This window comes from Astatotilapia calliptera, chromosome 17 (genome assembly GCF_964374335.1).
Source record: "Astatotilapia calliptera chromosome 17, fAstCal68.1, whole genome shotgun sequence".
In the NCBI taxonomy this organism is placed as follows: domain Eukaryota; kingdom Metazoa; phylum Chordata; class Actinopteri; order Cichliformes; family Cichlidae; genus Astatotilapia; species Astatotilapia calliptera.
Genome location: NC_137438.1, coordinates 20,768,310 through 20,839,563, shown reverse-complemented (window position 1 = coordinate 20,839,563; position 71,254 = coordinate 20,768,310). Strand labels below are relative to the sequence as shown.

Below are 71,254 nucleotides of genomic sequence, written 5' to 3'. Positions count from 1 at the left end.
TAAATAACAATAAGAAAGAAGACAAAGACACAGCACAAGTAGAAAAGCAAAATGGTTCAATCACAATTTTAGAACTGCACAAATGAGGTAAGGGCCTGTGTCTGTGCCTTTGTTTACATACTTGATGAAGAGGGTAAGAAGCCACAGTAATGCAGACCAAGGCCTCATGCCAAAGTGCAAGAACAGAAGCTAATCTTTGCATCGCACACCTGTTATGTAGTCAGGTGATTAAATGTAGAGGGGAGTGGCTGCTCCGTTCAGCTGAGAACGAAACTAAAAGTGAGATCAGTTGACAGAGCAGGAGAAATAAAGCAAGGTGAGTGTAACTGCGACTGCATGTTCTGTCAGAATAATCAAAAACGTTTTTTTGAGTTTCTGACTGTTCTCAAGTTGGAATAAAACTTAAGAAAGTCAGCAAAAATGTTTGTTTGATTGTCTGCCCAAAGGAAAATATTGACTTACTGTGTGTGCGTGCGTGTGTAATTCTTGTGCTACCAGTATTGGGTGTGACAAACATGTTTATTATGATAATTGTTCTGTGCTCATTCTTTGTTTCGCTGCTTTCTTTCTCAGACTAACGATGAGTGAACTGAAGGAACCTGGACCCTCAGACATAAAGTAGGACACTGATTCTTCTGTAAACTAAGGGGAAGATGAATCATTTGGCAGGAGATACTATTATTTGGATTAAAAAGCACAACATAAACTTACTGACAAAGGAGTGAAGGAGTGCTTCTGTTTCATTGTAACTATACACAAGCAAGCACATAAGTACGGTGGGAGAAGTGAGCAGGATAACATAAAAACATGCATTAACGTCAGATTTTATATGATATAAAGGCTGCTCAGTGGAAATTCTTTCTGCTGCTGCTTCAAAGATTTGGATCTGATCAGAAAGACTACACAGGGGACGGTAATAATCAGAGTGTAATACTATTCTCTCAGCACTACACTCTCACTGTTTCTCAGTCCTTACACAGTCATGATCAGAGTTTAGGATTAGGATTGAAGAGGAAAAGATTAAACATTTACTGAAGACATCACATGTTTTAGCCTCATAAACCCAACCCTGAGGGAGAAGAAGCTCAGTACCAAACAACAGGAACATGCACAAGACAAATGTATGATTTTTTCTGTTTGTGTTTCCAGCAGTCAGCAACGCAGACACAGTGCAGAGCTTTCAAGATCCAGCTGTGTGTCTTTGAAGACTAACCAGTCCAAAGATGAAAACCCAATCTTCAGTAAAGAACCTGGACTCTCAAACACAAAGTAAGGCAGTGTTTATTCTGTAAATGAAGCTGAAGACAATTCATGATAAGAGAACCACTGTTGTTTTACAGTAACTCTTAGACCACCTTCACTCAACTCTAACAATGCAAATCTTCTGTGAGGATGTTGAAAATCTGTGTATTTCCCCACACGAAAAAAAACTTACCCACAGCAAGCAGGTCTGGCCCGGATCTGGTATTAAGCCAGCACTGCTGGCTGACTTCTGGTATGATAAGACGTATGTCATCCAGATATGGGCCAGGCCTGGCATAGATGGCACTGTCTATGCGATGGCATGCCATATCTGGCCCGATTATGGTTTGGTTTATGTGGCCCAGGCCCATAGAAAACAGCTCTGGCCAGGATCCGGCATCAAGCTGGCACTTCTGGCTGACGGTTGTTATGGCAGGGTGTATGTCAACCAGATGTGGGCCAGGTCTGGCAATGACGCTCCTGTCTATGCGATGGCATGCCATATCTGGCCGGATTTTGGTTTGGTTAATTTGGCCCAGGCCCATAGAAAACAGCTCTGGCCGGGATTCGGCATCAAGCCGGCACTTCTGACTGACTGGTGTTATGGCAGGGTGTATGTCAACCAAATGTGGGCCATGTCTAGCAATGATGCACTATTTATGTTCCTATTTTCCTATTTTAGTTAGAAGACCCAAATGCCATGTTTGTTTGTTTAGAAGACCCAAATGCCATGTTTGACAGCTTTGTGACTGTACGCTTTATCCAAAACCTAGTGAGGGTTTACTCATCTTTGCCAGTGGGTGGCTGTAGCTCAGGTGGCTTAGTGGTTCGATCCCTGGCTTCTCCAGTCTGCATGTCGTGAGTGTGAATGTGTATGAATGTAGTTAGGAAGCACTCAGTTAAGAGAAAGTGTGTGGTTGGGTGAATGTGGCATGTTGTATAGAGCACTTTGAGTAATCTGGGAGAGTTGAAAAATGTTTTATAAGAATCAGTATGTTCACTGTCTGAACAGAGTTTTGTCATGTTACGTTTGCACTATTATGCACATGTTGTTATTACAAGGCTTAATTAAGGTACACATTAGGCTGACAGCTGGGGCCAGACCTGAAACTGTTCTGGGCCAGCACAGGACCACCAGTGTGTCTGCAACTGGCCTTGTGCTGGCCCATGTGTGGGCCACCTCTGGCAAACCAGATCTGGGCCCACAAAGGGCCGTCATTCTTTGCGGTATGTGGGCCATGTGTAAGCACATCGTGTGGGCCAGATCCGGGCCATACCAATTTTGCTATGTGGGTATCTGATGTGAAAAGCTCACTGATAAACACATCAAGGAGTTCTTCTATTTTAATGTATCTGTATACATGCACAGTTAAATATAAGTAAGCAGGATTTCCTGACATAAAGATCAGATTTTGGATGATAAAGATTTCAAATCTTTAGTCTCTTTAGAGGCATGATGGTTAAAACAAAACAAAGCAAAACAAACAACTGCACAAAAACACAAATTAAGCAATACATAATTATAAACCTTTGTTTTTAGTAGACTTTGTATCCTAAATAGTGAATATAGTATGTACAGTATAGTAAAATACAGTAAACTTTAAGTCTTCACAAATTAGAATATTTGACTTATTCCCAGAAATGCAAACCAAGCTCTTGCTATAGGCAACATGTAGACACTGCAGAGCCCATAGTAATGGGCCATATACTCCATTCTCCTGAAGGATCCTTCAGTGGACAAACCAAGAAGTTGATACCTTCGAAAAAGTGCACAAAATACATGTAGACTGGTTGAGCAAACTTGTTTCAAACCAAGACTTGAGTTTCGAGTTTTAATGTGCTTCTTTAGTTACTTCTTTGTTGACATGGAGGTATGCTTTGAGTCACTGTCATGATGGAAGTCCCAACCATGACCCATCCTCAGTGTTCTGGTTGAAGGAAGGAAGTCCTTGTCTAAGATTTTGCACTACATGGCCCCACCCATTGGCCACTTTTGAACAGTGTTGGGACTAACGCGTTATTAAGTAACGCGTTACAGTAACTACGTTATTATTGTGGCAACGAGCACGGTAACTAGTTATTATGCCAAAATCAGGAACGCGTTAGTCGTTACTGGGATTTAGATAGGGTCGTTACTTCGTGTGATGGCTATCGCGGAGCTTCCACAGATTCAGTAACATTAGCAAGTGGTGGAGGCCAGCAGGTGGATGAAGGAAAGGGGACACAGAAGGAGCAGAGACCCGAGGCGGCCGCCGGTCCAAGTGTGAACTGAACTTCAGGTAAGAAGTTATGACCTGCAGTCTATCTGGGTCAGATATAAACCAAGTTTAGGTGGAGTTTATTTTCGTTATTCTGACTTTTTCCGTACTGCGTACTAGCTAGTATGACGGAGTTTCTATACAGCTGGGTGGGTGCTATGAAGTTAATGATGTTGAACTTTATTTTGTTCATAAGTTATTAGAGTTGCCAACCGTCCTGTCTGGTATTCAGAGAAAATATTACGCATTTCGTATTGAGGTGAAAAGGAACAGTTTGTCCCGTAATTCAGCTACAATGAAAAAGGCACAAAGCTGGAGTTATTCTGTCTTTGCTGCACAGCTGCCTCTTCTTCTTTCATTCTCCCCCCTCCCTCTCCCGTTTCTACTTCAATCATGAAACTGATCAATGATCAGCTGATCGGCTCTCTTGTTTGTTTATCGCCCACTTTGCGCCAAAAGAGGAAACCAGCGTATGTCGCGCTAAACAACAGCAGCACGTTTAAGCTTGATCAGCTGTTGTTAGAATTTATTTAATATTAATTTCTAGTATCAGCTGATGTTTTCTGGAGCCACAGCTGCAAAAAAGCTGCTGGTCATGATATGGTTTGGTTATCTGGTGAGAGGGAAACATGAAGATGAAACCAGGAGATGTCCTTACTGAATCATCAGAGCTGTGATGGAGAAACAGGTTTACCTTTTAGGTAACATGAATGAGTTGAAGGGAAGTTATGAACTGTTTCTGAGAGACAAATAACCCCAGGATCATTTTTTAGGTAGCTGAGAGCTGGTGACTGTGCAGGGGCGGGTCTAGCAAAGTTTTGCCAGGGGGGCCAGGTAGGGCATTAACAGGGAGAGGGGGGCACAAAGAAATACTTTTCTTTCTTATTCTCATTTAAAATATCTAGCTTTTAAAAAATAATTATCTGAATCTTACAACAAATGATTGATAGATTGATGCATATATACCATCAAAACAGTGAACATCACTGTCACAACAGTGTTTATTTTCATTCAAAGGCTTTATGATTTTTCCTATAATGGTGGGCCGGTCTCTAGTCAAAATGCCCGGGACGATTTTCTGTCCCAGTCCAGCCATGTATGCAGCTCATCTGCAGTCTGGTGTTACCTACATCTTCCTATTCAGAAGGCAGAATTTCCGAGTTCTGACTACAATCGAAAGCACCACGACTGCAGTTTTTGTGTTGGATGTAAAAGGCGCACATGACGCTGTGACGTAGGCTAGAATCATGGCAGCAGTCAATGACGGTCCAGGTGTGGGATTTCTCTCATGGAAATATGGACATTATCTTTTCCTTTCTATTGGTAGGTGGCACAGTGCACTTGTGGCAAGTAAGCAAGCTAGAAGACTGGCAAAGTTATGGAAGCAACACATTAACAAGAGAATTCTGAGTAAAACCAAAGTTACTTTCCCTAGTAACTAGTTACTTTGAAAGTAACGAGTAACTTGAAGTAACTGAGTTACTTTCGAGAGAAGTAACTAGTAATGTAACTAAGTTACTATTTTAAAGTAACTTATCCAACACTGCTTTTGAAGCTGTCTTGTACACATAGCAGAAACACAGCCCCAATGCATATTGTTTCTGCCTCTGTGGGGATGCCGTTCTTTGGGTCCTACTCAACATTTCTCTTATACCAAACATGGTTGGTCATGTTGACACCAAAGACCTTGATTTTGGTTTCACCTGAAACAGGACTTTTACTTGAGCCTTCTTGGAATCATTGAGATGCTCAATGACAAACTTAAGATGGGCCATTAAACCCTTCCATTCACTTCCACTTGTCCCATTCAGGGCCATGGGAAAGCTGGAGCCTATCCCAGCTGTCGTGGGTGAGAGGTGGGGTACACCCTGGGAAGGTTTCCAGTCTAATCGCAAAGCTAACACAAAGAGACAGACTACTATGAGCAATTTACAATCACCAATTAACCTAACTCCACTAACTGCATGTCTTTGGACTGTTAGAGGAAGCCAGAGTACTGGGAGAAAACTCGACAAGGGGAAAATTCAGTTTCGAATGGCCCTTAGCAATGGGTCAGACACTCCATGCTCCCGAAGCCCAACAGGAGTTCTTCTTCAGTCTGATGGTTTCCTTCATCTCTGGTGTGTGTAGGTGTGTCCTACTCTATGTGCTAGAAATTTTATGTTCCAGGAAGTGTGAGTTTAACCACATTTCCATGTAGCACATCCAACTATACTCATATCCATTCTGGGTCTTAAATAAGGCTCCAGGCTTGTTCTTGAAAGCTTGCATTTTTCCCCTCTCAATTAAATTAGTCTCTGCAGCCTTTCCATGCTTTGTGATTGGCTCCAACAGCGAACTACAGACTGATCATGACCGTGATATATATTTGTCAGTGCTAGTATCAAATTTTAGCACTTCTGGCTTTACTGTGCTTTGTTTTGATCAGAATAATTGTTCCGTGGTTTTCACAGTGTGGAGGAGCAGATGTCCTGCTGTACTTCCTATCAGGATTTTAAAAAGGATCTGGTCTCTACCAGCTGTGGATGCAGACAGTCCATCACCTTGCACCAGTCTGCTTCATTAGAAGGCTCTTCAAGCATTCAGAGAAACTATGAAAGTAAGCTCTGTCTGATTATTTCATTTCTGAAAGCTGGACTTCTTGTGTTGTTCAGGTATTAAAAGCTAAAATAAAATCTGGTGTCTTGCCAAATGAGCAAAGGACAAAGCACAAAATATACCCAAAGGGCCTTTATTCTTAACAAATTGAATTCTAAAAAAAAGAACAACAATTCAAGTGCATCAGCAACTATAGTGGCTTGTCTTCTTCTAGTGCATTGCATAAAGCTCACTCACAAATGCACAGCTGAAATGGTCCAAATCCATAAATGGTAAGGAAAACCAATAGACTTTATCCGTTAGGCCTGCAAAGTCATTCAGCATTCAACTACACCAACCAGCCTAGAGGGACTGGTTTGGTCCAAAAATCTGAGGCGTAGCCCTCCCCCTTGGTCTGGTTGAGAAGAAACTTCCTTTTCCCTGTCTCCCCCCGTCCATTTTTCTATAACATCCAGTTATAATATATATTTTGCTTTATGTTCATTGATTTTCATTCTTTTAGCAGATAGTCGTCTGCTGCAGAAGTTGTTAGACAAACATAAGGCTAATCTGGAGAGGAGATGTAAATGTTTGACTGAAGAAACAGGAAGTGGAACCCTATTTAACAGGATCTTCACTGAGCTCTACATCACAGAAGGACAGAGTGAAGAGGTTCATACCCAACATGAGGTGTGGCAGCTGGAGACAGTTTCCATGAACAAGGCCCTCCATGACACTCCAGTCAGCTGTCATGACATTTTTAAAGCCTTGCCTGACCAACAGAGATGCATCAGAGTGGTTCTGACGAATGGCATTGCCGGCATTGGAAAAACTTTCTCAGTGCAGAAGTTCACTCTGGACTGGGCAGAAGGTTTGGAGAACCAACGTGTCAGTGTGGTGATTCTGCTTTCATTCAGGGAGCTAAACCTGATCAGAGATGACCGGTACAGTCTTCTGGACCTGCTCCATGTTTTCCATCCAACATTACAGAAGGTCACAGCAGAGCAGCTCACTGTCTGCAAACCTTTGTTCATCTTTGATGGCCTGGATGAAAGCAGACTTTCATTGGATTTCACTAAAGGGAAGCTTGTGTCTGATGTCACACAGAAGTCATCAGTCAGTGAACTGCTGACAAACCTCATCAAAGGGAATCTGCTTCCCTCAGCTCTCATCTGGATAACTTCCCGACCTGCAGCAGCCAATCAGATCCCTCCGATATGTGTTGACAGGGTGACAGAAGTACGAGGCTTCACTGACGCCCAGAAGGAGGAGTACTTCAGGAGGAGATTCAGTGATGAAGAGGTGTCCAGCAAATTCATTTCCCACATGAAGACATCCAGGAGCCTTCACGTCATGTGTAGAATCCCAGTCTTCTGCTGGATCACTGCTACAGTCCTAGAGCACATGTTGACTACAGAGCAGAGAGGAGAGCTGCCCAAGACACTGACTGACATGTACTCACACTTCTTGCTCGTTCAGACAAAGAGACAGCACAAGTACCATGAGGGATATGAGACGAGTCCACAAGAGCTGACAGAGGCTGACAGTGAAGTTCTTCTGAAGCTGGGGAGGCTGGCCTTTGAAAATCTTGAGAAAGGAAACATAATGTTCTACCAAGAAGACCTGGAGCAGTGTGGTCTGGATGTCACAGAGGCCTCAGTGTACTCAGGAGTTTGTACAGAGATCTTCAAACGAGACTGTGTGATATTCCAGAAATCAGTCTATTGCTTTGTTCATCTGAGTATTCAGGAGTTTTTGGCTGCAGTCTACATGTTTCACTGTCATACTAACAGAAAAACAGAAGTGCTGAAGCATTTTCTAGGGAATGGTGAACATGTATATTGTGGTGACATCTCGTCTTTAGATGTCTTTCTGAGCAGAGTCATGCAGAAATCCCTCCAAATTAAAAATGGACACCTGGACCTGTTGGTCCGATTCCTTTATGGTCTCTCTCTGGAGTCCAACCAGAGACTCTTACGAGGTCTGCTAGGCGAGACAGAGAGCACTCCAGAAATTATACAGCGAATCATCAGCAACCTTTGCAAGATAACCAATGAGAATACCTCTCCTGACAGATGCATCAACATCTTCCATTGTCTGATGGAAATGAATGAACTCACGGTACATCAGGAGATCTTGGAGTTTCTGAAGTGCAAAAACGGATCAGAGAAGGAGCTCTCTGAGATCCACTGCTCAGCTCTGGCCTACATGCTGCAGATGTCAGAGGTTTTGGATGAGTTTGTCCTGAAGAAGTATAACACATCGGATGAGGGACGAAGGAGACTGATTCCTGCTGTGAGGAACTGTAGAAAGGCTCAGTGAGTAAATATCTGATTAACATTGTAAATCAATGTAAATTTGTAGCTAAGGTGTTCAAAAGTTCTTACTATAATGCTCACATTGTTCTTTCTTATAATTCCATTTTTTCTATTGCAAACAATACACTGGTTAGATTTTCACAGATGCTGTTGAGCTGCTCTGAAAATGTTGTTTGTTTTTTAAGTAAGAATTACTGTAACAATGCATTGTAACGACGCATTACTGTTTGCTTACAAACTTTAACTAATTACGACCACAGTAAATAGACTAAATGTGAAATTGCACTAAAATCTTCAGGTCTGAGAGAGACTGAGGAGAATTATTGTTTCATGTTACACATGTTAACACAAATCTCTATCCCAGGGGTAGGGAACATTAGTCCTCGAGAGCCGGTGTCCTGCAGGTTTTAGATCTCACCTTGGGTCACCACACCTGAATCAAATGATTAGTTCATTACCAGGCCTCTGGAGAACTGCAAGGCATGTTGAGGAGCTAATTTAGCCATTTAAATCAGCTGTGTTGGATCAAGGACACATCTAAAACCTGCAGGACACCGGCACTCGAGGCCTGGAGTTCCCTACCCCTGCTCGATCCTAATGAGGACACAGTTAACAACTTTATTTAATGTCTGTGTTTTTGTTGTTAATGTTTAAGCATAGCATCAAAAACAAAAAACAAAGATGAAATCTTGTGCAAAGAGACTTAAAATAGGCATATTGATTGTACCTAGAAATTGAGGTTACAGTGCTACAAGCCTAACTGCTCATCAATATTGATTGATTGATTGATTGACGCAGCACGGTGGCACGGTGGTTAGCATTGTTGCCGCACAGCAAGAAGGTCCTGAGTTCAATTCCAACACCAGGCCGGGGTCTTTCTGTGTGGAGTTTGCATGTTCTCCCCGTGTTTGCGTGGGTTCCCTCCGGGTACTCCGGCTTCCTCCCACTGTCCAAAGACGTGCAGCTTGTGGGGATAGGTTAATTGGATAATCCAAATTGTCACTAGGTGTGAATGTGCGAATGAATGTGAGTGCGAATGGTTGTCTGTCCCTTCTGTCCCTGTGTGTTGGCCCTGCGACAGACTGGCGACCTGTCCAGGGTGTACCCTGCCTCTTGCCCTATGACAGCTGGGATAGGCTCCAGCGCCCCCCGCGACCCTGAAAAAGGATAAGCGGAAGCGAATGGATGGATGGATGGATGGATGGATGGATGGATTGATTGATCATACTTTATTCATCCCGAGGGAAATTGGGTTAAGGCTGCCAGCTGTGGCAGCGTCATCTTACCCTTCCAACCATACATACATTACACAAACATCACATGGGGAAGACAGGTCAGAGGGGTATAACATGGAAAAAGCACAACATGAGGAAAGATAAGGAGAAAAAAATAACTCCCCCAGACTGAGCTGCAATAGGGAGATCAGTTTGAGAACAGAAAAAAACACCTCTCCACATAGCATGAAAAAACTCTTAATACACCAAAGAAACACATGACAAGCAACAGGGGTGGGTAAAGGGTGAGAGACAGCCAATGTAGACAGTACATCCGGGCCTGCAGCCTATGCGCTGTTCTCCTTGATCCACTGTCAGCATCGGAGGGGAATAAGTGTCGAAGGCGTTTGGAGCGGGAGGGGGGTGAGTGTACTGTACATCTGAATGTGTATATATATATATGTGTGTGTGTGTGTGTGTGTGTCCAGAGTTCAGCTGAGACAGTGTCCTTCGCCCTGCCAGGCTAAGTAAACAGTCTTCCAGCTAGGGCTGGGCGATATATCGAGTTTTTTAAAAATATCGATATATTTTTATACGAGATATAAGATGTGACAAAATCCTTTATATCGATATAGTCTATGTTACGTTATAATTATACTTGTGGAGCCACAAGTTTGCCTCTCTTTCGTCCACTTTTGTCTCTATGCAACGTTACTCCGCCTCGCCTCTCTCCTTCACTGAACACAACTCCCCCTCCTCCCCCATTGCTTCACCTACAGGCAGCGACAAGATGGACACGGCAAATCTCCTTTAACGAGTTACTGCGCATCGCCCCGTCGGTGGGGCTGGACGGCGTTAACGTGTTAACGAGCTAACCACGCTAACGCCGTGCAGCCCCTCCTAAAATCCTTTCATTCTCTCAAAAGTTGACAGCGTGCCTTATGTATGAATTCTGGTTGTGCTTGATGACCGCAAACCGATTTGAAGTGGTACAAGGTGTGCAGAAATCTGTCAAAAAATGTTTTAGTACAACTTTGGTAAGCTACGGAGCTGCACCACTTGATGGATTGTCGGAGCATTACGGCTACAGAGGAACCTCGGGGAGTGATACGTACTGTGCTTCAACGTAATATTACCATATTGTGTGTGTAAATGGCACCTATTCAGAGACATGGTTACAAAGCGGATTTCAAACTCCAGGCTGTCAGTCACGCAGGAGATGTTGGGAACAGAGCAGCTGAGAAATCTGGCTTTGTTATTATGCTCAGCGTCTTTTAGTTTACATTTTGACTGCACAATTGTGAGCTCTTTGTTATGCATAAAAACAACATTGTTTTATTTTATTTATGGAGCATTATTATTTAATAAATGCTCATAATTTATTTTTGAGTAATTTTTTCATGTACATCTATGCTGTATGTTAATAAAAGTGCCTGTGTGGGACACCGCTTTGACTAAGAACTCTCTTTTTGTTCTTACTTTATGGCTTTAAAAAAATATCGAGATATATATCTTATATCGCCATCCAGCTAAAAAATATCGAGATATGAATTTTGGGTCATATCGCCCAGCCCTACTTCCAGCCAACCCAGGTGGCCTTGCATAGAATGTGAAGAACAGTCTAAACACAGTCGTTATCAGGGTGTTTTTGTTCAGCTCCAGCCTTGAGACCGCAGCTGGCGCCAAAGGGGTATCCGCATGAAGTGATGGTGTTTTTTTTTCTTTAGTGCGAACAACTCATATGAATTTCAAAGCTGTTCTAACAGTCCAACACTGGTCTCTCAATCTCCCGTTGGAGAGCCGTGAGCTTCTCCATGATGTTATCAAACTTACGTTCCGTGGTCTCGTCATTCTTGTGCTCAAAGAGCCGATTCTGAGAACTCACGAACGCAGTGAGCTTCTCCAAGATGTGATCCAATTTGCGCTCAGAGGTGTTATTCCGATTTTATTGGTACTACTTGAACTCCGCCTCTGGCTGCACATCGTATACTTCACTAGGTTTGTGTAAGCATTCTGTCTGCAGATGTGTGGAAAGAGCTGATATTAATTTGTCTCTGTCTGGATTCAGTTTGCACCATTGTGCTCTTTTTCTTTTGTTCAATAACATCTTACTTTGGAACATGCCACACAAAACACTAGTTCTTTATAATAACTTGTTCTGTAATATGTGTCATCACAGACTTTCTGGCTGTAAACTGTCAGAGACTCACTATGCAATCGTGGCCTCAGCTCTCATGTCCAACCCCTCCCACCTGACAGAGCTGAACCTGAATGGAAACAACCTGCAGGGTTTAGAATCAAAAAACCTTTTTGCTGCTCTGGAGAGTCCAAACTGCAGACTGGAGACTCTGAGGTTAGTTCACTGATTACTATTTCTGAAGATATTTCAATAAATTGAACTGTAAAGCTTTCCCCTTATAACCTGACTCTAGAGCTGTCAGATGGAGTGACCCATCTTTTTCCAGTTCCTTTACGGTATGTTGGTTTTGGGTATCCAGGACTCGAATTTCGGCACCAGATTGTGCACATAGTTTAATAGGTTAAATCCTACACTCTACATTACCTGATGCAATGCCATGTGTCAGGTTGTCTTGCCTTTAGTTTCTTCATGTGGTGTTCTGCACTAACAGCTCCCATACAGACCTCCATACTCAGAGACTGAGAAAGTATATATACAAGGGGAAGATTAGGGAGTGGAGACAGCTGGGAAACATGGTGGAACAAATTAGACATAAGAGGAAAGGGAAGCAAACCGAACGTTATACACAAGAGACAAGGACTATCAAAAGGAAAGAGGAAACCTGACAGACACAGTACTCAAAACTTAAAACAATGATATTTTGTTTTGTGATTTTATTTGCTGGGGTGCTGGAATTTATTTTACATTTTTTTAATTTAATACTCAAATGTTTTTTAAATGTATCCATCACAAATTTCTGAAATTAATTTTTATGCTAAGACCAGTTAAATATTCAACTCAGTCAATAGTTTTAAAGATATACATGTTTAATCATTAACTCAAATTTTAGAGTGCAAAATAAAGGCCAGAAAGTAAATTGACAGACCAACCAAAATATATTTTGAAAGGTATTCTGTATGTATGAGTATGCACCAGGAGGGGAATAGATAAGAACTAAAACTGGCTTCATAAACATGGTTGATAAATAATCTGGATTGAAAAATTGCAGCCACTCCTCCTCAACCTGTGCTTTTTTATTCTAGGGTCTACCTTAGAATATAAATTGCCTTGAGGTGACTGTTTTTGTGGTTTGGCTCTGTATAAATAAAATCTAATTGAACTGGACTAAATTTGAGGATTCTGAAAGTTAGTTGAACTCAGTATACTGATTTATACAAACTAAATTTTCATCATACCATAACCAGGTTTCTGTAAGGCAGAAAAAATCAATATGTTGAACAATTATTAAATCATTTACTCACAGTAACTTAGAGAGATCTAATGTTTAATAGTCCACATTTAATTGTTTTAGTTTTTGAAGCAGTTTAGGGTGTTATATTATTATTTTTTAATATGCTCATTTTTGGTTTGTTTGATGATGATCTGAGAGCAGACACAGTCTCTGTGGGGATAAAATAAAGAGGGAAACTTCAGAGAGGTGTGTGAGACTGCAACTCTCTTTCCTGGTACCAAATCAGGATGATCACTTTGTTATTAATTTGACCAAATGATGAAATGATGTGATAGAAATGATGTCATTTATATCTAAAGTAGGATGAATGCCAGCTTTCCCCACAAGACCGGTTTTTCCACAGAAAGCTTCACAATTCTCTATGAAACCCATGTCTATTATTTTTTTCACAAAGGACTAGGTTGGTGTGCATAATATTGTTTGAATAATAGGTCAGTGTAATATTAAAACTAAAGAGATAATTTAAAATCACTTTATATTTAAAGTATGACAAATATGCAATTAAAAAAATAAAATAGGAAGGGGCCAAACACCTTTTCACGCTCTGACCAAACATGAGTATAAAAGTGAAAGTGAAAGAAAGACAGATACTAAGTACTCGTTTGATTGAGAGAAGGTAAAAATATTATAATAACGTGTTTTATTCCCGATTCAGTTTGGAGAGCTGCAGTTTGTCAGCAATCAGCCATGTTGCTCTATTCTCTGCTCTGAAATCAAACCCCTACCATCTGAAAGATCTGGACCTGAGCTACAACAACAACCTGGATGATTCAGGACTGAAACAGCTGTGTTGTTTTCTGGAAAGTCCACACTGTAGACTGGAGTCTCTGAGGTTAGGCCATTTACTCTCTGTTACTATTATAAATTTCATTATTAATTCATTTCCATTGTGTAGCATCCATTTAAAAATCAACGTTTTATTGGAATATAAATTGCTCTGTGGTCACTAAAGACTAGTGTTGGGCACAGATATTAAAATGAATAGCCACTGTTAGTTATTAAATTAAATAAATGTTTCATATGCCTGCTAAACAGTCACATCCGTATACAGAAGATTCCCTGAACTTCAAATTACCAACCTTTCCACATCTAATTTGTTTATTATTGTTTTATTCGTTACTTAGATTGGAGCTCAGCGGTTTGTCACCGAAAAGCACTGTTGCTCTGGTCTCAGCTCTGAAGTCTAACCCCTCCCATTTGAAAAGATTGGACCTGGCCTTTAATGACCTGCAGGATTTAGGCGTGAAACAACTATATGGTTTTCTGGAGAGTTCAAACTGTAGACTGGACATTCTGAGGTCAGTTAACCTATTCTGTGACTACTGATAAACCTAAATTTGATAGACTTCCATGAGTTCCATGTATAAATGACCAAAATATACTGTATGTTATCTGCATGTTTTATTCTCTATTTAGATTGGAGCTCTGCAGTTTTTCAGAGATTGGCTGTGCTTCTCTGGTTTCTGCTCTTAAATCCAATCCCTCCCACCTGAAACATCTGGACTTGGGTGGAAACGCGATTCAGGATTCAGGAGTGAAGCAGCTGTGTGGTTTTCTGGAGATTCCTCTATGTAGATTGGAGACTCTGATGTCAGTTTGCTTACTGTCTGCTATCACAAAATCTTATAATTTATGTGTATAGTATAGTTAATTTCCTCCTTCAAAACTGAGGAAAATGATAATGATTAATGAATAAGAAATTCTTACTGATGAGGGAAAGTATGGTTTATGTGCAAATTTAAAAACTGTCCATATGTGGCTGAATTGTATCTGATTTTATCCACATTTTTTTTCTTTGTTCAGTCTGTGGTGCTGCAGTTTGTCAGAGATCAGCTGTGCTACTCTGGTCTCTGCTTTAAGGGCCAACCCCTCCAATCTGAAATATCTGGACTTGGGTGTAAATAAGCTGCAGGATTCAGGAGTGAAGCATCTCTGTGGTTTTTTGGAGATTCCTCTTTGTAGACTGGAGACTCTGAGGTCGGTTCACTTTCTGTAATTCTCTAATACATAATTACATTATGGATACACACAGATACAAAGAAAATCAGAAATTAGGGATTGCTCATTTAATAAGGACAAATAATGTTTAGCTAAATCAGAATCGTTAGAATCTTTTTTTATATTGTCATTATGCAAAAAACACACTGATATTATATGCTGTTCTATTCAATGCAAAGAAAAACAAGGAAAGCAAAGAAAGCAATCTATTCATAACAATATAGAAATAGAAAATAAGAGTTTCTAATAAATAAATACAGTATAAGCATGATTAAATATGTACATATTTAACCTCCTAAGACCTGAAATCTTCCATGGCATGCATTTTTGATTTCTCTCTTTGATTTCTGATTTCTCTTTTGTTTCTAAGAAAAATGAGCACCACATATGAGGATATTCGTTTTAAATTTCGATAGAACAGTAGCAGTATAATGTCCTCGTAAGTGGATATCAGGCCCTTGTAAAGCAAAATTGAGTATTTTGGTCTAAATAACCCAAAATGTGATGTCCACATATGTGGACGCCAGGTCCTAGGAGGTTAATATGTACATATTAACATATGTAGATATGTGTGTGTGCTTGATTATTGATTGCACAAGTTTGAGAAGTGGACATACAACCCTAACAACATACAACTGATAGAGTTGTTTCGGTGGGTGCGAGTGCAATCATGGGTGTAGCGTATACAGTAGGGGACTTAGCACACATCCCTGTTTTAAGTTGACGTTGAGGCTGAGTGTTGGGGAGAGGTGAGACCCTACTGTGACTCTATGTGGGTGAGTTTCTGAGAAAGCCACTAATGCAGAGGCAAATGAAGTGTGGGAGGCTAACGTTGATAAGTTTTGTTATCAGTCTCTTAAGGATGATTTTGTTGAATGCCAAGCTGACGTTGATGAAAAGAAGCCTGGCATAAATATCCTTGTATTCCAGATGGGTCAGGGTCCTGTTTAGAGCTGTGGCTATGGCATCGTCTGTTGATCTCTTATCCCTGCATGCAAACTGGTGTTGTCGAATATGGGTGGAAGTCCTTGGATGATATAACTTTTGGCCAGTTTCTCAAAAGAAGTGGTTCATGTTCTGAACTTGAGTGACAACAACCCGAAGCACAGCGTCACTATCAACAGCATTGGGTCTGGGTTTGTAGTTAATAAGTCAGCCACAGCCGACTCAAGTTGTTGCTGTGGAGGTAGTCCTCAATTTTATTATTATAATCCAGCCTGGCCTGTCTGATGCCCTTTTTTAGATTTACTCTGGCTGAACTGTACAGTTCCACATGACCAGACTTGAAGGCAGTGTTTCTGTTCCTCAACAGGGTCCTAACTGCACTTGCCTTCCAAACCTTTGGTTGGCATACACCCAGATGCCGTGGTGATGGTGTCTGTGCAGTACTAGATATAGCAGAGTATAGATGTGGTGTACTCCTTCTGGTAGGCAGGCTGGTAACATAAACAAGGATATTTGGTCCAACTAGCACAGGTGGGGTGTTGTTATGGTGCTGTATCCTTGTTTAATGTTGGAGTAGACTTTATTCAGTAGCTTTTCCCACGTGCAGTACAGTTTACATACTGACAAAAATTGGGGAAGTAACCTGAACACATTTGATATAATTTATCACTGATTATATGTAGATGTTTTATTGTTTATCCAGTCTGAGGAGCTGCAATTTGTCAGTGATCAGCTGTGCTGCACTGGTTTCTGCTCTGAGGTCCAGTCCTTCACATCTAAGAATCCTGAACCTGAGTGACAACAACCTGCAGGATTCAGACGTTAAGCAACTCTCTAAACTTGTGAGGAGTCTACACTATAAACTGGATACCCCAAGGTTAGTAAAGGTTGATTGGTATTGTACTAAACACAGTTATTATGAAAGGTCAACACATATATAATCAAAATTTTCTTGTAAATCTCTATCATCCAAGTGTTGGCTTTGAATTAAATTAGTTATTAACTAACTAATTAATTATTTTACTTTTTTCCTTTATTTGGCTTTCATTTATATCTTGTGTAAATGTTATTATTTAGTTCCAATCTATAGCACTTAGCATCAGCTATGTTTGTTTTAAGGTTCTTTATAAATAAAAATGATGATGATGATGGCTTGACATTAAATATCTCCCTCTGCTGGTTTTGCAGCCTACTGTAGCTTTTGTTGTGAGCATGTGTTTGAGTTGTTGTAAAGATGATTGCTGTTTTTGTGTTCAAGTCTAAGGATATAAACTTGGATTGTAGCTGACAGTCTTATAAGATTTAAAGAAACAGGTTCTCATTCATCAGAGTGTGGGAGCATAAATCTGCGGACTGTTGTTCAGAGAACCACTGTTACATTTAATAATCTAGTATCTGCATCTAGTCTTCATACAGAGCAGAAGTTCTTTTGAAGTTCAGAGTTGCATTTGCATTTTTTTCCCCGTCAGTGGCTTCATCTAGATATATTCAGTGAGAGCCTGCATGTTTATTTATTAGCTGATGAGATGTTCATTAATGCACAGAAACTCTTTGTTTCATTTAAACAGCAAGAATCTCATCATTAAAGTGCAATGAAGTATTAAAGATTCTCATCGGTTCATTTCCACTGTGAATTTGAGTGAAACAAACTTGATGTAGAAATTCTGTGTGAAGTTCAATATATTCACTCCAACATCTTAACATGAGAGCTGAGAGGACAGCGGTTACACCGCACATTTGCTCCTCTGCTGCATGTTTTACTGGAGGTGCTTCATCAACAAAGCGAATAAACTGAGTTTCCGTAAACAAAATATTAATCTCCGGTTCTTCTCTGATTTACAGCTGGGAATGATGATCTTGGCAATGGTGACAGTGTATGTGAGTGGATGAGCTGTGTCCTGATCATCCCGAGAGACTGAAGCAGCAGCAACGTGTGCGTTACTGGGAGGTGAAATGGAGAGTTAAGCTTCATCCAAAGAGAAGAAGTCTAGATGACTGTTAGTGCTGGAGCGTGAACTCTTCTAAGAGTATGCTAAGTGTATTCTTCTAACAGCTGCACTGAAGAAAAAACGCATCAAGGGGGAAAGGGACACAGTTATTATTAAGGGGGAAAGGGACACAGTTATTATTATTATTATTATTATTATTATTATTAGTAGTAGTAGTAGTACTATTATAACAACCAATGATCAATTTTACAAATATAAGTATAAATGAAAAAATATGAATACTGATGCTTTTAATGAAGGACAATGTAAATACTGGTGTAAGTATATACTCATATAGTTAGATATCATTCTTTTTATTTAGTTTTTTTTTTTCAAATAAGTACTTTCAGTTTAACTTCATTTTAAATGTTATTCAGCTTTTGCTTTATGTTCTGTGCTATAAATAAATCTATCATGATACTACAACACTTCAAACCACAACAATGTGTTGGTTATTTTAACATAGGCAGATAGATTTTAAAACAATTAAGAGTTTATTGTATTATATGTCTTCACTAATGGACAGCTTAAATGGCATTCTGACACAATCATTTTCGTCCATGGTGGCGGAAGCTACCCCTTCAGTAGCTCCTGCTTGCATTATATTCTTTATTGTCATTACCTGATGGAACATAAAGATGTTAATAATTCAATTTAATTCAATTTTATTTGATTTATACAGTGCCGAACTACAACAACAGTCGCCTCAAGGTGCTTTATATTGTAACGTAGACCCTACAATAATACATACGGAGAAAGACCCAATAACCATATGATCCCCTGTGAGCAAGCATTTTGGCAACAGTGGGAAGGAAACACTTTCTTATAACAGGAAGAAGCCTCCAGAAGAACCAGTCTCAGGGTGGGGCTTCCATCTGCCTCAACTGGTTAGGGCGAGAGGAGGAAGACAGGATAAAAGAAAGGAAGAGAGCCAGAGATTGATAACAAGTATGATTCAATGCAGAGAGGTTTGTTTTGTACTTTCAGTCTTCAATTTCTTTGGAAAGCTGGTTCTATATACTTTGTTTAAAAAAAACAACAAATCAATGATTTCAATGGGAAAAAAATCATCCAGGGTATCTGCACTGGTGTTGACTGGGTAATGTCTTAAGAACAAAAGGATGTATGAAGATCAACCGTCAGTGGGCTGAATTTCAAAAAGACCCCTGAAATCAAAGTGATGCAACAAAATGATGCCTGATAATGTCAGGGCATGCTTCTAGTCAGATGATGTATAGTGCTGTAAGGATTTTCTCCCAAGCTGGACCAGGGAATCACTGAGCTCCTTGACAGACTGAGGTGCAGCCTGGTGCCATCGGATGGATCGAAACATAACGTCCCAGAGGAGTTCTATTGGATGTAGGTCAGGTGAGGGAGCAGTCAGTGGTAGGGATGGGTACTGGTATCCCGTGCCATTATGGCATTTTTTGCTGAGATGTCATACACTTTGGATTCTAGCCAATCATTTTACCTTTGCAAGGATAGTAGGCGAGCCCAGGTACATATGTTCTTTTAGAGCAGAGCTACAAAGTAAAAATGCCCAAGGCGAAGCAGTCAAAAGTCTGGCTGTACTTCAGAGCAAAAGATGCAAACTCAGCAGCCTCCAACAAGTGCTTTAAGGTGATACTGTGATACTGTGCAAAGGAGGTAACACCTCGAATCTGATGACGAACCTGGCGACGTATAGCATTTTGTTAACCCTTTAAGACCTACCATAGAACCAAGTTCGCCAGAGCTTATATTATATTTTTACATGCTGTGGAGCCATTTTTGGGAGTATTTCAAGTTGCTATACATCAATACAACCATTATAGCCCAAACTTTAATAATATGTCTGCATTAGGTGCATAGTAATTACATAAATTGCAAAAAAGTGCAATAAACTACAAAAAAATTGAAAATCGTTTTTGTTTTTTTAACATATATTTCTAGTTAGAGAAATTTAAGAGGCTTATCCCTCAAAACTGTAAATACAAAAAAGTTACACAAACTAGTTTCCCACCACAGGAAATTTATTTTGAGTGTCTTCATAGTTTTATTTTTGAAATACACCAATTTTTATATACTGCAGGAAAAACGAAAATAAATATTATAGTGCAAATTTGCAAAATAACAGCATATGCATCAAAATAAACTATTTCCAGCAGTGCAATATGAGTCCTAAGCATCCCAGAAACGACACAGAAAGTCATAAACTCAAACATAACTTTTTAAAACACATAACAAGTAAAACACAAGCTCATAAGGGCCCGATCGTAAAAAACTACATTTCCGCAAAATGACGTCACTTCCGGTTTCGGGCAGGTCATGCGGTCATGTGATAGTTCGCGCTGATGGACGTAGGAAGTGTTACAAACAGCTGATGGATCGGCGAAGCGTGTTTCTGGAATATCATGTTTTTGTTGCTGCAAGTGATTTTTATGCAGTTTTTGCAAAGCTATATGTGGAAGGAAACTGTGACCTAGGACAAGCTGATGGCATAAGATGTAAGTACAACTCCTCCAGTTTCATATGCAAAAGAAATTATTGTGCTAGCTTAAGTGGTTGCAGAGCTACCGGGATTTAAAAATAGTTACGCAAAACAGAGCGTGCCCGCTCCGATCGGCTGTAAAGGGTTAAAAGCCGAGAAATGCACCGTATTTGATAGCTTGCTGCGAGACCTCACACCAACACATCTACTGTGGGTGTGGTGCCTGTTATCGGACCCGGAGTTAGCAACATCCCCCGAGAACCCGAAGAGGAGAGTCCTGGCCCCTAGCCCTGCCAGTTTAGCAGAAATGATGATGAATGATGATGGCAGCAGCAGCCGTTCTTTTCTGGGCGAGTAGCTTAATGTTGTCCGTGTGTAATTTACGTTGAGTAGGCTAACCACATTATTAAATTAATGCATGTAAGGTGAACTAGCAAACACCGTTGTAGTTACATGTGGCTGTCTTCTTGTTTGATGCCAGATACTCCCCTCACCCTGGCCAAAAAAGGCTAAAATGACCAAAGAAAACGGGGAAACAGCTAAACATGAGAGGTTTTTGGACAAAGTTTGTGTATTTTCCATTGTTTAAGCACTGCTTCCAGCCAAGAACGATACCATACATGCCCTATATTTGCAGGAAAGGCTAACATTGTTATCTTTTTAAAAAAAAACCAGCTAAACATGAGAGGCTTTTGGACAAAGTTTGTGTTCTCCATTCTTTAAGCACCGGTTCGAGCACCGTTTAAGCACCGGCACCATTTCAAAAATACCGGTTTGGCACCGGTGTCAGATAAAACCTACACGATACCCATCCCTAGTCAGTGATATCAATTCCTTCATCCGCCATGAACTGTAACTGTCTTTTACAGGCTGCCACAAGGCCAGGCATTGATGTGCACCAGGGGGAACTCGGGACCTACTACATGAGAGTAGAATCTAAAAATAGGTCCATCCTGATACCTAACAGTAGAGTCCTGTTGCCTAGTCTGTAGGGTGTCTGTGTGTGGCTCCATGGATATGACTCCTATGACCGCTGGGTGGCCAGTGTTGGACCTTTCAAATCTGGTATTCTATCTCAAATGCTACTTGGGCTCCAGAGTGAGCACTGTGCCCAGTCTACACTGCTTGTTATGAAGTTTGTATCTGATTTTGAAGTCATATTCTTGCTCTTGTAGTGCTCATACCATTCTTCCTTGCACAAAGGAGTAGATACCATCCTGCTGATGGTCTAAGGGCCTTCTACAACCCTATCCAGCTTTCCTTGTCATGGTCCTGGGCCATGTGGGCCCAGTATTCTTAGTTCCTTGTATTTTTGTATTTTGTTCCTTGCTTAGGCCATGTTTTCTGAGTTGCCCTGTTGTGTTGTTCCCTAAGTGTTTTCCCTTCATGGCTTTTACCCCCTGTGTGCCCCTCTGTGTATCTGTGAGCCCTCGTCTCTCCTTATGTTTTATTCCATGTTTCCCCTGCCCATTATGTCTAAGTTCTCCCCGTGCTCTCTCTTCCCCCTGTGTGCCCTCTATGTATTTATGAGCCCTCGTCTCCCTTTGTGGTTGTTTCATGTTTCCCCAGCCCGTTATGTCTGTGTTTTCCCCGTGCTCTCTCTCCTCCTGTCTGAACCTCTGTGCACTTCCTGTTTACTTTGTGACTCTCACGCCTGTACATGTCATGTTCAGTTCACCCCGCCCTGTCTCGTTATGATTATCAGTGTCACCTGTGTTCCCCGTGTGTTCCCACTTTCCTCGTTAACCCTCTGTGTATTTCTGTCTGCATCTCCCTCTGTTCGGCGTCGCGTTCTCCCTCATGCTGTGTGGATTTCCCTGTTTCTCTCTCCTTGTGCTTTAGTTTTCCCAGTTTAGTTTATTTTGTATTGTTTCTCATGGCCAGCAATAAAGCTGTGTTTTTTGAGTTCATCCCCGTGTGTGTGAGTTTTGCGATTGGGTCCTCATCCTGCCTGCCACACAGCCCAGTCGCCGCCCACGTCCTGCGCAAAGAAGAGGGTTACTCGGCGGCCGAGGAGAGATTTCGTGCCTCCGACAAGCAGCCTATCTCCGCTGCAGTCCTTTGCGCTCTTCCTGGGACTTCCACGCTCGGAGCTGCACAAGCTCCCCGTCTCTCCGGCGCAGCCCGGTTCGTCATCGGCTCAGCCAGCCGACATCACCGAAGTGCCTGCGCCCACTGCCTCGGGAACTCACGGCACAGTTCCCAGGAATAAACGGCGCTCACGCCGTCGCCACCCTAAAGTTACTGAGCAAACTCCGGTGGTGAGTGACTCTGACAGTTTTTTCCATGCCACTTCCAAGTCGGACCGACTCGGACAATATTCTGCTCCTGAGTCCGCTGTTTTTCAGGTCCGTAACACATCAGAAATGAATAGTGAGTTTGAATATGACTGTGTTTCCAGGGCTCATAATGTTTCTAAGTTCACCTCCGCACCTATTAAGCACGAGACTGAGTTCATTACCCCCCTAGAGACTGCTGTTCATGCTGAATTAAAGAATCCTGGCACTGTAAGCTCCATGCGCGTCATCCCAGAGGCCATTAACTCCGTGTCTGGTAATTCTGGGTCGGTTAATCCTGAACCTGCATTACCTACCCTCACGCCCATGTTTCAGAGTGACTATTTTTCCTGTGCTCCTCCCAGGTCAGCAGCAATTAACACACAGACTGATAATCTCACCTTAGAGAAGCAAAAGACTATTGTTGAGCTGCATACTCATGAACAACACCGTGAAGTTAACAGTTCTGAGGTCCCTGTACCTGCTGAGTATAAGACTGTGAATGGTGTTTCTTCACTCCTGGACTATGCTGCTCTCCAACCTATATATTTAGAAACCGTTTGTGTGAATGCTCCTGTGTCCGCAACGGATCCCTTTGTGCTCGGTATTACTGACTCTGACTCTGCTAAACCTGGATCTTCCTGTGCTATGACTGTTTTAGAGACTGCTACTCCTAACATGGACAGCTTAAGGCCTACAGAGTTGCCAGGAGTGACTCGCCATGAATCTCTGTTCACTAACACTGCTTCTAGCTCCACTAACTCGATTTTCCCTGTGTCTGTTTCTGTTCCTGTGCTTCACTCTCCGCCTCCTGTTCCTGTAACCAGGGCAGTGCGGGCCCAGCTTTCCCTTGCTCCCGTACCAGTTCCTCGGGAGTGGGTGGCTGAGGTCCAGCTGGTCCCTGCTTCTGTCCCCAGCCTGGCAGAGGCGCAGTTCATCCCGGCACCCGTACCTGCTCCTCGGGTGGGGTTGATGGACACCCAGCCTTTGCCTGCTCCTGTTCCGGTTCCCCGGGTGAGGTCAGCCGTGACCCTGCCGACTCCTGCACCCGTCTCAGTTCCTCGGGTGGGAGCGACAGAGGTCCAGCTAGCTCCTGCACCTACACCGGCCCCCAGGGTAAAGGCAGCCAGAGCCCAGCTCGTCCCTGCACCCGTATCTGTTCCTCGGGTGGGGATGGCTGGTGTTCGGCCAGGCCCAGCACCCATTCCTGTTCCCCGGAGGAGAGCAGCCCAGAGCCAGACACCTAATCTACCACAAGCGCAACTCCCACTACAACTGGCATTGCTGTCCATAACTCAGTCAGTGGCTCAGTTATTAGCACAGTTTCCTGTTTTGTCACCAGTTCAGTCTTTAGCACAGTTAACGGCTCCATTACCCACTCGGTCATCCGCTCTGTTACCACCTCAGTGTCTTACTCCATTGCCTGTTCAGTTAACGGCTCAGTCATTATTAGCTCTGTCATTACCTCTGTCACCAGCTCAGTTCATAGCACAGCAACCCGCTCAGACACTGCCAACCTCAGCTGGAAGCCTTTGTGAGCTTTCTCCGCCAGCTGAGGACTGCGTGGTGCTGACAAACTTTGGACAGACTGTTTGCCCTGCACAGCCCCAGCCGTTGCATCCTAAGCCGACTGCGTGCCCTGTGCAGCTACAGTTAGCGTCCCCTCAGCCAAAAGTCTCTGCACCTGCTGGCTCTGCATCCGTCTCCGCTGGGGGTTCAGGGGAACCCCTCCAGCCGCTCCTCGTCTCCGCTGGGGGTTCAGGGGAACCCCTCCAGCCGCTCCTCGTCTCCGCTGGCGGCTCAGGTCAGCCCGGCTAGCACCTCCTCGTCTCCGCTGGAGGGTCCGAGGGGCCCGTTCAGACGTGGTCTGGTCCGGCCTCTGCATCAGCTGCACCCACGCCCGGTCCGGCCTCTGCATCAGCTGCACCCACGCCCGGTCCGGCCTCTGCATCGCCTTCAACGTCGCCCAGTCCGGCTTCGGTCTCTGCTTCTGCTCTGCCTGCTGCGGCTCCGGCTTCTGCTTTGCCTGCTGCGGCTCCGGCCTGTGCTTCGCCTGGTCCGGCCCCGTCATCGCCTGGTCCTGCCTCGTCTGGTCATGCCTCGACTGGTCCTGTGCCCACCAGGCCATGGCCAGCACGCCTGAGACTGGAGAGCCGCCGCCGCCTTCCGCGCGGCCGGCCTCCTGAACTGCTCCGTCGTCGTCTCCTTCGCCGCCGCCGCTGCCTTCCGCGATGTCTGCCCCCTGAACTGCTCTGTCGTCTCCTTCGCCGCCGCCGCTGCCTTCCGCGCGGTCGTCCCCCTGAACTGCTCCGTCGTCTCCTTCGCCGCCGCCGCTGCCTTCCGCGCGGCCGGCCTCCGGACCAGCTCTGTCACCTGTGCCACCCGCCTGGTCGGCCCCCCGACCGTGTGACCCGTGAACTCTTGTGCCTGTGGGCTCTGGGTCGGCCCCCTGAACTTTATTTGGACTATGGTCATGTGCTCCTGTGTTTTCTGTTGTTTGTTTTGTTTCCCGTTCTGGTCCCTCCGTCCTGATCCCCCGCCTCCCGCCCTGGGTGGGTTGTTTTCTGTTTTTGTTTTGTTTCTCGGGTTTGGGCTGTCGGGAGCCAGCCCTTTAGGGGGGGGTGATGTCATGGTCCTGGGCCATGTGGGCCCAGTATTCTTAGTTCCTTGTATTTTTGTATTTTGTTCCTTGCTTAGGCCATGTTTTCTGAGTTGCCCTGTTGTGTTGTTCCCTAAGTGTTTTCCCTTCATGGCTTTTACCCCCTGTGTGCCCTTCTGTGTATCTGTGAGCCCTCGTCTCTCCTTATGTTTTATTCCATGTTTCCCCTGCCCATTATGTCTAAGTTCTCCCCGTGCTCTCTCTTCCCCCTGTGTGCCCTCTATGTATTTATGAGCCCTCGTCTCCCTTTGTGGTTGTTTCATGTTTCCCCAGCCCGTTATGTCTGTGTTTTCCCCGTGCTCTCTCTCCTCCTGTCTGAACCTCTGTGCACTTCCTGTTTACTTTGTGACTCTCACGCCTGTACATGTCATGTTCAGTTCACCCCGCCCTGTCTCGTTATGATTATCAGTGTCACCTGTGTTCCCCGTGTGTTCCCACTTTCCTCGTTAACCCTCTGTGTATTTCTGTCTGCATCTCCCTCTGTTCGGCGTCGCGTTCTCCCTCATGCTGTGTGGATTTCCCTGTTTCTCTCTCCTTGTGCTTTAGTTTTCCCAGTTTAGTTTATTTTGTATTGTTTCTCGTGGCCAGCAATAAAGCTGTGTTTTTTGAGTTCATCCCCGTGTGTGTGAGTTTTGCGATTGGGTCCTCATCCTGCCTGCCACACAGCGATCCATGACATTCCTAGACTAACTGCCTGTCACCTGGAATCTCCTCTAAGCTCTTGAGACTGTGCTGAGACACAGCAAACCTTCTGGCAATGGCAAGTATTGTTGATGTGCCATCCTGGAGGAGTTGGACTACTTATATAAACTCCAGGTATCATCTCATAACCCCAGCAGTGACATTGAGCCTAACCAAATGCAAAACTAGTAAAAACAAAAAGCAGTCAGAAAAGATGAGGAGGAAAAAAGACTCATTGGCCTCCGCCTGTAAAACCATTCCTGTTCTGGTGGTTGTCTCACTGTTGTCTCTCTATTGCACCAAAGCAGCTTAAACAGATTTAAAAAAAAAACAACTTCTACTACCTAACCAACCAGGTCAATAATCCACAAGTTTAATTGGCTCAATGCTGAACTCTGATTAAAAAGTGTTCCCATTTTCTTTGAGCCCTGTATATAAAAGGAGAGGCTTCCAGTTGGATAAAATAGTAAATGTCTGTTTGTGGTAATGTTCTTTATAAAGAAATGTTTCCATGTGGAATTAACATTTTACTTTCAAACTTTTTTCCTTGAGGGTTTTAGTCACTGAAGATGATTAGAAACAAGTTCAGATTTAAGAATTTAATTTTACAAAGCACACCACCCACACATTGACTTGCTGCAAAATGTCCATCGCTGCCATCTTCAGGTTGCAGCTTGAAATGCCAAACAAACACAGATGATGCAGGCTATCAGGCGAGTAGGAGAGAACTCCTGTATACTGGAAATAATAATAATAATAATAATAATAATAATCACTCTTCAAATATTGAAAATAAAAGCTGTTTTTAGCATCTGCCTCCTTATTTAGAGGTATGTTTGTGCCCCAGTAGTCTTTCAGCACAGCTGATTGTGTTACTGGCACTGATTTTGCAAACATCACATAAATACCACAAGTGGAGAAAGTTTTCAAACATGCTGAAATACAGAGAAAAGAAACTTACACCTAGAGCATACCGTTAAATGACAGCAAAAATATTATAGTCTGTTAGAGACTTATTAATGTGTCACAAGCAGAGATGGGCAGTAACCCGTTACTGTTTTAAAGTAACGAGTAAAGTAAGGGATTACTCTCGCAAAAACGGTAATTAGATTACCGTTACTTTCCTGTAGGAACACTGCATTACTGCGTTACCGTGATTTTTTTGCGATAATGTCTCATGACAATGACGTAAGCGAGTGCGACGTTCGTGACAACAGCTGTGTGCAGATCAACAATGGATAATATATCGAGTACGGGAGAGAGTATGAGCATGCAGCGTTTAAAGCGTGGAAGTACTGACCTTACTTTGAGTTTGATTCCATAAAAAGTGACAAAAACATTAGTGTCCGTTGTGAGTGGGAAGAAAACTTCTTTTTATAGCGAAAAAAACCCTAAACTTCCAAGCAAGCACCGAGTGCGCTACGACGTAATGGGAAATTCACAAGTTAAAAAAAGGAGACTTTTCCATTTGATTACATTTTGTATGATGGATTATGTAGAAAAAGTAGAATTGGGCTGAAAGATCTATCACTTTATTACCTATTCAGGTTGTAAATCGTGTTTTTAAAAAGTAACTAAGTAATTAATTACTTTTGAAAATAAGTAATCAGTAAAGTAACGGGATTACTTTTGGGGGGAAGTAATCAGTAATTAGTTACTGATTACTTTTTTCAGGTAACTTGACCAACACTGGTGTCAGGGACCAAGCAGTAAAGCATAAAGGACACCGGTGGTTTTAATTCAAAAAACGGGTTTTATTGACCCAAAAATATGAAAATATATTTAACAAAGCCAAAACTTAAACAGGCAGACCAATAAAAGAGGTCAACTCAACAGACTAAACTCAAGATAATAATTAACAAAATCTCAAACAAACATATGGTAAACTGACCTGCTGAAATGACACACAGGGGGACTTAAATACTGGTTTAGCTAAACCAAATGACACACACGGGGGAAAACAAGATGGCTGCCATATAACCAACTAATACAAAACATTTAAACAAACATGAAACACCCCCCAGGCAATGAAGCATGTGGTGCAATCCAATTAGGCTGTCAGCAGTACTTCAGGTCTCCCAGCCCTTTTGCCAGACAGGAGGAGACACCAACCCCCAGGTAACTCAAACAAAGAAAGATGTATTAATATAACATAAAACAGAACTTTGACCTTGCAAGGTTAATATGTGTGCACGCCATATAAACATTGGAAGGTGTGATGGAAAAATGAATATATTTAATAAAGAAACGATATTGAACAATAAATAGAATATTTTAAAGTAGTGACTGTAAATTAAACTAAAGTGAATCAACGGGTGATGAGGTGTGGAGCTTACCATGTGTGGCATGCCATCACAACTGGTCACAAGTTCCGTTAAATAGTTGTGAGACAAGACAAATAAGCCACTGTTTAAATATGCTCCTGTAATAACATTTGCCTACCCCAAAAAATGTAGTTTTACAACCAATCAGAATTAATATGGAGCAGATCCAGGAGAGCCGTTACACCCTCTGTTACTGTGATTGTTCTGAAAATGGTGGCAATTTGTCCAGAGGCATTTGCAAAACAGTCCTAAAGCAGTCCTCTGAATGGAGTTAAAAGACTAAAATAATTATTTATAACTGATTCTAGACCCAAAAACCCAGACTTCCTATTTTAGTTTTTGCAAATAGAGCGATTGCCAATTTATTTTTAAAAAATGTCTAAAACAGACTAACATCCTTTAGATTTTCCTCCAAAAAACAATGATTATGCCCATAAAAGACTGTCATTCTGCAAAAACACAAGTTAGCTGCTAAAGATTAATGATTAATGATGGCACCTGCTTTGTGCTAACTAGATACCAGAAGCATGTTTAAACAGTAACAGAAATTTCCATGTTGATATGGGAAGCAGCTGTAGTGGTTAAAGCTGATGCCATCAGGATGCTGCTGTTAGAAATTTGCTTCTGCTACTGAATACATGAAGGTATTTTGCTACAATGAAAAGTTTAAGTATCTATTGTTTTGATCCCCTTCCATTAAACACAAGATGAACATTTCAAGAAGGAAATGTTTTACACCATATACACCAAATTAGCATTTTCAGGCAACAGCTCCATAAAGCACCATGTGTTCATTCTGGACCATCTCATCAGCACCAGAAGCCCAGAGAGTGGAAGCGCATTAGTATCGTTGTCTTAATTTTGGGTGAAAGGGGGTCAGAGGTCAGGTGAGGGAAGGTTTAGGTTGGTATTTCACTCTGTCGTAGTCGTCGACTGTAGTTTCAACTGGAGGCTTCTTCCAGTATTTCTCCAGACCCAAAGCAAGACACAGAGCAATGGCTGTTATCTGCAACACACACACACACACACACACACACACACACACACACACACACACACACACACACACACACACACACACACTGTGTATAATATTTTATACATCATTATTCATCACAGTAAAAATTGCACTGCAATTGCCTTGCAAAAGGGAAAAATCAGTGGTTGCCTGGTGACTTTTTCTTGTTGCACTTTTGGCTGGTTGAGACTGAAATCAAATTTCTGTGTAACACCCTGAATCTGAGCAAACGATTTTGATTGCAAGGCGATTGCACAGGTGGACCATTAGGGTCAACCTGTTTCCAAACAATCAATTTTGCAATGAAATCATAGAGTAAAAGCTTTTCTTGAAACTTCCAGTGTTTTAGAATGGATGGACACTATCAGAGAAACTCTTCCAGAAATTCTAGACAAGCACATATATAAACTAGACATTTCCAGAAATTAAAATTCATGTCTTGGGAACTTCTATGAACTTAAATTTCTCCTCTAATCCTTTTATACCCATATAAACCACGTTTATATGGGTATAGAACAACCATATAGCCTCTTCCTCAATCATGCAAACATATCTACAATCATAACTTTTAGATTTTAGAATTTTTGCATTCATGCATTTGTTAATTTCTTCAAGCAGCTGGAGTTTGTTCTCTTTTCAACTCTTTATATATTAAAAAAAAGATATGGATCTTGGTTTTAAAGTAAGATAAAAAAAAAAGCTGAGTGTTTTTTTTCTTACTGCAATGGTGGCGAAAGCTGAAATGATTCCTATTCTGAGCTTGACTGGGAAACTCAGGTAGCTCTTTAGGATGGGACCACAGGGCTGCCAAAAATATAAAGGTGAAGAATCAACATGATTAAAAAAACGTCTGTTTTTGGCGTACATAAGTCAAATTTCCCTTTGCGTTTATTTGCTTCTGTTTGTCTTTATAACTAAACAACATTATAAAAGATTAACTGAACTAAAGAATAGAAAGACTAAACCAGACTGCCACTGGATCGAAGATGTACAGTGGGAAGATGGAAAATGTAAATTTAAAAGTGTAATAGAAAATAGTAAAATAGAACAAAACATAAGAAAAAAGGATAATCAGGAAAACTAGTAAAGGAGAGCAAGAAAAAAGAAAAAATAACCAGAGAAAGGGAGAAAACACTGGAGAATTGTAGAAAGAAAGATGCTGAGGAAAAAGTAGAACTGTGTGAAAATTAATGATAGAAGAAGAACAAAACCCTGAAGCAAATATTTACCTTGGAGTGCACAAACTGCTGGTTACTTCCCACCATCACACAAGGCTCATATGAGCTGGAATTACCAGGCTGAGATCTGTGGGCAAAAACAGAAAGCCAAAATTTAAGAGCCAAGACAACCCATCCATCCATCTTCTTCCGCTGGGGCCGGGCCGCAGGGGGAGTGGTCACTACCCACAGCTCTTTACCATAGGTAAGGGTAGGGACGTTGATCGACAGCTAAATAATTTAAAAATGTATTAAACTTAAATATTCAGTTCATTTCAATTTTATTTATACAGTGGCAAATCACAACAACAGTCGCCTCTGTTGTTGTGACCCTATATTGTAGGGTGTACCCTACCTTATTCTGAAAAACAGCTAAAAACTCAAGCAAATTACACATTTTCTAAACGTATGAAATAGAAATTATTTAAAAAATTAGATAAAAAATGACTCTACAATTCAATATTCAGCTAATCTATCTAAAATCCAGTCTTAACATACCTTGACTCACTGGTATAGGTGGTTGTAGGAGGTGTGCAGATACAGGAAAAAGGAAGCTGATTATCCCAGTCTTCAAATTTCCTCAAACCACAACAGGAGTCCTTGAAAACACACAAATATTATCATCAGTTAAAGCTCAAGGTTATCATTAGTCTTGGTGTTGAATTACTCATTCAGGTCATATATGTCTATAAAATTAGGTCATAGTTGTTGCTATGACAACAGGACAACAGGAAAAACTAAAAAGTTATATCACTTTTTCATTTCTTTATCCTTATTTTTTTTCTTTGTTTCACTTACCGACGTCTGAAGCTTATTTAATTCTTTCTGGATGTCAGCTGCTGCTTTGTGTAGGGGTGTCACATTGAGAAACAATTCATCCACGGCAAAGTCCATCTACAGTAAATAATATAAACGTTTGAAGAGTGATACACAAACACAAGCAGAGTTTTAAGAGTAATTAACTTTCATCTGTATTACTTTATTACTTATTTAGTCAGTTTACAGCCCAAAGATAACGGTTTCATATTTCATAGTCATTGCATACCTCCAGGGGGCACTGGTGACAAGAAAGCAAGGACTGTCTAAAAATACAGTAAGTGAAACGAACAGGTAGTTACCTGAGCTTGAACCTGAACCAGGGGTGAGGCAACGATCATTAGTGCCACAAACTCCACAAATGTCAGAGCAGAAAACTGGAAAAAAGATTACAGGTTAATGCCACTACTCTAGTGTGTGTGTTTGTACTTGTATGTGTATGTTTTGGGGGACCACTTTGGACCAATAACCTTTGTAGTGAGGACATTTTTGGAACACAGGGGCATTTGGGGGTCAGCCTCATTTAGGGACAGCAGCTTCAAACTTAGCTTTAGAATTTGGGTTAAAATTATGTTTTCGTATATATGCAATTAGGGATTAGGGGTTGGGAATACTTCTATCAGCTAGGATCCTCACAAAGATGCTACATTTGAACTTGTGGAGTGAAGAGCCCACTCCTGAAGACCTTCTATGACTCTGTGGTGGCCTCAGCTATCTTTTATGGTGTGGTCTGCTGGGGCGGCAACATCTCTGCTGGGGACAGGAAGAGACTGAACAGGCTGATCAGAAGGGCCAGCTCTGTTCTAGGATGCGCTCTGGACCCAGTGGAGGTGGAGAGTGACAGGAGAATGGTGGCTAAGCTGTCATCCCTGTTGGACAACATCTCTCACCCCATGCAGGAGACTCTGACAGCACTGAGCAGCTCCTTCAGTGGCAGGCTGCGTCACCCACGGTGTGGGACGGAGAGATTTTGCAGGTCTTTCCTCACCACTGTTGTCAGACTCCACAACAAAGACTTCAACTGACCAAACACACACATCCACACATGTGCAATAGCAACAACACTAAGTGCATTACTCTTTTTCTGGCATCGTTGTATTATACTCAATTGTATATAGCATTTGTATTCTATTTTATTCGATTGCATATAGTATTTTATTTTATTCTATTTTATTGTGTACAGTATCTTATGGATATCTTATTCCAGTGTTTGTTCTCTATTTTTTTCTATGCAACTTTGTACATAGAAAAAATGTACAAATTTATTTTATGTTATCTTATCTGCTTTACTGCTTTAACAAAACTAATTTTCCATGCGTGGGACTAATAAAGTTTATTTTATTTTATCTTATCTTATCTTATCTCATCTTATCTTATTTTAACAAACACATGTATGAATTTGTGTTACTCACCACCAACAGCAAAGATTTGTAGTCCAAAGAGGCAGCAGATATGCCCAGAACAGACAAAACCATTGTGAGTGGACCAAACACCTGCAGGACCAGTAAGCCATTACTAATGGACAGCTGGTCAAACAACTGAAAGAGAGAACGTCAGATAACAAATATATTTTATTTAACCTAAACAAAAGGAATAAATAACAAATATTTATAATAACAACTATTGAATATGCAGAACAGTATCTGAGACCATTTCTAATGAGGCAATGAACAGGATCAGCAGAAATGGTAAATGGTATAGCCTGCATTTGTATAGCGCTTTACTTAGTCGCTAAGGACCCCAAAGTGTTTTACACGACATAGAGTCATTCACCCATTCACACACAATCACACACTTGTGATGCAGTGTGGAGCAGAAGGTCCAGATGCATCTTTTAGATTATGTGCCAGATCCTTGCAAGTCCTTTTCCTATTTAGGACATGACTTTGAGATACCACTCATCTGCTGTTGTTAGTCTTTAGGCCTGGCACTTCTTTTGCCCACTCCTTGTCCAGGTTCCTCAGATATTTTAAGGACACATAGCACACCATGTTGAGATATGCCAAGTTTTCAGCTGCTAGCTCTCTGGGAATCACCTTGTTGGTGCAAAAATATCATTTTATGTCTGTAAAACTGTGCCATCTTTGGCATTTTTATAGATTCAACAAAAGAAATAGGAAAAAGTGACATGTTTGTGACACACTTCCGGTAATGAAGTGCTTGAAGATGCTACTGAAAATTAATTTATTGGTGAAGTTGATTGTCACATAACACTGATTCATTGTTCGAGTTAGGTGCCTTTTTGTGCTTGAATTATTCTTAAGTTGGTTTTCTGTGACTAAAAAAAGAAATCAATCCTCTAAAATTGTCAAGTATACTGGCTGGAATGAAAGTGAGGATAAAGCAGCCAGTGTCCAAAGAAAACTTTGAAAGACCCTCAGAAATCCTGGGAAACTATATTAAAGACCACTCTAAAGACTTCAAGAAGGTCTGGCTACTTGGAAGCAAACTATAACCAAATGACGGGGGATGGGTACTATTTAGCAATAATATAAAAGATAAAATATGTAAAAATGAAAATGTATAAAATAACTACTAAATGCAGTAACTAATAACAGCACAGCAATACACAATTATATTATTATAATTATTATATATATTCAAATATGCCTTTATTTAACTTTGGAAATCATACACGTTGATTAGTATCTATGTATATATGTATGTATGTATGTATGTATGTATGTATGTATGTATGTATGTATGTATGTATGTATGTATGTATCTATCTATCTATCTATCTATCTATCTATCTATCTATCTATCTATCTATCTATCTATCTATCTATCTATCTATCTATCTATCTATCTATCTTCTTCCTATCAGTGCTAGAGTCCAAGCTACATTACAAGTGGCAGGCTCACAGTTGCATTGTGGATAATGTATGCACCAGAATCTTACAAGAAAGTAGAAGTTGTGTTATAAAATGTCAACTATGAGTCTGAGGAAATATAATGTGAAATTAGAGCTGTTTCACTACATAGTTGATTCTTGTATAAAAAAGTGTGGTGAAAAAAATCCCATTTTACCTCTGCAACAGGTATATCATCAATGGGGGAAAAAGCAGCACCAATCATCACAAACCCAGACACCTGCATAATAAAAATGAATAAAGAATAAAAATAGTAAAAGGCAATGACTCAAACTGGTTTACACAAAAGTGGCTGTTGGTTGGTTTCACAGATCAGGAAGTCTTTAACAGCAGAAACATTCCTGTGAAATGCCTTCTCTTCCCCAGAGAGACTGGGAACTCTGACAGCTTTATATCACAAATGTAATCTGTCTCACAGTCAGCAAGTTGAAACTTTCCAAAACAGTCCAACTACACCTTAAACACTCATGGTTGTCTCATTCTTTGACTTCCACATTCCCAGCCTCTGTTGGCTTACTTAGTGAATATTCTCTCTGCAACTTGTCTTACGCAGTTTAAATGAACAGAAAAAAACAATAAAAACACTCACACATTTATTTCTATTATTTCTAGATGTTGCTTAAACTTAGTGGAGCACCAAGTAAGCTCCTGAGTTTGAGCCCCAGCATTCACAACCACAGAGATGCAAAATGTATACAGTGGGGCAAAAAAGTATTTAGTCAGCCACCAATTGTGCAAGTTCCCCCACCTAAAATGATGACAGAGGTCAGTAATTTGCACCAGAGGTACACTTCAACTGTGAGAGACAGAATGTGAAAAAAAAATCCATGAATCCACATGGTAGGATTTGTAAAGAATTTATTCGTAAATCAGGGTGGAAAATAAGTATTTGGTCACCTCAAACAAGGAAAATCTCTGGCTCTCACAGACCTGTAACGTCTTCTGTAAGAAGCTTTTCTGTCCCCCACGCGTTACCTGTATGAATGGCACCTGTTTGAACTCATCATCTGTATAAAAGACACCTGTCCACAGCCTCAAACAGTCAGACTCCAAACTCCGCCATGGCCAAGACCAAAGAGCTTTCGAAGGACACCAGGAAAAGTATTGTAGACCTGCACCAGACTGGGAAGAGTGAATCTACAATAGGCAAGCAGCTTGGTGTGAAAAAATCAACTGTGGGAGCAATCATCAGAAAATGGAAGACATACAAGACCACTGATAATCTCCCTCGATCTGGGGCTCCACGCAAGATCTCATCCCGTGGGGTCAAAATGATCATGAGAACGGTGAGCAAAGATCCCAGAACCACACGGGGGGACCTGGTGAATGACCTGCAGAGAGCTGGGACCAAAGTAACAAAGGTCACCATCAGTAACACACTACAACGGCAGGGAATCAAATCCCGCAGTGCCAGACGTGTTCCGCTGCTGAAGCCAGTGCATGTCCAGGCCCGTCTGAAGTTTGCCAGATAGCACATGGATGATACAGCAGAGGATTGGGAGAATGTCATGTGGTCAGATGAAACCAAAGTAGAACTTTTTGGTATAAACTCAACTCGTCGTGTTTGGAGGAAGAAGAATACTGAGTTGCATCCCAAGAACACCATACCTACTGTGAAGCATGGGGGTGGAAACATCATGCTATGGGGCTGTTTTTCTGCCAAGGGGACAGGACGACTGATCCGTGTTAAGGACAGAATGAATGGGGCCATGTATCGTGAGATTTTGAGCCAAAACCTCCTTCCATCAGTGAGAACTTTGAAGATGAAACGAGGCTGGGTCTTCCAACATGACAAAGATCCAAAACACACCGCCCGGGCAACAAAGGAGTGGCTCCGTAAGAAGCATTTGAAAGTCCTGGAGTGGCCTAGCCAGTCTCCAGACCTCAACCCCATAGAAAATCTGTGGCGGGAGTTGAAAGTCCGTGTTGCTCGGCGACAGCCCCAAAACATCACTGCTCTCGAGAAGATCTGCATGGAGGAATGGGCCAAAATACCAGCTACTGTGTGTGCAAACCTGGTAAAGACCTATAGTAAACGTTTGACCTCTGTTATTGCCAACAAAGGTTATGTTACAAAGTATTGAGTTGTATTTTTGTTATTGACCAAATACTTATTTTCCACCCTGATTTACGAATAAATTCTTTACAAATCCTACCATGTGGATTCATGGATTTTTTTTTTCACATTCTGTCTCTCACAGTTGAAGTGTACCTCTGGTGCAAATTACTGACCTCTGTCATCATTTTAGGTGGGGGAACTTGCACAATTGGTGGCTGACTAAATACTTTTTTGCCCCACTGTACCATGCAGGGGCTTGTCCTCCCATGATGGTTCCTCTTCTTGCTCCTCTCCTTTCTCTGGTTTCTGCTGCCTGAGGTATTCACTAAGCACACTATCAGTTGTGAGGCCATCTTCCTGATGTACTCATGGATCTTTGTTGTTTCGTCCTAGACCGTGGTTATGACACTCCCTAGTCCCCTGCCTCCTTCCTTCCTCTTATGAACTTAAAAAGTGAAGGTTCTAAAATTGTTGCTAAAAGACCTCCACATTATTTTAGTGTTTTAGTGTAGTGAAGAGAGATTTATTAGTAAAAAGATTAAATCAAGACTAAATGTTTACTTTAAATAAAAGAAAATCTTTTTGAGTACCACACAGTGCAAGATTTTGGCAACATAACACACCACCTAAAATATTTTAATGTTTAGATAAGTATTAAGAATACATGAAAACAAATACTTCACCCAAAAAAACAAGAAAAAAAGTTGATTCTATGCTGTTTTCTCTCGTTTTAAATATAGGGCTACTTTAAGTTTTTATGTATTATGTGTTTTATTTTTATTGTTTTGTTTTATTTTATTGTTCTTAACATATTTAATGTACAGCACTTTGGTCCTGTGCTGGGTATTTTAAAGTGCTTTATAAATAAAGATTGATTGGATTTAAACGCAACATATAATAGTTGCCAAAAATTAGACAAATATAATCTTGCACCTGCTACCAGAAAGCAGTTGCTAGTTATTACCACAATTATCACAAATATGTATTTGAACCCAGAATGAAACTAAATTTTGTACGTGCTCAACGCAAAATAATTACATGTCTACAAAATTATAAGTAAAAGAAAAAAAGTTAAAAACAAACATACTGTTTCTGCTTTTCACCTTCTGTTTACAAGACTGTAGTTACATTGAAATTCATTAATTAGCACATGTAATCAACACCTGAATGACACACTGTGTATTTCAAAAATAGTAGATTAAGATTTTAGACCATTATAATTTTTTAAGATTACCTTTTTAAAATTTTCATTTTTTAAAGATCCAATCACCTCCGACAGCCCACACAAACATGCAGTTAACAATTAGCAGTGTGCTTACCAGTAGCAACACAGTAACACAGATAGCAAGTCCTCGCAAGTAGCTCCTGCAGCGAGCCATGGCTGCTGTCTGAGCGAGTCCAGTTAAAATAGAAACAGAGTAAAGTCCAGAGCCCACTCCTGTGTGATGGATGTTGTTTAAAGCTCCGTGTTTGGCGGCAGAACGAATAACATGACCAAGTTTGGAAGATTGGCTGAGAGGAAAAGAGAGAAGGGGAGAAGAGGAGAGGAGAGGTTATTCCAGGTAACAATAACAACTAATTAAGCGTGGAGGGTGATTGAAATAGAGATATGAATGTCAGTAAGAAAACAGGAAGGTAAATGACAAAGAAGTATGAAAAAGAAAGTGAAAGTGACAGGAGGAAAGGGAGGAAAATAAGTAACAAGTGTGATGAAAGGACACAGGGAAGACAAATAGCATTTCTAATGTGAAAACGTGTTTATTTTTACACCATAAACAAACACAGCAGCAACAGCCCAACTTCATTGTTGCATGGCAACTGCAGACCCAACAATCCTGCTCCACAACTCCTTCCTTCACCTTTTCCTTCTGTCCTTTCAGCACTGTTCAGAACAGCATGTGATGGGCCAAAAGCATCTCAACTGAGCATAAATCATCGTTCTACCTGGAGAGGTGAGCTGCAAACTTAAATTTCTTGCAATTATCGTTACCCAGAAGAAGAAGAAGAAGAAGTATCCTTTATTGTCATTATGTGTTCACACATAACAAACTCTCAGCACACACCAGAAGGTTGTTATATTAGTGGATCAGTTTGTGTGTGTCTTTAAGAAATACTGTTATGGGCCATTGCACATACGACCTCCAAAAGTGATTATCTTTTTGAACTGATTTAGACCACTGCTTCCAGGATGTTTTTGGAAGGATGTTTTAGCCGAAGTTAAATTGGACATTTTCCATTATTTTTACCTATGTTTTGATACCAGGAACATCTTCTAGTTGTGATTGATGCAGTTTTGCTATGGAAAACTGGATTCCATGATCTTGATGCACAAAGTCAGCTACAATAAGATGTTAATTTGGCTTCAGTTTGATTTGTATATTTGTGATCAAGTTATTTGCTTGGACTTATCAAAATAATATTTCAATTTCATATCAGTGTTATTTTGTAGTAAGTGCTGTACCAGGACGGGAGTAAAATAGACTGGAATCCAGCAGAGTCATTAAACTGGGTGCTGTGTTGACTTTAGGTTAAAAATAGCTGCAGGGGATGGACCAGCAGAGTGTGTTTATGGCCAAACTTATGTGTGTTAGAGAAACAGTCATAAACAGTGTCCCTGGTTGTTTCCCAGCAGACATTTACAGATTTGGGCAGAAATATAAAAATATCTCTGGAATCAGCCACATTAGCCAAAACAGTGGTAATGACGTGTGCAGTGTAAACATCCATTGCGGCTGTGAGATACCAGACGTAACTCTTGTTCTATGAGCAATTAATACCATAAGGCTTGGCTGCTTTGTTATTCTGACTGTTCCAAGCTGTTTCTGCAACATCTTCCTGATTGTTTTTGCTGAACGCAGGTGGTTTTCTTTCTGAGGAATTTAAATTTTATGCAGAAGGGGAGGGGCCAGGTTTAGTTTCCAAATTTCACGCCATCACACAGTTTGGCTTTGACTCACTAAGAACAGTGGTGTTGCTTGTCCTGTCATTTGTGTTTGGTAGTCAGCTATCTTATTTTCTTTAATTATGGATGTCAAGAAATAGATAAAAACTTCACTGTCAATTTAAACACCCGAAGTACTCAGATTGAAAGTGTAAAGTATAAAATGAATATTTAAAAAAAATTCCTTACTTTGTTATATTACATTACATATTTTGATTTTTATTTGTTTATTTTTAACAGGCACAGTGTAGATTAATAAACACTGTTATTTCTTTTCATCTGCAATCCCTCGCTAAATATCTAACCCGATGGTAGTTATACACTGAAACATACACATAACCGCACTGTATTAAGCATTAGTGAGATAATGGTGAATACTTCATTTATAAAGCATTATGCCTTATTATTATGTAATTTATAGATACAGATCTAAATGGTTTAGCCTTGATTAATAAGCTCATATATAATGAGACTAATGATAGCATTTTTATATAACATCAATTACAGATTTTCCATTTCGACAAATCTGTGCAAAAATATGGATTCATTTTCATTTTCTGTCTGATAGTCACACTGTTATGATGTTCTGATGGCAAAAACAAAATTAAGTTCCCTTTTTGAACGTGGTCGGGTTGTTGAACTGCATAAGCAGGGTCTCTGGCAGCATGCCATCGCATCTGAGGTGGAAAGCAGTAAGACAGTCATTTGGAATTTTTTTAATGGGTTATGGAATATAAGAGTCAAGTGGAAGACAAAAAAGTTTCCACAGCACTGAGTCAGAGGATCCATTTGGCTGTCTGTCAAGACTCTGGGCAATCCTTGACCCAAATTAAGGTTGTTACTGGTGCTGACTGCAGCCCCTTAACATCAGATGGCATCTGAGACTGAAGGGCTTCAAAAACAAAAAACGCCAAAGGCCTTGTCTCCTTGAACACCACAGAACTGACCGTTTGGACTTTGCAAGAAAGCACCAAACATGGGACATTGAAAGGTGGAAGAAAGTTTTATTCTGTGATGAGAAAAAATGCAACCTTGATGGTCCTGATGGTTTCCAACATGGCAAGACAAGCAGATCCAACGTGAGATGTTTTCTACACACCATCCTGCACGGGGGCGCCATAATGATCTGGGGTAATGGTGGTAAATTTGATTCTTTTTACTGAATTGAGTTTCAATGAGTCACTTACCAAAGTGAATCGGGTTCTTTTGAGTCATTTGAGTCACTGAGGCAGTTGCCCAGAGAGTGCAAAAAATGTACATTTTCACTCAAACTTAATTTATTTCTCTTTTCATGTATATCCTACTGCTAAGATGAGTGATTGAAAAAGAAAAACAACTATTTTTATAGAGTAAAAAAAAGCACAAAAAAAAGATTTCTAAAGGGAACATTTATTTTATTTATTTTTATTTATTTTTATTTGTATTTTCCTCAAATGTGTCAAATATATATATATTTTTAAATGTCCACTGAGCTGTGAGCCAGGGGGCAGTAATGCGCCTTAACATTGGTTGCCAACCAAGAAGAAGAAGGAGCTGTGAGCCAGGACTGACGTTGAGTGAGTCCTGAGTGATTCGTTTATGCTACGATTCATCACAGAAGGGAGTGAGTAGGGTTGCCAACTCCCTGAAAAATAAATAAGGGACACCTCGTGGCCAGGGCCGGGCGACCCAGTTGTCTTCACCCTTCCCAGTGTGGTGAATTTTCTAGCTCTTTTTTTGTGTGTGAAATTATTTTTTTAACCATTTGACTTGAAGTTGATTTAAGTAGATGCATATTCTATTCTTTGTGATATGAACACATGTGAAACAAATGATCATTTAGCCATTTATTTTTAGCTCAAAATGACAACATTAACACACTAAAACAGGTCTCTTTCTTAAACAGAAGCCTGTCATGCTTAACTTTTGAGAATATAAGTAAATCTTTCTTTAAAAGAACTCTGTCCTGCTTAACTTAAAATAATAGAAAACAATAGAAAGAAAAACATTCTTGTAACAGTGCACATTTAGTGCATTTAGTACAATTGGCTTCAGCTAAGGTATTATTTCAGCTTTTCTAATGCTAATCAGCTGCTCCTGTTTGTAAACCCGCTTGTTCCCATGATTACGCATCTTAACTCATCATCATTATTCATCTATGTATTACTTTTATGTATTAGTCATCAATTTGTTGTAATCATCTATCCTTGCAGTTGTTTATTACACAAAATAAGTTATATTATCACACTTCTGGCCACATAGTGCTGATATTCACTGCACATGCCCATATTAACTTTTTCCAGCCAGGTGTTTTCCTTTTCCCATTCTTCCCTTTCTCTGAGGGGAACAAACATTGCTGCTCTAATGCTGGGCTTACACTGTGCGGTTTTAGGCCCATTTTGAGCCGATTTTTGAGTGATCGGACCGATTTTGGCCTTCATCGTGCGTCGTGTAGTATACGTGGGGTAACGAGAAGTGATTAACACCTCACGACCAGCTCCCGATCATCAATCGCTCGTGAGGGTGTCACCACAGGCGCTCACACTGCTCACGCGCAAACACGTAAACGTCGGTGAAAAAGACGGCGTGATCTGGACACAAGCGAGTGTCTGCCCAGCATTAGGTGTACTGTCATCCGAGACTTGCACCGCAGTGTTGGCGTTTGTTTCCCTGTTGGCCATGCTTCTTGTTGTGGTCATCTTTTGTCTTCCGGTATTTTCTCTGCAAGCGACCTTTCCTCGACCAATGAGATGAGCGGTAATCTGAATTGTCATACTCGAATTGTCATAAGTGTGCTGCCAGCTCATTGGTCACAAAGCAGGAGAGGGGCTGGGAATTATGTTTTAAAACAAAGCGTTAATTCCATTAAAAGTTATAGACTACTTTTGATTCTCACTGTATTATGGGACAAAGTGCGTCCCTTATTAGCTCAATACGGGACATGTACTTTTGTTTCTAAATACGGGACGATTCCGTTTTTTAAGGGACGGTTGGCAACCCTAGCAGTGAGTGAGTGAGTAAGTGAGTTATTTGTTTATGCTACGATTTAGCTCAGGAAAGGAGGGTTTTTTCTTCCAGTTCAGAGCAGAAATGTTTTTGTTAAGAAACTTGCTGTTGTTTTTTCCCCACAATTTTAATGGTAAGCTAGATATATTTCTACTAATAAAATTAGTCAGCAACAGGGATGAGTCAGTGAGTCAGTTGGGGTGTGAAACATGATTCACGAGTCAGTAAAGTGATTCTCGAGTATTGAGAATCACTTAACTTTTCATGATTTGCACATCACTAATCTGGGGTGCTTTTTCCTTCAGTGGAACAATGGAGCTTCAGGAGGTGCATGAGCGTTAAATGGTCCACTAGCATCATATATTTTGAAGGTTAACATTAGTTAAATTAGCTAGCATAAAGCCAGTGTGTCCAGCTCTGCTATATGTGATGTGTCCAGAGCTTCCAACAGACTCGAGCATCACCTCTGCTCTCTACAGTTAAGTTAAAGTAAAACCTTCACGGGTCTCCAGAAAACAGTAATGAGCTGAAGTAACATGAAAACAAAATTTTAACTCGTTATCTTTAAGTTATGTTAACATAATCCTACTGAAGATCTGCCTGAAAAGTAAGTTCCGTAATTTAAACAGTAACCAAATGCTGTATGAAGTTAATCCAATATTTAACTTTAAACTTCATCACCTAAAAAGGCACCCACAAACCCCATCCTTCCCGAGGTACGAGTTAAGTTATTTAAGGTGCCTAGTTCTGCTGGAAGTTTCTTCTTGATGGTACTTTAATTCTCAAAAAACACTTGCTCACAGGGCATCATATATTTGTCGGGATTTTCTATGTATTATTGTTATTACTTTACTAGGGATGGGAATTTAGATGAATTTAACGACTCTGATACCTTTTTACCGATATCACTTAAGGATTCGATTCCTTATCAGTTCTCTTATTGATTCTCATTGGGTTCTTGCCCGCTCCGCTTTGAGCGTTACCACCATTACTAAGCAGCATATCAAACATTACATTTGTGCAAATTAGGATTAGAATTAGAATTAGAATTCAACTTTATTGTCATTGCACATTGTCATTGTCATTTGGATGCATTTCCTCAGTGTTGGGTCATTACTCAAAAAAGTAATGTAATAATAATAATAATAATAATGGATTGGATTTATATAGCGCTTTTCAAGGCACCCAAAGCGCTTCACAATACCACTATTCATTCACTCTCACATTCACACACTGGTGGAGGCAGCTACAGTTGTAGCCACAGCTGCCCTGGGGCAGACTGACAGAAGCGAGGCTGTCATATCGCGCCATCGGCCCCTCTGGCCAACACCAGTAGGCGGTAGGGTAAAGTGTCTTGCCCAAGGACACAATGACCAGGACAGAGAGCCCAGGGATCGAACCGGCGACCTTCCGGTTACAGATATTACACAGAACACATTTATTAAAAGTAATGCACTACGCTATTTAATTACTCCAGGGAGAAAAATAGTTGAAAGTGTTAGTTAGCAGAATAATGCCGTTGTTTCTGTCATTGGATGCAGTTTGCAGTTCAACATTATGCTCTTGTCCTTTTGTGCAATAAAAATAAAAGTAAGGTCCACATCCATGCTATGGTAAATGACCTGCATTTGTATAGCGCTTTTCTAGTCCCTAAGGACCCCAAAGCGCTTCACACTACATTCAGTCATTCACCCATTCACACACTGGCGATGGCAAGCTACGTTGTAGCCAAAGCTGCCCTGGGGCGCACTGACAGAGGCGAGGCTGCCGGACACTGGCGCCACCGGGCCCTCTGACCACCACCAGTAGGCAAACACGGGGTTAGTATCTTGCCCAAGGATAATTGGCATGCAGCCAGGAGGTAGCCTGGGATTGAACCACCGACCTGATTAGTGGCTGACCTGCTCTGCCACCTGAGCTACAGCTATAAACTATCCTGCTATTTTCCTCCCTCGATAACTGAAATCAGCTGATAGCAGCGCAAGTACAAGAACCAATAAGCAGTACCAATAGGCAAACAGACTAACGATTCCAAGGAATTTGACTACTAGGAACGGTTCTCGTCGATTCCCATTCCTAGTCTTTAACTTACAACACAGCACATTGAAGCGACTGCTGTTGTGATTTGCCACTATACAAGTATAACTGAATTGCTAAGCTAAACAGAGCTATCACATCATTTCGCATGGAACATGCAGCTAAATAAACAAATGTTTCTATATACTGAGGTGTCAGAACTCACAGGGAAGGTTGTCAGATTTTGTCTTTATTGGGTAAATAGTTAAGGCATCAAGCTTTGGAAATGCATTCCACAACTTAATTTATTTTGGGTTTAAAAGTCCTGTTTCTGTCCATGTACAAAGGTAGATTTTTCTTTATCCGATTTCAGAATTATTGGGAGTAACCAGAATCTGTGTGATATCCACTTGGAATTCTAAATGTCATTTCTATTGTTACATTTTTTATAAATTGTGTTTATAAACACAAAAATGTGACAACTCCATAATGATATTAATAAAAATGGTTTAATATATTAGAATTTTCTTTCTCAGATCAAGTCCATCATTAACTCACTTTGATCTCCCCATCTGATAGTTGATTAGAGTGAGTAAAAGTAAAAACACATTAGGAAGGTTTCTGTTCCTTGCAATTATAATGAGAAGGAAGTGAAGGAAGGAAATGTGAGCAGTGTGCGGAAACAGGCCACTTCCTGTCACAGTAAAATGTTCTGCATTTCTTGAATACAATTAAAGCAAATCAGCTGGTACTACCATAAAACTCAAACTCATGACAAAAATAAAAAATAAAACAAAAAACAAACAAACTTACCTTTGGTTAGATTGTATATGGCCCATGAGAAGAACATTTATCTTCAATCTGAATTTCCCTTCTTGATTTGTTTAAATTGTTATTTATTTTAAATTGTGTTTGACAGGTGATATAGTGATTAAAACCACTTTAAACAGCATCAGGAACAAAGCAGATTCATCCAGGCAAACACTGAGCATCCTCAGGCCTGAGGACATTAATCTTTGGTTTTAAAAAAAAAAAAATCAATCACATTTTTTTTTGACGTTCATGCTTCCATGGGAAAACAAAACAAAAACTTGTAAATTCTCGGGATTCAGTTTTTCTTAATAATTATGGGATACGTGAAAGTTTTATTTAGTTGGCTGAATTTATTTTTGTTTTGTTTTTTTAAACGTCTTTCCTAAAATGGACTACAAAATAAATGAAGCAAATGAAGCAAATGTTGGAACACTTGAGAAGCTTGACATTTGATATAAAAACAAACAAGACACCCCCCGCGCAAAAAAAACAAAACAAAAAAAAAACCAAACCTAAATCCCACCATGCCTTATTACCCAGTGAAAGTTTTTTAACAGGAGAAAGAAGAAACAACTTTTATATCAATAATAACCATGATTGAGTGCGAGATTTACTGAGAGGTATGTTAGACCAATTTCAACTTCCTGAGGATTGTCTTTGCAATAATTTTCAAAAAAAAAAAACAAACAAACAAACAAACAAACAAACAAACAAACAAACACACACAAAAGAATATAAATAATATGGAAGCCAGTTACAACCAGAAATATGATTATAAAAAAAACAGACAAAAACTAAAATGAAAAATCCAGACTATACACTTACCTTAAAAAAAATAAAATAAACCATATAAACCAGATTGACATTTTCAAAAGTTTTAAAAAAAAAAAAAAAAAAAAAAAAAGAAACGTGACAAACAAGCAAAAAGTCACTTTTAAGAGAACATGAGAAACTAATTTTTATTTTGTGCACCAACTTGGCTATTGACTAAATATTTTTGGCTTAAATTGGCTTCCGTACATCGTCAAATACACAATCAAATCATAACCAACATACTCATAACAGTTAAAGGTTTGGGAAATTCTAAATCAACACCAGTTAATTATATTACAGTTATTTACTTTGCATTTACTGGGTAATTTCTAAAGCTGCCCGCTTCTCAGACACAAACTATTTTATCATTTCAGGTAACATAATGCCTTTTACACAAAATACAGATTATATAGAGTGTATTTTTTGGTAACCATTGGGACTCCATACTAGTGTATAAGAGGCTTTAATCTCAGTGCGCTTCTTCACAGTGAAAGCACAGGATGAGTTAGATTAGCAGAGGATATATTGTGGTTACATTTGGGCAGAGATGATGGTGCCTCAGGCGTTGGTGGTAGGTCCGTCCTTCTTGCTGATCTGACAGTAGAGAGCCATGGAGAAAGCCAAGCCGAAAATCTGCAGGAACAACAAATGACTCATTATTAAAACTTTAATAAAATAAGACAAAAGAAAATATAAAAATGGTAATTGTTAATCTTTGGGTCTCTTCCACATGGCGGGTCTTTTGCCCCATCCCCTTCCCCCTCACCCCCAGCTGGTCGCAGCAGACAGCTGGCGCTCCCTAAACCTGGTTCTACAAGAGGAATCAGGCACCCCCAGGCAACTGTTTTTGTGATTTGGCGCTATATAAATAAAATTGACTTAATGCCAATTAATTAATTAATCTGCTTTTTGCATGTTCTACAATTTTTCTATCAAGAGAAAAAAAAAAAACTTAAAAATTAGAGTATGACTTTTTAATCGAGTGAACTCAAATGTCCCCTGAAGTGATGTGGTGACTATATGTGTCAGCTCACCAGCAGGACGGCGATGCCGAAGGCAATTCCCAGCACTATCACCATATTCTCCTTCATCAGGTTGACGATTCGGGTGGAGCAGGGCTGCAGGGTGAGAGCAGAGCAGCGTGGGTTATTATGGTTCATTTAACTGTGTCTCAGCGATGAGAGTAAAGTAAGAGTGTGGATTTCTTGTTCAGATATAAAGTGAAATCAGATTCCTGCTGGGATGCTCAATCCAGTGTTCAGCAGTCACAGCCTTACCGTGCTGTAGTAACCTTCTGAGCCACACTCAGCACCGGGGACAGGGGTGGGACTGTTGGTGACGTTGCAGCGACAGGATTCTGGGAATGGATCTGGAGACCAGTCTGTCTTTCCGTTCACAAGACCACAACACTTGAGCTGGGAAGAAAATACAAATAGGATTGGAACTAGTGTAATAGTTCTAGTAAAGCCCTTATTGCTGTTCAGCCTGTCACAATACAGAGGCTTTCCAAAAGTATTTGGCCCCCTTGATCTTTTCCACATTTTGTCACATTACAGCCACAAACAAGAATCAGTTTTATTGGAATTCCACGTGAAAGACCAACACAAAGTGGTGTACACGTGAGAAGTGGAACAAAAATCATACATGAGTCCAAACATTTTTTACAAATAAATAACTGAAAAGTGGGGTGTGCGTAATTATTCAGCCCCCTGAGTCAATACTAGAACCACCTTTTGCTGCAATTACAGCTGCCAGTCTTTTAGGGTATGTCTCTACCAGCTTTGCACATGTAGAGACTGAAATCTTTGCCCATTCTTCTTTGCAAAACAGCTCCAGCTCAGTCAGATTAGATGGACAGCGTTTGTAACAGCAGTTTTCAGATCTTGCCACAGATTCTCGATTGGATTTAGATCTGGACTTTGACTGGGCCATTCTAACACATGGATATGTTTTGTTTTAAACCATTCCATTGTTGCCCTGGCTTTATGTTTAGGGTCAGTCTCAAGTCTTTTGCAGACTCCAAGAGGTTTTCTCCCAAGATTGCCCTTTTTTTGGCTCCATCCATCTTCCCATCAACTCTGACCAGCTTCCCTGTCCCTGCTGAAGAGAAGCACCCCCAGAGCATGATGCTGCCACCACCATATATGACAGTGGGGATGGTGTGTTCAGAGTGATGTGCAGTGTTAGTTTTCCGCCACACATAGTGTTTTGCATTTTGGCCAAAAAGTTCCATTTTGGTCTCATCTGACCAGAGCACCTTCTTCCACATGTTTGCCGTGTCCCCACATGGCTTGTGGTAAACTGCAAACGGGACTTCTTATGGTTTTCTGTTAACAATGGCTTTCTTCTTGCCACTCTTCCATAAAGGCCAACTTTGTGCAGTGCACGACTAATAGTTGTCCTATGGACAGATTCCCCCATCTGAGCTGTAGATCTCTGCAGCTCATCCAGAGTCACCATGGGCCTCTTGGCTGCATTTCTGATCAGCGCTCTCCTTGTTCGGCCTGTGAGTTTAGGTGGACGGCCTTGTCTTGGTAGGTTTACAGTTGTGCCATACTCCTTCCATTTCTGAATGATCACTTGAATAGTGCTCCGTGGGATGTTCAAGACCTCATAGAGATGCCTCAGGGTTGGGAAACTGACATTTGTCACCATGTATTTACATTGCATCATACCACTGACAGACTTGCAGGCAGTTGAATGCACAGTGCCCTCTGGTGGATGTGTGCAGTATGCACAGTCAATCTCATGACGTGTAGATCTGTATTCAGGCGCAGTTCGTCTTAAATTTGATGTCCCAGCATTTTAGTTTATTCCCCCTGGTCATGTGTGAGCAGCAGGCAACTGGTTATTCATTTTTGGGTTACATGTTGGGCTTCAGGAAATGTAAATACAATGAGATACCCTGTATAATACCAGCACATTCAAATACCACAAGTGTGTTTCAAGATTTAGGTTAACTCGTGTATCTGATTGACTGCGTCTAGGAAAGTCTTTCTGTATTACTGAAGAAAAACTGTGTGTGTTAGTTACATCTTTCTGCAGATTCTTCAGGTCACTTTTCACCGTGTCAGGTTGTTTTGCAAGTGGCAACATATCTTTCAACTGCTTGTTCACCCAGTCTTCCATCTGCAAACAGAAACGCAACTTGACGTTTGAGCCTCATCAAAAATAAAATTAAGTAGTCACATAGTCGCTATTTTTACCTTATTCTGGCTCACAGCTCCTGCGATGCCTGCTGCCACCAGGAGGATGAAGATGATGAGAAGGAAGATGAAGAACTGAGGGAACACACATGATATAGATCAACAATTTTTGTAAGACTTGCTGAGGCGAAAAGTTAAGCAAAATGTGTGTTCTGTCCACCTAAAGTTCACACATCTTTTTAATCGACAAAAACATTTGTGTCATAGTAACAAACCAACATATTTCAGTTTTTTAATCTTACAACTTAGCTGAAATAACTTCAACATAGATAGAAACCCACCAGCAGTTGGCAAAAGTTTCAGTTACTGAACATCAGGTATGTGTGTCGGTACAATCCCTCAGTGTAGGTTTCATTAACTAAGTAATGTGTTTTGCTTCGCCTCCCTCCAAAAACATTCCCAAAATAATCAAAATGTGATGCTCACCAGCAGCAACATGCAGCGGCTCTCTCTGTAGGCTCCACAGCAGCCCAGGAAGCCGAGAACCATGATGATCGTGCCGATGGCAATCATCAGGTTGACTGCAGGGAAGTACTGATCGGTGATCTGTGGACAGATGAGGTGGAAGTCAAAGGCAAAGTCAAAGGTTGATCTAAAGTTTTAAAAGCACCTATATGTGTTAGAGAGGATGTTGAAGTTTGTCTTTATGGAATAGTTTACGTGTGATCAGAGAAAATGTGATGAATGTCTGAGTGACAGATGGGAAAATACACAAGGATAAAGGCAATGTGAAGTGAGTGCACGTTTCAGATGACTGGTCCTGGTTGCTGACCATGAGAGTAGCTCTGATGCGATACATAAAGCTCTGAAGGCAAAGCTGGAATCACAGTAAGTTTTATTTACCACATATTCTCCCTGAAGAATGAAACAAAGTCACCTTTTGAGTGTTACCACAGATGATATAAACACAGTAAAGACTTATTCTTGTATGAGAGGTCCACACATCATCTGGAATCCATTGAAGAGACCCACTGTCACACCACTATACTACACCATCGCCTGCACAAAGCCTTAGAACATGCACTTCTGTGCTCATCTATGCAATACTGCAGTCTCTTTAAAGTCCATCACTGGCTCACCTGGTTTCCACCCTTGCTGACTCTCAGGTAGATGGAGACGGCTAGGATGAGGCAACCGCTCAGCTGGAGGGAGAAGAAGATGGAGATTAACCGAATGAGCCAATTTTACAGAATCTGGCGACATCTGGTGGTGAAACTCTGCAGCAGCGCAATAACAAAATAGACATTGTGACATTTAACAAGCACTTCAATCCTCCCTGGAGGAAAAAGCTCTAAAGCTTACCTTTAACATCCAAGTCAGGGGAAAGAAAAGTTTTCAGAATTTGTAATGCATGGCAATATTTCCAGGTATATACACATGATAATATTTAACATGGGGCCGACAATTACCAGCAGGAATAAAATGGACACATCTACTCAAAGGTGACTTTCTTGTAAATACAAGATTGTTTGTGTAGTGTTGCTGAAATTGCTTATTTTGGTGCAAATGACGAAAAAAAATTTTTTTTTTTTTATATCTACCTTTTAATGTTTTAATTTTGATTTTCTGATTCTGCCATTATCAATGTCCTCCAGTAATGAGAGTCAAAGCTATGCAGCAGCATCACATTTAGACATGACACAGCACTGCCTAATCATGTTAAAGTAAAAATTACAACATTGTCCTTTATTTTCATCAATCATACTGATTAGAATAAGATTAATACATTTAAAATACATTTGATAAAAATCATAAGAGAACACTTACAGAAGGAATAGAGGGACAGAGTCCAAATAAATAAAAATCAATAAATGGTTTGACTAGGGTTACCAAAACATCTACCAGTTACCATAAGATCCTTTGTCACATCCAGCTTACTTTGAGCTGCCGCCCCCCCAAATAAATAAATAAATCTGACACTTCTCATGTTTCCAGAGTTTTTTATGTGAGGTCCTGATCACATGTGCATAAGTAAGCAGAGATTGTCACAGCTGTGAACCAAATTAAGCCACATCTGTCTGGTTAGTTTGATAACGTTCGCCGCCAACCACATATTTCTAACTGAAGAACAGGGAGATGGGACTGAGCAAAAAGGAATGAAAAAACCCTTTTACACTCCAACAAAAGGTGTGTGTGTGTGTGTGTGTGTGTGTGTGTGTGTGTGTGTGTGTGTGTGTGTGTGTGTGTGTGTGTGTGTGTGTGTGTGTGTGTGTGTGTGTGTGTGTTTGTTTTTATTTTCAGGATGCAACACCTCAAACTGCACCTGAGATAACAGCTAGTAGTGTTATCTCCCTGGTACTGATCTGTGTGGACTGTGTCTAGGATTTAGGCGGCTGGAACAAACATTGCTCAAATATCTCTAAAAGTAAAACCCTGGTTAACTTTAAAAAGGTCACAATTAGTGATTTAAAGTTACAGTCAGCTCTTTCCCTGTGCACGTGTTCTGGGTCAGTTCCTCGAAAACATGTCCAGCTGGGGGAAAGTAGATTTCCGTGATTAAAAAGGTCACAGATATACAGCAGGGTCAGGTTCCTAGTCAATCACAGGAATGTTAAGCAGCAGCATAGCATTGACTTCCTAGATCGTCTGTTTCCTATAGTACATTTTGTACACTGAAAAACACATTGAGGTTGTTTTCTCCTTGTGGCTACAATTAGATTTAAAAGACAAAAGATGGACTTTCAGATGAAGTCGGAGGGACGTGCTCATTTCTAAGAACAAAGTCATTAAAAGGTCATAACGGCAGGAAGGACACACACTTCAAGTTCTTTATGGGGAAACCTTTTCTGCACAAACATTTTCTATACTGAAAAGTGTTTGAGCATTTAAAATATTCTCATATTCCCACTCATAAAGCATTTTAGCTGTAACCCCTGCATATTGACACACAAAGTCATTTAATTCACTTAAAAAGTAAAACTGGTGATTAGAAGCAGTGAAAGCTTGAGAAGGTTTACAGTTTTGTCATATTTGGGCTGCTGCTTTCCCCTTTTAAAATCATTTTGTTTGAAAATCTGTGACGGGAGAAGTCTTGACCAAGTGCACAGAGGAAAGCTGTACAGATCATTATGAGATTAACAAAAATGACAAACTCATAACATATGCAGAATTAAAACAAGTCGGAGCTCCTCAAACCCCCCCCCCCCCCAAAAAAACAAAAACAAAAAAAAAACGCTCTGTGTCATTTCCCGTGCTTTCAATCGTCCTCGATATCACACACAAACAAGTCGTAGACATCTTTTGGGCAGATGACAGCAAAGTGACGTTCAGTCTGGTTTAACAACAAACAAAACCCTGCTGATGGCGATACTGCCCGAGGTGAAACATAACAAAACTCAGTTTTTGGACTCTACATTTGCTGTTGAGACATCTGCCCTCATGTAGTAAAGAACGAATAGAGGCCAAAAACACAGACGTGTCCCACCTGCAGAGTCAGACATTTGGTTCTGGGTCTCACAACTTCCAGGAGAGTGTGTGCAAATCAGTACCGATAACTGGGAACCGTCCTTTGTCAGGTGAGTGGGCGTGCAGCACAGGAGTGTTTCACCTGCTTTATCAGTGGAACAACACACCCAAACAAAGTCATTGTTTTCTTTGGGAGGCGTTGGCGACGGTTGCAGGGGATCATCACAGCACATACACGCAAGGAGACTTTCTGTTAGCATGTTGCTCTGCAGGTTTTCTCCTATCAGAGACGAACCCGCCCCAGGGAGCAGCGGAAATAAAGGCCGAAGCCTATATGAACTATAAACTACGTCAGGAATTCATCCCAACTTATTCTTTCTCACATTTACCACACGATTTCCTCAGGGATTAATAAAGTACTCAGATTCTGATTTAAAACCTTTTTAACCACAACCCACAGAGGCAGACACGTGGGGCCCTCTTAGCTCTGTTAATGTAATGGGAAACCACTGAAGTCTGTTCACGTGTTGTTGTCGTCACACAGTTTTGTCCTTTTTATGAGTAATTTCACGACATGCACAACTTAACCTTTAAGTGCCTTTCAAGGGTAACGTTGCCTGTTAATTATTTACCATTACTCCACCACAACGGGAAAAACCCAACAAAGATTAAGATTAGAGATCCCAGTGACAGGGCGCATGCACACAGGTTAATCTTGACCTCAGACTATTAGTGCTGAATATTATAGAAAAAACAAATACAAACGTCGGTATCATATCAAATTGATACGTGCTGGATCTATGTACTGACATTTTTGTCACTGAAGAAAAACGAGTCAAACATATTCTAGACAAACAAGATCCACCTAGAGTAATTATGTTACGCAGAAAGGTGAGAGGAATTTGGAAGTCCGCAAATCAGAAGTTGTTTCTCATAAAAGCATGACAAAATGTCAACGCGTGGGAGGAAGAGAAGAGAGACATGTGAACACATTTCTCAATGTCAAAGACAAGAAGAATAAACCATGTAAAAACATGACAGACTTCTACACTTTAGATTTAGTCTACAGTAATCGTTTGGTATTTAATCGACTCCGACTAAAAGAATTTAGATGGTTAAATCAGGAGTAAAACCAGTGAGTACATCATGATTGGGCATGTTCCCAAAAGCAAGGAATGAGGGTGGTTAATTCCTTAGCACTGATTCACAGTTGGAGACTCATCGTCATTTCACAACACACACACACTGCAGTGTGGCTACTAGTAACCACAGAGCTTTGCAATGCCATGTGACCACCGAAACTGTAAACGCCTCCCTCAGTGAGGTCTCCGAGACACTGCTTCAAGTGGACTGTCAAGTCATATCCGATGGTAACCCACCCAAACTTCCAGTTATTTAAGTATTATTATTATTATTATTATTATTATTATTATTATTATTATTATTATTATTATTCAGGAAATAATGAAGCTCTTCACATAAACAAGGAAGCAACATTTTAAAATGACACAGTACAGTTCCTCTTTTTTACTTGTTCAAACATCCCAACAAAAGGTGACACTTGGACTGATTTGTACAAATGTTGTCTCTGAACTCAATTAAATTAAATTCAGAAAGTGCTCACAGAGAATCAGCTGGATTGGTGGCAAGGATAATAGAGGAAGGACACAAAACAGGCCTCACAGACACAGAACCCAGGGGAGAGCCAGCTGTGTGGCCGTTTTGCATTTGGATCTTCCTCTAGTTCGTCTCTGTGGTCATTCAGGATGTTCTAAATCTCATCATCATCTAATCATTTTTTTACCTTATTCAATCTATAAGATGGGAAAAAAAAAAACCCCAAAGGAGAGTGGTCACCCATTTTGTGGTACCATATCTGTGCCTCACTTCACCATTATCCACGGCTGGCTTATTAGATTTCCTTTGAAATATTCAGTTCTAGCAGCAGGTTTACTGACAGCTGCTTTAATAATAATGTATACAAGCGTCCTCTTTGTTATGAAAAATACATAAAACATTGATAAAGCTCAACACTAATGCCACTCGGCTCTGTGCCTCTGGTCGGTGCTGAGTGCTGCAGTAATGCTTCCTGAGGGCTGGTCTGCAGTGGTTTCTGTGGCTGAGTGCTGTACAGAAAGACCTTAAAAGTTCCTTGAAGGACAAGGCGGAGTCGTGTTTGAGCAGATAGGTGGTGAAAGAGGATCTTTCTTTGATGTTTCTCAGCAGAGCACAATATGAAAACCAGCATTAAACGAGCTCCACAGAAAATAAGAGGCCTGCTCAACCCTCGCCACCATCATTAGGTAAACACATCACGTCCGCTGAGTGGCTGTAATTAAGTTGGGATCGATTTGACTTCAGTTCTGGGAATCTGAGAGAAGACCTGAAAATAACCACAGCAGGCTGCAGGAGGAAACCTTTCAAACAGGACGCACTGCTTGATGAGGATTACAAAATGCCAGAAGCTACATGCATGAGTTTATGACCGAATAACGTTTAAACCTGCGAGCAAACACACACACACACACACACACACACACACACACACACACACACACACACACACACACACACACACACGAGATGAACATGATAACATGCTTCTGCTTGTTCTGACTGGCTGTGCTCCAAAGACAATGACGTATCCGACTCGTCAGGCTGTAACGACAGAAATGACTTCATAACTGGGCCACTCGGCCAGACAAACACGTTCTTACTCCTTACGCGTAATATTTTACGCTAGGTGACAAATCGCCAACATTTTACGCTTTCGGATACCCAACACGTTCCTAAATGACGAGATTGTAAAAATGAGAAAACACAAGAACCGCTTGGACTCAATCTACACATGTTCGTTCATTTTCTTAAAAACGCTTTGGAAAACACAATTTTATGTCATTTCTGTGCTGGTTAAGGTTAAGAATAGGGCTGGAACGTGTATTACCACGGGACTGTCCTTCCACTGGATTTCACCCACAACCCGACGCGTACCATAAGAACGCGGAAGATAACCTTTGCGTTCCTCAGGAACACCGCGGGACGCAACAAAACCTCGGTATGGTACGCCCCGGGAGTGAGAACGGGCTGGCCAGACGGATACAAGTGCAGATCATGTACAGCATATGAAGCCAGCTTTATGAGCAGTGTTCATCATCTTACACCATAATCTAAAAACCCACAGATTTCACTGAAACTACGGTCTGCTGACACACCTGAAGTGACTCAGAAGACAATAAGACTTGCAGTCATTTATTTCACACAGTTTAATCTGCCTGATCTTCAAACTGACGATAAAATTAAATTGTCAACAACCTTGGCTTTCATTGTCAAACAAAGACCAGTTTAAAAAATAAAACCATGGCTTAGCCATTGAAGTCACTGAAGAAGTTTTTTAGATCTGGATTCTCTCTGAAGGCCACCAGGTGGTGACAGCTGTGGTTTCAAAAAGACTTCGAGGCCTGAAAACGTTTATAGGAAACCTGAGTTTTTGACCAGACTTGTGTGAACAGTTTACTGCTGGGTTTATCTGCATGGTGATGCTGAAGAAAAAGTCTGTTTTGTAAATCTTGATCACGTCATGGTTGAAAAATTATGGTTATTTGTGCTGTTCTCATTGACTAACAGCACAATTCGCTTGTTGGGGAAAAACTTCACAATTACATGTGAAGTCAGACTAAGATTTACGTTTCCAGCACACCAGCGTTTGTAGTTTTGGCTCTGACGGGGAAAACAAACTCTTGCCTTGCACAAATACGTGCTCTTAAAGTCTTTAAAGTTTTTAGTGGGAGTGGCAACTCAAATACTTCAGCTCCAAAGCTGATAAAGGCCTTCCATTGTTCCGCCTACAAAAAAAAGAGATAATGTATGTTTCCTGCCACCACCAGGTTGGTGTTGAGCAACAACAAAAATTACTCAGTCAAGCTACATGTTGGGCTCCTAGCAGCACAGAATCTGTGGGATGGAGCAAACATTGCTTAGAAAATATGCAAACAGTGCTTTTTAGAAAGACTTCAGTGAACCTCCAAAGACCTACAAACAGCGATGTTTAAAAACAAACAAAAAAACAAAAACATCCAGGGAGCGCCATCATGCTGAATTGCTCAACTCAGGGGCGGAGGGGACAGCCATGCCCAGAAACTGAACAAATACCTGTTTGTGAAGCCAGAAAAATCTGATACAACCAGTTTTACTCAATTGATGGAAAGACAGAGGGAGGTCAGGACACACAAAGAATGCAGAAAAGGGAAAGACTGGGGGTTAAAGAGACCAAATTTAAGAAAAATCTTAATCAAGTTAGAAAAAGTAGAAATATATTGGAAATAAATAAATAGATAAATAATAACTTTAGTATTGAAAGTTGCATCACAGCTTCCTAAACCAGCATGCCACACCTACTGTGCCAGTTGTCAAACTGATTTAGGGACGAGGCCCAAATTAAACAAACTGAATGCTTCAAACACAAATCAAATAAAACCGGCAGGTTTGCAAACTTTTAAATCAGACTCAGTTGAAATCTGTTGAACAGCCTCAAAAACTCAGACGCCACCTGCAAACACCTGCCCAATCCATCACCTGTGAATAAACTGTAAGAACTCAAGTTGTCTTAAATACTCACCCAAAAAAGAAGGTTGAAGAAGAAGAGAAGGTATTTGATACACTTGTTAACAGCCATGGTTTTTCCCTCGATTCACGTCGACCGCCTGCTTCAGAGGACTCGAGCTTCCTGCACAGTGAACACACAGTCTGTCAGATCAGTAAACACACGAGCCTGCTCTACTGTTTCCACCCATTCAGGGTGTGTCCCTCACTGCACCCTCCTCCTCCTGCTTCCACATCTCCTCTCTCTTTTCCTCTTTTTTTTTTTTTTTTTAATATATTTTCATTTTCCCTGCAGGATTCCCTCGTTTTTTCCCCCACCAGTTTACTATAATCAGATAAAATTAAGATCAACATATGGAAAGAGCTCATGTTTAAACTCACTGCTCGGCTGAGACGAGAATCTGAATGATACTTCAACAACTAGGATAAAGGAGGATAAACAAACTGTTTCACTTCATCCGTAAGTTCTGACTTCTGATAAGTCAACTGCTGTTGTATGGATAGATGTGTTCAAACATTCACATCCATCTGTATCAGTTTTATACTTGTAAAGCAGCATCCGATGATCTGAATGATCTTCTGCCCGACATCAGCAAAACCAGCAATATAAATCTGACTTTACCCAAGAAGAAGCCACTAAGCCAAAATTCCAGCAAGATTAATGGGATTAGTTTAAGCATGAGAAGGTTCTTTAGTCTTAAATAACCTGTAACAAAAGCCAGAAAATCCTGATTAGGTGGCTTTCAGTTGCAGGGATAATACAGTGGGTGTTTCTGATTCCAGCTGCAGGACTTTTTTTTTCTTTTTAGGTGGGTGGGTAAGGAAAGCGACAACCTAGCTTCTCTGGAGTTTCCACATTTTACCAAGCTTAGAGGCTGCTTGGTACATTTTCACTCAAACATAAACTCCTGAACCCTCACAAAGTCATTTCCCCATCAGCGGAGCCTGGTTTCAGGGTAAAATCAGATCACCAAACCACAATTTAGACCCCGGTTCTTTTATACATAGTTGAAGACACCAGGCCACCACACTGAAAAGTAAACTTATTTCAGGTTCTTGTTTCATTTGTTTGTGTGCCCGAATTTGTGCATAGTGTTCCTCCTGGTTCCTCTATCACACATCTGACAATAAATGAGAACAAAGCAGCGAGCTGCAAATTACACCTCAGTGTAAACCAGCAGATGGCAGATTAATCATTCACATTACCTTCTGTTTCCGTTCTGTCATTTATTCACTCACTCACTCAGGCCTCTCCCAGGTACACTCTATTCCCCAGGCTTTCACTCCTCACCTGTTCCCAGTTTCCCAATCAGTGCACCTGCCTCCTTGTACCCGATTACCCCTCCAGGATTTCTCCAGTCACTGTTGGATTTTCTGTTCTACCCTAGTGAGTCTTTCCCTCTGGTTTTGACCTAACACCCACACACAGAGGTACAACTTATTTTCTCACTCATCTCAGAATCAGCCACCTTATGTGTCAGTAGATTATTACACATATTATCATCACAACTATTTTAACCTTTTAGTGTAATTTAAAAAGTCCAAATCATTCCCAGCTCACCTTTAATTTTCAGCACCTGTTTGGGCTTTTACCAAACATCAGGTTAAGTTAAAAGTAGAATGAAAACAAAAAAATGGAGACTTGGGATAAAACCGCCTCATGGTCACTGTTTCAGCAGTTAGAGAGGTGAGGCTGACATGGTTTGAACATGTGTTGAAGAGGGATAGTAGATATACTTGGCAAAGGATGATGAGGATGAAGCTGTCAGGCAGGAGGAAAAAAGGAAGACCCCAGAAGAGGTTCATGCAGAGGGTAAGATTCTGGCAACAGGGTGAGATGGAGGCAGATGATCCGCGGTAGTGACCCGCGGATCATCCCCTAAAGGAAGCAGTGGAAAATGGAAGAAAACGATAAACTAATGGCCTCTCAGACTGGTATTAATTTCCAGCAGACAGTGTAAAAATTAACTAACTACAATCACTTTCACTTTATATTACTATAATATAAACTACTATAACTATACATACTGAAAAAACCCCCCACAAAAATAAAGAATTTCCTCAATATATGCAAACAGATACTTTGCATATATTTGTATATACTGTTGGTGTTAGAATGAAAACACCAACAGTCGAAACATATTTAAAGTTTTTATCAAACCAGCTGATTCCTTTAGAAGAAGGGCATTCAATGTGTAGTGAATCATTAGCCTATTTTAATCTTATAGAGTATGAATGAATTAAATAAAAACTAAACATAGTTGTTGAGAAGTTCTGTCAGTAAAATGTGCTTTTAAGTCGCCATCTAACGGCAGCTGTATGAAAATACAGCAGAGTGAGTGCACACCTGTGTAACTCCAGCTTCCCCTTCACTGTCTGTGAGCTCACAGATACCCTCACACCTGTGTCTGGTCATTGTTTCTGAAGGTTCTGAGTATCAGGGGCTGATCTAGAAGGGTGGCATGGGGTAAGTGCCACCCCAAAATGATCTCTTACCATCCCAAGTGCCACCCTAGTTTTGCATATAACAGTGTTGTTTATTAAAATAAGATAGCATTAACACTTTGAGCGTAGTTACAGTTAACAGTGAATATAAATGCTAAAACTGAATATATTGCATACACTGAAAAAAATGCAATAGGGTGGTTGTTGAATTTGCATAGAATTACTTCATATATCCAGCATGACTAATTTAAATTTCACATCTAAACATATTTTTGTCTTTTAATTTTCACATATTCTTTAAGAATATTCATTCTTTTAGAACAAATCATGTTGAAAAGAAACAAGTTAGTCGTGTTTTATCCTCAAGCTCCGCCCCCTGGAAAGGAAAAATCGGCTGCGCTGTCCGCCATTTTTGTCTCTCGCTTTGGAAAATCTACTACCATCTGGAGTTTTACACTTGAAGGTAAATAAGATTTTAAAGCTAACACACCAGTGAGAACGAGTGTAGACCCTTTATATATGTGGACTTTTACTGGGTGTTGTTATTTTACAGGTATGTGGGCTGTTTATCGAAAACCATGAGAGGCCAATGTTAGGCTCCAGTTAGCTAATGGTAACCGAAATTATGCGATAAGCAAATTAGTAATTAACATATATAATGTGAGTTAATATTGTTTCTATATTCTTTCAGTCTAAATTAACAGACTATTACAAACTTGCATCGGTGTCTGTAGTAAGTGGTGGTACCTGCAGTGTCTTAACCATTAAACAAGCTAATGTAGGGCCGGGATATGACTAGTTTGTTGAAACATGTCTGCTGCCAATGTGACTGCTCACACACGGTAACATTATAAGCACATAGCCACAGCCGCTAAAAACATGCTGAAAGGTCAATCTAGCTTCTGTAGTCAGCAGCTGGAAGACTCAACACAGACCCAAGATTCAGTGTAACGGTTATCTAAATGTTGTGTGTCCTGTTTGTAAGCCCAGAAAAAGAAATTAAATAAAATGACGACCTTGAGCTTCAAGCTAATGTAAGCGTAATGCTATAGCATAAAGCGACTAATGCAATGATGAGGTTGTTAAGTTAGTAAAAATACAGTAAATATATCCAACATGAATCATTTATATTTTTGGTCTAAACATAATTAAGTCTCACGCCTTTCACTTGTTTTAGAAGGATGTTCAGTCTTTTAAAACCAGTCATATCAAAATAACAGAAAATAGTTATGTTTTCTGTTGAAACTCCACCCCCCAGGGTGTGTTTTGCGAGGGAAAATTCACTGTGGCGGTCCGCCATTTTTTGTCGTTGCTTCGTTTACGTTTGGTGCTGAGCTTTACTTTGTCGAGGTAAACTGAAAACTACATGTTTGAGAGGAAACGAAGAGAACATCCATTAGATGGGGAAGTTTTTCTCATGAATTGCTGTTGAGCAACATAATGGAAAAAACAAGTCATTCCTTAAGTTAACTAACGATAATGCTAGCTTAAGCTGCGGGACAATATTATGTGCATTAGCTTTTTTTCAGTGTGTGCCCAGTCACATCCGCTTGTTTTTTCTCAGTGAATACAGACTAACAAACTTGTGTCCATTTAGTTAACTGGTTGTACCTAAAATGTTTTAGTTAAACAGTTAAATAAGCTAGTTTGCCATGGGGTGGGCTCTGTGTGTGTTGGGGGGGGGGGGGGGGTGTCTTCACTAAAGTCGGTTTATTTAGGGCATGACACCTATGCAGTACTCATTAGGAGAGGAAGTGCATGACGTGGGGCTTTATTTCATGTTCTGGGGCAGTGAATGTAATCTACTGATAACATGTTAAAGACACACAAAAACCCAACAAATTATTTTAACTGATTTATAGAGAGACTGAGAGGAGGGCTTAAAGAGATAAAAATAATGACAATATAAATATGTTAAATTTATTTTTTCTGTATCGATATATGGTGCTTATCCCTGCTGAAGGGCAGATTGGTGTTGCTTCAGAACAATTCTCTAGCGCTGTTATGTAGAGGTGTTACAGTTAAGGTTTTAATAACATTGTTTTATTTACTAGTGAAGATTTGCATATGTTATCTCACATTCTGTAAGGTAAATTTTCTGGAAAAGTCAAATTAACTAATTTAACTAAGTATTAATGAAAGACCTTGATGTGTATATGACAATATTAGATGTAGTTTCTGGGTCATTTGGCAGAACTGCAAAATGGCCAGAAGGAGGCAACTGCTGTGGTTGCAAACAGGCTTTGGGTGGTATGGAAGTAAGGGCAACTATGGAACTGCTCAGCAACATGGGACCCATAGCTAATAAATAGTAATATGACAAAAAATAACAACTTTGTGTGGATGTAACCTTGTGAGATTTGAGATTTTGACAGCATTTTTATGTGACAACTTCTCTTTTTAGATAAATGCAGAGTTTAAGCGCATTACCACCATGCCACTGCAGTCCATATTACTCTCGCAGATAGATGTGCTATCTGACAAACTCATAAAGGTCTTCAAAAGGCGAGGAGGACAAATAGGAAGAAGACTGCAGAACATTCTGGAGCCCACAGCCCAGGTAAGAAAAAAATTAATTTGTGTATACACTTTAGGGAAAATAATAATTTTAACAAAATGCTGCTTGTCACTCTATGCCAGGAGTATGTTGAAAATCACCTGGGATTTTCACAATTTACCATGGGTGCGTTTTTTTTCTTTTTCTTTTACCTGCATTTTTCTATGTGTGGAGTTGATAGTTGAACACCTCTCTGTGCTCTGACCGTATTCTGCTTCTTTGCATGGAGATTTCACTTCATTACCTTTTTAAGCATTCTGAGGACTCAAATCACATGCTGTAATGAATCCATTTTTGTTCACCTAATGTGTTAATGTTAACATTTTTTGGAATAGTGACACAGATTAAAATAAGATTTGGTATAATGTTCTTTGACCAGTGTTCTGTTTAATTAAATTTTGGAATTCTGCATTTTCTAGGCCACAGATGAAGCCATTATCCAACAATCTAATAAGGAAACAACCATGGGAATTTACATCATAAAGTCAAGAGATGCCAATGGCAGCCCTGAGGACATCGGGATAGTCCTTGAAGGCCAGAGAGTCTGGCAGGATTTGGATAACTATACCCTAGCAGCTGCAATGCTGTTTGGACTAATGTACACTTTGAACCTCACCTACCCACTGGAAAAGTATACCTTCGAGGTATTATAGAAACTGGTTATGGAGCTCAAAAGGAACAGCCTTTCAAAGAAGGCCCAGGTTTTCAGGACCAGACTGTACGATTGAACAGTTTTCCAGTTATGATGTGGGAACAACATGTTTACCTCTTTGAATATGTACCATCCTTTCTTTTAAGCCAGCACTGGTAAAGTTGCAGGACATAGTGAAACTTATTTTTCTGGCACTTTTCAACTTGGGGCCTTTATTACTGCAGTTTTCACTTTTCAAGCCATGGTTTTTTTTTTTTTTTAATTCAAACTTTGAATGTGCATTTTTCTCAATGGAAATGGTGCCTTGCACCAATTTCACCAGTTTGCAATTTTTTTCCCAAGGTGCACCACTACAAACAGATTGCATCGTCTAGTATTAGTGATTGTGATGTTTAGTGATAGAAGCAAGCCAATACTAATCAGTTTAGGTCTCTTGGTTGTGTGCCTGTGGGTTATAATGTTATTTTAAGTCTCTTCTTTGTGTCATTTTAATAATTACACCCCTGTTGCCATATTACCTTATGGCTCTTACATTTAAAAAACTATTTTTTACATAAGCGCGATGTCATAAGGCCCCACAATGTTGAATTCAGGTTACAGCAGATAACTTTGAGGAATGTTGTGGAATGTTTTTCAAGAGATGCATTGTACAAATATGACTCATGTATATTTTGGAAGCCTGAATTGAAAGTCCATTGTTACAACTGTGTAGTATTTTCAAAAATACAGGTCATTGTTCAAAAATGTTTTGCTTATTTCTTTGATTGAAGAGAAAGTGTACAGTACATACAATAGGATCAGCCTTAATTTAGTTTTATTTATTGAACACTCAATTATATACTATATTATATTATATATTATATATTAGAAATTTGTTATAAAATAAAATAAGCTTACCATAAAATAATCTTGTCAATATAACACATAGTAGTCCAATACAATTAACACAAAAAGTTCATGTCTGATAAACAAGTGGTTTCTATAAATATTTGACCGGAATGAAAAACATAACAACAACATAAAAAAGTCATGTTTGTGTTACCAGAAAAATGTGTGCAGGTATAACATAAAAAACTAAGGTTAACCAAACATAACTTAATTTCGTGCAACCGATTACAATAATTTTTTTACGTTTATACCACTGATTATTTTTTTCAGTGTAGTGTAACCCCCTACACCATTAACAAATGGTTCAGCCCATCGCGCAGACCGTTTTTTTTTTCTTCTTCTTTTTTTCCAGTAGTAAGCAATGCTTATGATTGTGCCAGAGCACATTCTGAACAACACCATGGGGATTTCAGAGTTCGCACAGGTGGTTGGATGTTACACTCTGGAAATGGAATGAAGGTGAGTGTTATTAACCCTCTGTGGTCCACGGACACGCTGCACCTCCAAATCACATGACTGATGTAAGCTGACGCAGCAACAAGCTGCAGCCACGTTGACTCGGTTTTTCAGCTCATAGTGAAAGTTCGGACTTCAAAGTATACACCGGTTTTTAAATTTTAATTACAGGTCAGTAATTAAAGTTATGGAGTTATGAAGTTATGTTAAATATATATAAGCCATGCTTTTTTTCTAAACACGGTTTTGTGTATGTGTGTGTGTGTGTGTGTGTGTGTGTGTGTGTGTGTGTGTGTGTGTGTGTGTGTGTTTATTTAAAGCGTTTTCTAAAGACGGCTCGAAAACAGTAAAGAAAAGAAAAAAAGGCACTTCTTTCCTATCGGTGGAAAAATGTACCATGTCGACCAAATTTTTTTTAAAGTCATGTAGGATTTGGTTGTTTCGGAAGAGGGAGGGGAGAGTTTTGGGAGTGACAGTAAAGGAGAGAGCCAGAGTGAGCGAGTGAGAGAGAGACAGTTTTTAGATGTGGGAGATTTGTGACATTTAGTGTGAAGTTAGTATAGTTAGTCTGTCGTGTAGTCGTTGTTTTGTTTTGTGTGTCAGTGAGGGGACTAACGAATGTCCCCTGAGGGAATATCACAAAAGCACACATTTTTAGATAAATAGTTGTATATTTTTACAAAATGTGTGCATAAGTTTTCAAAATGTACAATTTATATTTGCATTTCAAGTTATAAAAATAATAACTGACTCAACATGTCTGGGTTTTTTTTTTTTTACAGTAGAAAAATACTACCAGGATTTTAAATTTCCTGTGTGATTTCAGATCAGTAATACTAAGTATTTCAATGAAAAAACAACTAAATTTGGTGTGATAAGTCGTGAGGTTGAGCTGCAAAGAATGAAACCAAATAAGGCAAGGGGAAAAAATAAAATGAAAACAATTTGAGGGTGAAATACAAATGTAAAATCAAGTCGCCTCAACAATGGCCAGTTATATTTTGGACCTCAGTGGGTTAATCCAACAAATCATGAAAAATTAAGTGTAAATTTTTGTTCGTGACAGTGCAGATTTCTGACATTTTGTGTAATTTAAGTATGTAACAATTTAATTTTTTTCTAACAAAAAACAGTGAAACTGAAGTTGAACTTGTGTTTGTAAATGAACCGCCCCATGTTGTGTAGCTTTCTGGATTTTATACTTATTGGTCTACATATTTATTTATCATACAGGCTACACAGTACATAAAATCAAAACTCACATTTTTTATGTAACTAAAGTGTTTAATTATGTGGGCTACAGAAAATAATTGAATTAGACTATATTTTTAGAAAAAACGTGTATACTTACTGCATTTGAATCATTTTAACTATAAGTAAACACCTACATATGTGTTTGGGGAAAAAAAGGCTTTGATTTTGCCACCCTAAGAAAATTTCTCTAGATCCACCCCTGCTGAGGATTCTTTTAAAATAAAAAAAATTACACGAGGGTTTGAGCTGTTACTAAGAAGGCATCAATGCTAAAACAAAAGACGTCAGTTTAGACTTGAATTAAAAGAATAGATGCTCATACAGGAGGAGATTGATATCCAAGTGTCAGGAACTGGAGTGAGAAGTGTCATTCAAAGAGAGCCACACAGTACAGAACAAGCCTGGCAGATGTAGGATGCAAAAAAAATTTAAAGACCCTGGAAAGAAAACAAGTGAGAGACATCTAAAGACTTCAGAGTAACTGCCCAGACACTCGTGAAGGAGTTAGCTAATGAAAACAATCACTCAGACTCTGCACAGGAATTAACTGTGAGGTCGCAGACCAAGAAAAACTCCACTTTTGCAGAAGAGACTAAAGTGTGCTAAGGACAACCTGGAGACAGATTATTCATGCTAGAAGTGAGTACGTTACTCAGATGAGCTCAAACTGGAGCTCTTTGGTCACAGAGACGCAGCTTATGTTGTTTTTAAAGAGAAAAGCGAGAGAAGTACAACCCGAAGTAGAGCGTCCCAACATTGAACCACGCTGGTGGGAATACTGTGAACGTTACTGGCTGACCTCCACAAAGCCCTCACTCCCACTGAAAATGTGTGAGGTGAACTGAAGACCAAGGTCCGTACCAGAAGGCCATTGAATCTGAAGGAACTGGAGAGATTCACGGGACATGTGCGATGTGTTTCTGTGTGTAAAGAAAATAATGTGAGCATTTAAAATAAAACTGGGGTGTTTGAAAAATCCTTGAACCGCTCTGGATCAGCTCTCCACTTCTTTGCCTTCTCGAGTCTCTGAGTCGTTGCTGGTTTTTCTCTGCCAGTTTTGTTTTTCCCATCATTTATTCAGCAATGGTCTTCTGAACCCTCTATCCACCCTGACCTTCTCCCTTTTGCTGAAGGTCCGTCTAACTATTCCTCAAAGTTTGGTTGGAGATTATATACGTTGTCAAAAGAACTGGGGGTCATTTTAAGCTTTATTCTTTAATGAAATATTAAATGTTTCATTCTTTGTCTTCTCACTGAGTGTTTTCTTATTTTTAGGAAATATCTGCTGGTTCCCCATGTGCTCACATGCTGTCCTTCCTGTTCCTGCACTCTTATAGTGCAGTCTGGTCTGCCCGTACACGTCTTACACGTGGGGTGTAACAACCTGAGTTACCGTTTAAATGAAGCGCAGCTCCTAGGACGGTCCGGAGTGATGTCATACTGACATTTTTCAGGCTGTGAATGTGACGTGTAAGAAGCAGGGAAGGAAAGCAAGCTGTGGTGACTTTCTCTGGGCACGTTGGAAGTGGTAAGAAGACTTAAATATTTAATGTAATGATTCATTTCAGTGGAGCATTAAAGAAAAATGTAAGGAACTGTAACATAATCTGGATTCTCTGAGACTCAGCATGTCAGGACTCGTCTCACAGAGCCCGACACAGATGATTGTCTTCTTTTCTTTAGAAGAAAACACCCAAACTTTTGCTCATTTACCTGATTTATACAGCAATTTTTCCTACATTTAGTGGAAATTTCAATCAAATTAGTCCATGCATGGATGTAAATGTTCACTCGTGTGGAGTGAACAAAAACACACACAGCAGCACAGTGACTGACCCCTAAAACGAGAAAAGGACTAAAAACACTGAGTTTGCATCCGGTGATCTGGTGTCACTGCTGCGTTTGTTAAGAATCCAGAAGGCTATCAACACTGCAAAAGCTAAACTTAGGACATAATCAAAGCAAACTGAATCATTTTAGGTCTTAACTGCACTTTAATATTGCTCTAATATTTATTTAAAGTATGCGAGCAGACAAATTCACAAGAAGAAGCTTTTATCACAGCAGCGTAATGCTCATATTCATACAAGAATAACACAAACATCCCATCTATTTCTGCTTTTTGGTTTATCAGGAAGCCACAATGACGTCTACTAAAGAAGCTCTTTGGCGCACTCTTGAGCATCTGACAGCTGAACAGTTCAAGAACTTTAAGTGGTTCCTGAAGGAGGGGGATATGGAAAACGGTTTTCCAGCCATCCCAGAGGCCCGACTGGAAGGAGCGGACAGGTTGGATACGATCGATCTGATGGTGCAAAAATACCGCTGTCCAGGAGCTGTGCAAAAAACCATGAAGATCTTAAGGAAGATAAACAGAAATGATCTGGTTCAGGATTTGTCAAACCAGTCAAATGAAGGTAAAAATATGAAGAGCTGAAAAATAAAGGTTCACATTAGTTGCATGAATGATTGCATTTAATACAGCTCGAGAAAAATCCTCAATAAAAAGGTTGTTTACAGCTTTTCCTGTTTTGGCTTGTTTTAGACCACAAGATCTCTGCAGCGCTCCCACGTGATGATGAGACAAGGAGGGCCAAACTGAGGGAGATGAAAGCCCAAATTGATCTGAGGATCAAGGAGAAGCAGATGAAGATCTGTGAAGTCAGACGCACAGCAGAGCTCAGCAGGAAGTCTGCAGAGCGACAGACCTCAGACAGCAGGAGGGCGTTTGAAGCGCTGGTGGCCTCTGTCCAGAGCAGTCTGGATAAAATCATTGGAGAGATCGATGAAAAGCAGAAAATGACACAGAAACAGGCTGAAGGATTAATCCAGCAGCTAGAGCAGGAAATCTCTGAGCTGACCAAGAGGAGCGCAGAGGTGGAGCAGCTTACCAAAGACCAACGTGACTTCCTGCCAAGCTTCTCGTTCACAAATGAGATGCTGACAGAAGCCAGGTTCCCCCAGCCATCTTACAAAGAAACTGTGACTCAGCTGAAGGAAAAACTCAGCAAAGACATGGAGATGTTTCTCGCTGTGACTGAGCTGAACAGGCTCCGGCAGTTTGCAGTGGATGTGACACTGGATCCAGACACAGCACATCCCAACCTCATCCTGTCTGAGGACGGGAAGCAAGTTCGCTGTGGTGACATAACACAAACTCTCCCAAACAACCCAGAAAGATTTGACCGTGCTATTAATGTTGTGGGAAATCAGAGATTCTCTTCAGAAAGCTTTTACTATGAAGTTCAGGTTAAGGAGAAAACCTCCTGGGATTTAGGTGTCGTTAAAGAGTCAATAAATAGGAAGGGATCAATGTATGTGAGCCCCAAGAACGGCTTCTGGATAATATGTTTAAGGGCAGGAGAGTACAAAGCCTCACGTGTCCATCTCAGTGTGGACTCTCAGCCAAAGAAAGTGGGAGTGTTTGTGGATTATGAGAATCATTCGGTCTCTTTTTATAATGCTGAATCCGCACAACTCATTCATTGCTACACTGACTGCTCCTTCAAAGAGAAACTCCGCCCTTTCTTCAGCCCCGGGACTCTTCATGGTGGCCAAAACTCCACTCCGCTCATCATCTGTCCTGTCTACGGCAACTGTCAGATCTGATCAATCATCCTTACAACTGCGTGAGACTCGTCATAGAGTCGTCAGCTTCTCCACCTTTATTTATTTATCACCCCTAAGTGGACATCTGAAAACAAAAGGTCCAGATGACTGTGACAGACTTATCACACCAAACCCTCAGCCAACATTTGAGTGGTTCACTGTTAACCCGATGGGAGTGTTCAGGGGTTAATATAGTTTGTAGTATTCAGAGGGTCCAGTGTGGCCCTCTGAATAGCACAAAAATGTAATCAACCCTTCACCGACCCCATGTCACACAGCAGCATCAGGATTGGGTCTCCAGTCGTTAAACAGATGGTGTCATATGGGGCTGTTTGAATTGTTTATTTTATCATCAGTTTTACAGCCTTCAAACTTAGATTTGTGTGTTGTTAGTCGTGATCTTGTGGAAGGTGTCACAGAAGGGCCACAGTTTTACGCTCAGTACAGTGTTCCCTGACAGATTTATTCTCGGCATTCAGTTACATGGTTGAACAGGTAACTTTGGCCTGAGCTTATTTAAGACCATGCCGGTGACCACTGCACATGAGGTTCGGTGTCATATTTTACTCTAAAAGTTCAGGGTTTGGTCTAAACTCTAGAGAAGAAAAACCTTCCCGCACAATCAGAGAGAGACTGGTTTTCAGCCTTCAGGGTCTTATTTAACACACAGACAGTCATTTTTCAAACATCTCCTCCCTCCAGCAGATCATGTTTTACTTGCATGTCGAGTGGGGGGGATCCAAACTGCGACGGCAACCATTCTAACTTTGCATGCAGCTAGCAGGAGAAAAACTCATTTAAATGCAGGTGTGGTTTTTCTACATTTAGACTCTGTGGTCTCACAAAGGCGCGTCTTTCACCATCCGCGATCTCATACTTTCTAATGCCCTCTTTTTGCAAAATGGAGCAGACATGGTTTCAATTTTCCCACTGATAGTATCAAAGAATATAGACAGTGTAGTGCCTTTAAAATGGCACTACACTAGTTTAAATACATTATTACAGGAAATATCATGACTGTCCAGTTCATCCATAACATTTTTCTTCAGTGTCACCTTCTTGTTCCTCATGCTTATTCTGATGGTGTTTCATAGAGACATTTTTCCTAGTCCACTGTGCAATGCCACCACTCACTTAGTGCTTACTTTCATTTTTCTTTCTGTGTTTGAGCAGGGATGTCAGACTCCTTTTGTCATAAGCTACTTTGATGTTAAGTGAATCAGACCAGTGAAACTGACCTTTCTGTCAGTGTAACTACACAGTTACACCAACACATCTTAATATAAGGCAAAGAAGTGCCGTTTTAACTGTACACCTCAGTTTTTCTGCATGATAAAGAAATATTGCTGTTGGGTCATTCCATCTTCTGCTCGACAGGAGCAACAGAAAAAAATCCTAAAATCTGAACGACCGTGGTCTAAAAAAAGACACACATATTTAACAAAATCATTCTGAAATCACATGAAAGTGGGTTGATGGATGACAAAAAGGTTTCTGAAGTTTCTCTGTGGTCATTATATACGGTAAAACTTTGGATGATAATATTTTTTTGTTCAAATCAGAGATGGTCAAACATAAAATTTTAAAAAGTTTGCTGATTTAAGATGGAATAAATAAATTTGTAAATTTACAGAAGATCTGGCAGCTCATTGTCCAGACTCTCCTGTAATTTCAAAAGTGAAGATTTTGTTAAAATTCTGATTTTTAATTTTTTAAATACAGATTTTTCTCTGATAAATGCTAAAAAAAAAAATCAACAACAGCAGTGTTCTGTCATTTCATTTGGAGTACAAATGGCAGTGGGTGAGGTCTTTATCAGTAGGAAAAGCTGTGACCAGTAAAAGTTTAATCTGGCCCCCGGGCCTTATTTTTGACACACCTGGTGCAAATGATTTGTTTTCAAACATTTTTTTTTCTTCTTCTTCAAGAAAGCCATCTTTACTGTTTACTAGAAAAGATCCACACTGAATTTTACTTTAATAAAGATGGATAATGTCATCAGTCTTTTTTTATGTCCCACATTAGCACATTGCTGCAGTTTCCCTTCGTATTTGAGTCCCTTTGTATTTCATTTTCATTTCAGTGACTGCGTTGATATGTTACCTGTATGCAAACTTCCTAAAGTAATAAAGACACGATGGGCAGCTGATTACAAAATAACTTAATCACCAGGACACATAAAACTGTACAGTAATAACAAAAACTACCTGCTTTGAGCTGGAGCAATAGATGATTCAATCAACAGGAACCA

General features: G+C 40.4%; 4 protein-coding genes across 8 annotated transcripts; 2 read left to right on the top strand and 2 right to left on the bottom strand.

Annotated features, from left to right (window-relative positions):
• The first annotated feature begins 246 nt into the window (after positions 1–246).
• LOC113009730 (NACHT, LRR and PYD domains-containing protein 14-like) lies at positions 247–18,399 on the top strand. Its single transcript, XM_026148207.2, has 12 exons — positions 247–316; positions 574–618; positions 1,150–1,269; positions 5,954–6,099; positions 6,601–8,395; positions 11,789–11,962; positions 13,696–13,872; positions 14,165–14,338; positions 14,457–14,630; positions 14,844–15,017; positions 16,687–16,860; positions 17,826–18,399. Exons 2-12 carry the CDS (start codon positions 581–583, stop codon positions 17,833–17,835), a joined length of 3,156 nt encoding a protein of 1,051 aa, XP_026003992.1. The 5' UTR covers positions 247–316; positions 574–580; the 3' UTR covers positions 17,836–18,399.
• A 9,391-nt stretch (positions 18,400–27,790) lies between these two features.
• LOC113009328 (uncharacterized) lies at positions 27,791–37,988 on the bottom strand. The gene is made up of 9 exons (XM_026147557.2): positions 37,684–37,988; positions 34,463–34,525; positions 32,845–32,970; positions 31,735–31,809; positions 31,415–31,510; positions 31,115–31,215; positions 30,629–30,704; positions 30,120–30,203; positions 27,791–29,387 (listed from the first exon to the last, which is right to left on the bottom strand). The coding sequence occupies exons 1-9, from the start codon at positions 37,741–37,743 to the stop codon at positions 29,265–29,267; spliced, it is 804 nt and encodes a 267-aa protein (XP_026003342.1). The 5' UTR covers positions 37,744–37,988; the 3' UTR covers positions 27,791–29,264.
• An 8,063-nt stretch (positions 37,989–46,051) lies between these two features.
• On the bottom strand, positions 46,052–58,385 carry LOC113009715 (tetraspanin-8-like). The gene is made up of 9 exons (XM_026148190.2): positions 58,349–58,385; positions 57,159–57,266; positions 50,218–50,280; positions 49,565–49,684; positions 49,139–49,213; positions 48,966–49,061; positions 47,210–47,347; positions 46,967–47,050; positions 46,052–46,565 (listed from the first exon to the last, which is right to left on the bottom strand). The coding sequence occupies exons 2-9, from the start codon at positions 57,213–57,215 to the stop codon at positions 46,491–46,493; spliced, it is 708 nt and encodes a 235-aa protein (XP_026003975.1). The 5' UTR covers positions 57,216–57,266; positions 58,349–58,385; the 3' UTR covers positions 46,052–46,490.
• A 1,386-nt stretch (positions 58,386–59,771) lies between these two features.
• LOC113009758 (putative E3 ubiquitin-protein ligase TRIML1) lies at positions 59,772–71,001 on the top strand. Of its 5 annotated transcripts, none has more exons than XM_080291426.1 (5): positions 59,772–60,050; positions 61,992–64,143; positions 66,670–66,922; positions 67,529–67,811; positions 67,940–71,001. In XM_080291426.1, exons 4-5 carry the CDS (start codon positions 67,538–67,540, stop codon positions 69,001–69,003), a joined length of 1,338 nt encoding a protein of 445 aa, XP_080147552.1. In that variant the 5' UTR covers positions 59,772–60,050; positions 61,992–64,143; positions 66,670–66,922; positions 67,529–67,537; the 3' UTR covers positions 69,004–71,001. The 5 variants fall into 5 exon arrangements, with proteins under 5 accessions (XP_080147552.1, XP_080147553.1, XP_080147554.1 ...); XM_080291427.1 differs by lacking the exon at positions 59,772–60,050 and adding an exon at positions 60,581–60,937; XM_080291428.1 differs by lacking the exon at positions 59,772–60,050 and having other exon boundaries at positions 61,290–62,147; positions 62,564–64,143.
• Positions 71,002–71,254: the final 253 nt, after the last annotated feature.

Bases quoted from the DNA above. Each gene is read 5' to 3' on its own strand.
- LOC113009715 (XM_026148190.2), bottom strand. From the start codon at position 57,215: ATGGCTGTTAACAAGTGTATCAAATACCTTCTCTTCTTCTTCAACCTT. The intron at 50,281-57,158 runs GTGAGTATTTAA...TTCTCCCTCCAG, and splicing joins TCTTCAACCTTCTTTTTTGG to CTGAGCGGTTGCCTCATCCT. The intron at 47,348-48,965 runs GTAACTAACACA...TTTTCTTCCCAG, and splicing joins TGAAGAATCTGCAGAAAGAT to CTCAAGTGTTGTGGTCTTGT.
- LOC113009758 (XM_080291426.1), top strand. From the start codon at position 67,538: ATGACGTCTACTAAAGAAGCTCTTTGGCGCACTCTTGAGCATCTGACA. The intron at 67,812-67,939 runs GTAAAAATATGA...GGCTTGTTTTAG, and splicing joins GTCAAACCAGTCAAATGAAG to ACCACAAGATCTCTGCAGCG.
- LOC113009328 (XM_026147557.2), bottom strand. From the start codon at position 37,743: ATGGCTCGCTGCAGGAGCTACTTGCGAGGACTTGCTATCTGTGTTACT. The intron at 31,216-31,414 runs GTAAGTGAAACA...TGTGTTTTCAAG, and splicing joins TAAATAAGCTTCAGACGTCG to GACTCCTGTTGTGGTTTGAG. The intron at 30,705-31,114 runs GTATGTTAAGAC...TTTTGCCCACAG, and splicing joins ACCTATACCAGTGAGTCAAG to ATCTCAGCCTGGTAATTCCA.
- LOC113009730 (XM_026148207.2), top strand. From the start codon at position 581: ATGAGTGAACTGAAGGAACCTGGACCCTCAGACATAAA. The intron at 14,339-14,456 runs GTCAGTTAACCT...TTCTCTATTTAG, and splicing joins TGTAGACTGGACATTCTGAG to ATTGGAGCTCTGCAGTTTTT. The intron at 15,018-16,686 runs GTCGGTTCACTT...TTGTTTATCCAG, and splicing joins TGTAGACTGGAGACTCTGAG to TCTGAGGAGCTGCAATTTGT.